At 42.1% G+C, this 65,554-nt stretch overlaps 1 protein-coding gene across 1 annotated transcript; it reads right to left on the bottom strand.

The window, feature by feature from the left end:
• Positions 1-5,431: 5,431 nt before the first annotated feature.
• LOC141014613 (E3 ubiquitin-protein ligase HECW1-like) lies at positions 5,432-59,421 on the bottom strand. The gene is made up of 30 exons (XM_073488473.1): positions 59,395-59,421; positions 55,394-55,715; positions 52,930-53,037; positions 50,685-50,779; positions 41,240-41,315; positions 40,322-40,491; positions 31,700-31,842; positions 31,190-31,290; positions 30,482-30,838; positions 29,853-30,391; positions 28,516-29,086; positions 23,277-23,375; positions 19,026-19,179; positions 17,282-17,385; positions 16,995-17,101; positions 16,100-16,285; positions 15,537-15,671; positions 14,677-14,791; positions 14,446-14,542; positions 14,163-14,246; positions 13,341-13,447; positions 10,455-10,569; positions 10,011-10,124; positions 9,534-9,686; positions 9,097-9,195; positions 7,989-8,118; positions 7,646-7,792; positions 7,342-7,456; positions 6,910-7,108; positions 5,432-5,543 (listed from the first exon to the last, which is right to left on the bottom strand). The coding sequence occupies exons 1-30, from the start codon at positions 59,419-59,421 to the stop codon at positions 5,432-5,434; spliced, it is 4,881 nt and encodes a 1,626-aa protein (XP_073344574.1).
• Positions 59,422-65,554: the final 6,133 nt, after the last annotated feature.

Below are 65,554 nucleotides of genomic sequence, written 5' to 3'. Positions count from 1 at the left end.
CCGACCCCAAAGAGATGCCTAATGACCACAAACAGATATTAATCGCACGAAATGACCACAAAGACAGAAAACACAGTGAGATGCAAAATAACAACTGCAGGCACAAAATAACCACGTTTAGCAGCAGAACAACCAAAGATACGGAACAGACAGATAACTAAAAAGACACGACTGCAAAGACACGCAACAGACCACAAACAACATGTCTTTTCGTGTCTTCTTGAGCTTCAGTTTGTACAACACGTGGAGACAAAGGCAGCGGAGTAACAAAGTGAGCTTTTTATTGAGATTCATAAACAGTTGTGTTGTGTGGTGGAGCGGTAGCACAGCCTGAGTATTTTAGCAACCCGTTCTCAGACAAATCAGAACTGTACCTGTCAACATTACATGTGTATATCTACACACACACACACAACTAGAAACCAGACAGAGAGTTTGCATGCTTCAGTGTCACCTCCCAGCACCATCCACCACCCAGCCAATCACATGTTCCATTTTTTAAAAATGAAAAATAAATAGACAAATAAATAAAGACACAGATACAAACAGCTGCTACAATTGGCCCCCACCTCACCTCTCTGAAGACATCCCATCATTCTTCACTCCTCCAAAAGCTTATTTAAATATTTCTATAATAGCTGCTATCAATGCACTTACACATCAGTGTCATGGGAGTGGTCTTAACCGTTCTTTTTCCAGAATAAATATCAGATCTACAGTGTATGGAGTCAACAATAAAAACTTGACTTCTGTACAATTTCAACAAATTACATACAAAACTCTTCTTCTGATGCATGTCCAACCACCACTGCCCAAACCACACATGACTCGCTGGAGACATGCAGCTCTGAAATATATGACATAGTTAGACATTTGTGACGTGAAAAAAATCATAATAATAAAATCCTGAAAAAAGACAGAATGTCAACAATGGACCTGATGAAGCCACCAGAGTAAAAAGAGGAATACTTTGAGCTGAATGGAAAACAGAAACAGACTCTGCGGTAGCACATCTCCTAACCAGCCAGCTTAATAGATAATAGAAAAAGATATAGATACATATCAAAACACAAAGGCTTCAAAAGTGAAGGCAAACTCTTTGAATGATGCTTCTTATCACGACGTCGAAAAAACTGCAAACAAACAAAACATTCAAGGAAAGCTTCAGGGCTTCCCTTCACTTATAAATACGATACAGTATAAATAACAGTAGAAAAGATTGTAGAAAAAAAGAGAGGGGAGATGCAACATAATCACAGCCGTTTCCTCTTTGCTCGTACAGATGAGTGGATAAGGCCTCGCCACTGCCGACCGTGAGCGCAGTACAACTGATCCGAGTGCCGGTGTCAGTGTGAGTTCAGCAGGAGAGAAGAGGACTGTGTTCATGTCCCCATGATCATCTCTGGAGCTAACACACAGACAAAGCACTGTTCAGCTGACACCACACATCGTTTGAGATGTTTTTCTTAATTATTCTTTTAAAATGAAAATGATAAAAAAGAAAAGAAAAGAAAAGGTGAACCTGTGAATGCAACTGTTGTTCAACAGTATCAGACCCTGTCATAAACCCTGACAGGCTGCTGATGTGTAATGATGGTCAAATCAGGCCCCATTTACACTTGGCATTTCATGTGTATCATAACTTAACCCCGCTGCCAAATGAGAGCGTCCATGAATGTTACGTGAAGCTCGAGATAACATTATATATATATATATATATTTTTGGGATTTATTTTGTTTTTACACCCAATGGCAAGTTTTAACAATTGTACAATATTATCACCTGGAAAGTACAGCCTGCTCAAAGTGAGGGACAGATTGTCGTCACGGCAAATAAACAGTGGTTTAGGCCCTTACTGTCCGCCCGCTTCGTAAAGGGCACTGAATGTTGGTGCTGGGTCATCTGATAAGGGCGATAATCTTACAGCTACAGAGGTCTGATAAGCTCACCTCTATCTAACTCCACACCAACATGTTTTTCATTGTCACACTCTTCAGATGCAACCGATGCTGACTCAAGTGACATCACATGAGGTCACACAGCTCCCTCTGGAGACGCTAAAGGCTACACGTCTCCCTTTAACTATACAGATCAGTCAACAGATAAACGACAGAGGAGTAAAGATGAAGTCTTTTACCTTTTCAACACTTAGATAAAATGGTGGATTTGAATCAGCTTCACTGCTTCTTGGTTCAACTTATTCTTCGTTATACCTACTTATCTATTTATACTTTCTGATACAGCTAGCTGCCCAGACGCACGAGGTGGCTAAGTGTAAATGGGGTATCAGTCTGCAATAGACCATATTCACACTGTGGCCAGTTTCTTCTCATGTCGTGCTCAGGATGCTGAAATGATATCGCTGCTGTGTTACAGGTAACAAATAGTGAAAACAATGGGAACAAATGATCATTCCACTGTTTGACATCAGACCATATTTCAGAATAAAACAACAATATGATTACCCATTAGCTAACGTTAGCATTCTACCACTTCCTGGTTAACATAACCGATTGATTACATCCAGTGCGTTCCATTTCCAGGCTTCCTTGCTAATGTTAGCTGTTGTCCACCAGAAGCTATTGGGTTATCAAATATTTTGTTTTATTATGAAATGTGGCTGATGTCCCTGCAGACCTTTCCATTGTCTTTTCAGTTGCTGATCAGTCAGGAAGCAGTGAAATGCTAACAATTTGTCAGATTCCCTTTGTCAGACATTTGAGCTTCCTATCCTGAGTGTGATGTCAGAAGAAAATGGCCACAGTGAGAGTACGGTCTATGAACGTAACTTGTGATTGGAGTTTGAGAGAAACCAACCCAAATGTTAGGAGAACATGCAAACTGTTTTTTAGAAAGGACCATCTCATATCTCTGAACCCAGGACTTTCCTTCTGTCATGCTCAAGTTCTACCCGCTAAGCGCCACGACCCCACAGGCCACACACGAGGCAGTAAGTAACTGAGGCACAGTTTCATTACTGGATTAGAAATGTAGACAAGAGGCTGGGGATGCTGAGGGTACACTGCAGTCGGTCATTGTCTGGAAGATCGTGGTAGACTGTGAACAGATCGGAGTAAAGGTCTTAACTATTGCATATATTACACTGGTTTGTCCAAGGGCCCTAGAACACATCGTGAGTTTATACCAGAGGGGCCCGATCAGGCCCTTGGAGACCTACATGCTGCTTTGCACCAGTCACATTGTTTGAGACGGTAAAGGTTCAGATGTTGGAGTGCCTGCTCCATGAAGAGAGCAACACCACGGTGATGGTACACAGTCAGGGAGAAGCTCATCAGCAGGACCAGAGATGCTGAGAGGTGAAGCACCGCTCCTGCCAACAGGATCACAGGAAGTCCTACAGCCGGCTGGAGATTCAACGTCCACATTCTTTGTTGTCAAGGAATCGTGAACTTCCTGTTTGCTCGGTCGACATGATCACACTCCCAGAAGCCCTTGTGTTGGCAATGATGGCTACTATGATAGAGTGACATCACTGTGTCTGCTTTTGAGAAGCACAGCAGAAGAAGAGAGCTCCGACAGACCGTTGGAGTTTTGTCCGTAACATTTCTGTCCACTGAGACGAGAACATGGAGGGTCTGTGTCCGGCCGCTGTCCTCCCTGTGGACTGAGACAGAGCTGTCCCCATCTATGCGTACCACATCAATACTTGTTGAGTATCAGACATGCACAAAGTCTTGTAGTGGTTGTTGAGTCTGTATGGGCTCATCAGAGCCTCCTGTGTAAGGAGGTATATCACACTCTGCCTGGACTTGCTGTTAGAGTTCATCAAGTGTTCCTATACTGATCTTTTTGAATTGTATTACACCCTATTTCCAATCAAATCCTCTGATTCCTCAATGACTTTAGCACTTCTCTTGTGTCTCTGCTCATCGCTGAGGAGCTTGTTGGAGAGTTTCAGATTACTGACATTGCTTGTTAAAGAATTGCTATAGTTAACTGAGATGGCTTAGCTCTTACTGACGTATCCCTTCAGTGGTTCAGCTCCTGTTCTCCCACTAGGGTTAGTGTTAGTGTTATCTGCCAACACACTGTTTGTCTCCTGATAACTCAGCCTTTCTTCTTAATCCCCTGGCAAACTGCAGGATTCCTAAATTGCCCATTTTCTTCAACTTAAACCAGGATGCTAAGTGGTTTAGAAAACTAATCTATCCCGTTGCTTCTGCAGCTCTGCATGTTTCTGTCTGTCATACAAACGTCCTCTGACTGTACAGACAAATACATAATTCTTTACATGGGGCATAACGTTAGATTTGATTGTAAGGTTCAGCTGTTCAGCCTCGTGGCCTTGAGATGGCTGGTGTCTGGCACCAAACGACATCACACTGCTTTAATTCTCTACTTCCAGTCTCGGATCCTCCCGGCCCGCCACAGATTAAAATACATACTGATCTTTGAGGGCTGATTACAGATTAGACATGATTGTTCCTTTGGCATCAGGGCTCTCTGGCTTTGCATTCATCTGATGAGCTCTTTTAAAATCTTTGAACGACTTCTTTAAAGTCGCATAGATTATAGATTTATCTGAATTTATAAGAGCAGCAAACCACCTGAGAATCTTTGTGCTGTGATGTGCACACATCGTACGTATTCAAGTTTGAATTCACAGAAAAGATGCACAGATGTGTCCATCAAAACTCTGCTGTAACTCTGTAACATATTCAATTAGAGTTCCTATGTTTCTAGATAAACAACATTTTAAGAAGGGTAACTGTAATATATCATCTCCAGCTCTGATTGGGTGCAGACCTGGAGCTTTGTATATCTGCAGTATTTCTTCTGTCGTACTTTCTGTTTATATTAAATACTTCTAGTATTTCTTTTATTTTTCTCTCTGATTTATTCTATTTGTTTCTCTCTGTATTTTATAATATATGTGCATTCTGTAGGTTTTATTATTTACTACTTTGTCACTTAAATCTTTTCTGTAAATTCAACATTTCAGCCCAGTATTCATTCAAAGTATTTAGATGTCATAATAATGTCTTAGATTTGATATAAAGTCCTTGTTTCCAGTGCTGTTGTGTAACTTCTCATTTTTGCCAGTAGTTTCTATCACTGCAAGTATTTTCATTAGTGGATGGACGATGCATTTTGCTACATGCAACTTTAAACGATCTTGATTCCATTTCCGTACCCTTTTGTATGCATATAAATAGAAATCTTTTTAAAAAACGCTGTTGCAGTGTTTCATATTCTCCAGTCTTAGCGATGAATATAAAAATAATGGTAGTCCTGCTGTCATGAGATCCTCAAAGCTAAGTGAGAGACTCGAACACGTAGGACCATGACAGTGACGTACACGTATCCGCAAAACTTTGTCCAGTACAATCCAGGTATCTATACGACATATTAAGCACACGACTGCTGCTTGTTTTTTCCGTCACAGCCCAGACAGTGTTACACACTGTCTCACTCCAGGCCAAACGTGCTGGTTTCCTCCACTGCGATCAGCAACTTCTCATACAGCATGGTGTACGACGGGTACGGAGGCAGGTCCAGGCGGTTAAAACACGTATGAGCCCTGACAGAGACAGACAGACAGAGACAATTAATTTCATTGTCAATTGATGAAATGAACCTGAAATAAAAGTACAATTTTAGACTGTTTTTTTTGAGTATTTCCATGTTCTGCTTCTTTATACTTCCTCTCCACCACATTTATTTGATAACTTTAGTTACAAGTTACTTTGCAGATTCAGATTATGTTATTGTTTATAGGCTATTAATAGTGACATGTTAGCAATCAGATGTTGCATCATAGCTAAAGTAGCACATTCTTATATAGTTTATTTTATCAGCACTCTGACAGAAAAATCACAGATACAGATGATCAGAAAAATGCTAATTATCGACCTGATAATCGACCAGGGCCGATGTTCAGCCTACCACTAATTTTAAGATACTGCTGAAGATAAAGCTCATCTATATCCTGCCCTAACATACATAAGGCTTGTCTGTTGAGAGTTTCCAGTTTTTGCTTCGTGTGCCAAAGTACTCCGTTTTAATGATGCTGTATAAATAAAGGTAAAACAAATAGTTGTCAGTGAATACACAGTTATAAACCACTGATAAATTGTTGCAGTTCTACAATGGATCATTTCTTTTATGTGAGTATTTTGTTGAGTGACACGTGTTCAACACATTTGTCAGAGCTCAAACACACACTGATGTAAACAGAACTTAGTTTGTTTACAAGAAAACTCCACAGTGAGCCGCTTTAACTCAGCTCAACAGCGCTCACTGTGGCCTCAACTGACAACTACAGGGTACTGGTCAATGATAGAAAAGAGATATAAAATGACTCTGTAAAGTTCATTGCACAGTAATATCTATCTACAGCTAGTTAACATTAGCTAGCGTTAGCCACCATTGAAGCTGGAGCAGAAACCCCCTGAATGTACTGAAGATGATTTATACAACCTCAGCTGTATCAACACACACATCTCCAAACCTCATATCATTGTACACACACAGTAAACAGTGACTGCTGATGCTCACACTGTCCACAAAGTCAAACTGTGACACTGCTCCTGCTCTGCACTGACACCTGAGTCCTGCTCTCTGTTTCTGCTGAGCACGCTCACATTTTTACTGCTGTTTGCTAAATTCATGTCCTACTGTAAGGTCACAGGAACACACCTCGGACATTATCAGATACACCTGCACCACAGAGTAGTGGAAATACCAAAATAGCTCTTGTTTTGAGCATTTACACTGTATGTGAAGCTTGCAGGGCCAGTAATAAAAGAATACATAATAAAACTAAATGCTGCTACATTTTGGAGTATTTCTTGACTCATGCACACACACACACTAAATAGTGCCGAGCCAACATGATGTGAGCAGGACAGTGTGAACATGTCTTTATATAAAACGGGGTTACATACCTGGGTAGTGATGTGACTTTGCCCCACTTCTCGATGCAGAAGCGCCGGAGGCCGTTGGACCCCCGCAGTGAGGCGAAGCCTTCGTAGGGCACGCTGGACGTCCCGGTGACAAACTGCAGCAGGCGGAGACGCTGCTCGTTGTTGAAGTGCTCCACGGCGGCCCAGAACCAACGCATCACGATGTGACCGTCATGGTAACCTGGGAGTTAACATGTGACATCAGAATCAGCTCAGATTGAGGGCTTTGCCTCCACAAGCCTAGAACAGACCAGTTCCATTATAAATACTGTATGTAATAGAAACTGAATGTGATTATGTGTAACTATAAAGGGTCTGCAGGGCAACGAATGGAAAATATCCACACACACACACACACACACACACACACACACACACACACACACACACACACACACACACACACACACACACCTCCTCTGTACTCGGTGTTGCTCCTCCAGTCACCGAGGTCGATCTCTACCGTCCCAGCGATAACCAGCTCCAGCTCCCGGGCGTCGAACACAGACACCAGCCTGGAGTCAACCACCTGACGGAGAACAACAACACACACACGTCTCAGTTATCTTTAGGTGTGTGTGGTTGCTTTGTTTGTTGCACGTGTTTATACATGTGTGTATTATGATGTATTCATACAGTCTGTGTGGACACAAAAATGGGTTCTGATAACGTTAATGATCGGATGGTGTGATCTGAGAAGTGAAACAGTATCGTTTACCTCGTAGAAGCCTCTGACCAGCGCCTCCGTCTGCTGCACCACTCCTCTCTCCACCCTCCACTTGGCCATCCGCTCTATGTAATCCTTCTTGTTCTTCTCGGTCACCTGGAGGTGGGAGCCACCCGACTTCAGCTCCCGCTCCGTCACCTAGCAACACAGGAAGCAACCATCTGAGTCATCAGAGCAGTACGTGGAGCTTGTCATTGTGGAAACATATATACATAAAACATAAAGAAACAAGGAGATTTAACAGACCATATGCACGTGTCTTAGATAATAAGGCTAGCTGATTCTGTTATCCACAGTGACACACACACACACACACACACATACATACGCTGACCTGTCCAAAGACCTCCTCGTTAACAGTGAAGGTGAGGTCCAAGATGTCAGTGATGTCGTTGTCCTTCATCCACTGCAGTGACTGGTGGAACTCCTCATCCAGATACTCCAGATCAGACAGGTCAGTGGGCCTGAACGACACACACATACATCACATGTACAGTACACAGTGTACAGCAGTTAGCTAACACAGTTTCATGTCAACCTCAGAAAATAGCATAATGTTACAGCTGTTGTGAAGGAAACTACTGTAAGTGTTCCTAATCAGATGAAGGTTACACGGCCATGGGTGTGCGCATGTGAACATTTTTACCATTACTCACTCTTTACTTACTTTCCTTGTTACTTCTACTTTTACTTTACATTACATCTTTCATGAAAACAGGACAAAATGATGAGGCAGTGACACATCTCTTCACAGAACTCTTCTGGATAATGCTGTTTTTATTCAAACACTGCCAGCAGCTGTTTTTGTCCCTCTTTTCCATTAGTGTTGGCCTATCATCAGTGTTAGTTTGTGTATTTAGGTTTTGTGTATAGACAATAAAACATCCATCCTGTCACTGTACAAACTCAAATACTCACATTTGACAGTGATGCTACATACGCTGATAAGACCCGATTACACAAACATGGGTATCAATCTGTCTATTGAAAACTGAGCTTCTCAATTTCTCCAGTTTTCCGAAATGTCCAACTTCAGTGACCTAAAGTGCCGTTTACATGTGAACTAAAGGCCAAACAGTAAGGAAAAAGCTTTGTTGTCGGGAATACCCGTGAACGTGTGGACAGGGCCTCAGACTTGTACTGAGAGTTTCCTGACTGCAGAAAATAAATTCAACTTTAACTTCCAGAACCCGAAATCACTCCTCCCACTTCACAGCTCCACAGTGCTGCTCTATAATACTCTATAGATTGTATTTTCAGAAGAGTTATCATGCGCACACTGCATACGTGTACCTCTCTGTGCACGCGTAAGAACAAGTGTGTAAGACTCCAGAAAAACAAACATATAGCCACACATCATTACTTCTGTTGTTTGTTGTTGTTGAACCTGTGAAGGAAGTAAAGGACACACGAAGAATATTATGGTATGTGTGAGTACTGACAGTCGAAGCAGAGCCTTGTAGAAGGGTCTGGTGAAGAAAGCATCCAGCAGGTACTGATGGATCAGAGCCAGGCCCAGGATACGACCACTGAAACGGAACCTGGACAAGTGCACACACACACACACACACACACACAAACACACACACACACACACACACATACACACATTATAAAACACTATAGTCAACAATAAAACCAGTTGAACATAATGTTGATTACAGCAACACATTTGTCTAAGAAGCTTTCCTACTTCACGGACTGAGTCATGTCTGTTCATGTGTTCTTTCATCAAACCAAAGCTATGACTGACAGTTAGTGACAGTTAGTACTGCCTTGAGGATTGCCACGAACACTGCCTCACATGTCAGTTTGTGCTCAGTATGTTTCACAAAACACTGATTAACTGTGTGTGTCTTTTAATCATTGCACATCTTACCATTCCAGATGGTTCTCAACGAATGCTGACATGGGGCTGATCTGAACGGTGTAGGTGTCGTTGGCCGAGTATTCAAACAGACCGTAGTACGGATTGAACAACTCCTGAGACAGGAGGAAGAAGAACTCTCTGGACGGGCCGCTGTAGTCTAACCTGAAGACACAGCAGGAGGACAGAGTGAGGACACACTTTTGGTTCAAAGCATATTTGTTGGGTGGTTGGTTCATGGTGAATGGTTTATTTAATGGTTAATCACACACAGTTGAAAGCAGTATTCACTGATGTTCTTTTTGGCCACCTGGGGGCAGCAGACGAGCTACTGTAAACACTATTAGAAACAAGTTGGCGATTTCAATTTGGGCTGCAAAAGCTCATAAGAAGAATACACTGCACTGTGACATGTTTAGCTATGTTACATCCATATTCGTGTGTGTGTGTGTGTGTGTGTGTGTGTGTGTGTCTTTGTGTGTGTCTTACCCCTCCTCTCCCAGGAAAGTGACATAGAGTTTGTTCCTCTGCAGCTCTTTGCGGGAGTATGCCATCACCTGGTTGAAGGTTCCCTCCAGCAGGTGTTCTCTCCGGATCAGCAACCTGCACCAACCAGCACAGCTCACACATCACACACTGAAACTGTCTCTCTAGTAGTGAATTTGTAAACGTTTTCAATGTAAATCAATTCTATGCTGGAACACAACTTTCCGAGGACATCACCTCACTGTCTCTGTGGAAAAAGCACGGTGAACACACAGTATACTAAAACAGTATGTACTGTATTGTTTACTACAATAAAAAATATGTGTTTACATGATAGATAACGGAGCAGTTTATGAGTCTCATAGAACTATTCAGAGGGGAGGATGTGTCCTGTGTCAGGATCAGGATATTTACAGTATTGGTACAGTAAGTTGTTTCATGTCTTACTTGATCTTGCCTGGTCCCTGGCCGTATCCCTTGGCTTCTAGTTTCCTGTAGAAGTTTCTTAGTTTGGCCTCAAAGTCTCTGCGGTAAGGAGCTGGAGCTCTGGCCCTCTGCAGGCCTTCACACACACATACAGATACACAGACACACAAAGAACAGAAACAAATGCCATAAGTCCATATTAAACACTGCCAAAGGTCCCAAAGGTCAAAGGTCTGAAATGAAGTCAAAGTTGGCACTTTTAATGTGATGTGGTGTTAATAAGTCTGTCTGTGAGTAGATTCTGTCAGCACGACTGCATCACAACAGTGAAGCACGCAGTCAGGAAACTTCACAGGTGTGTGGTTTAGATCACAGTGAAGGATGAGTCTGAGTGGGTGTGGTCTCCTGTGATAATATACCAACAACTAGTGTACATGCTGACTGGTGTCACAGCTGGTGTGATCTCATCACAACATGGTCACTAAAAAGTTAATATTTTAAATGTTTAAAATTCATTCAATTTGTAATAAATGGCCTGAATCTGAAGGTAGCTCCTCCAGAACTACAGAGATCATCAGAACCGCTTACTGTTGCTTACTATACTGGACTTTCTACTCTTTGCTGTAGTTATCTTTGGCTTTAGATACTAGCTTTACAATCTAACGATCACCTCTTGAGGAACAAAGCGGTGTTAGGAGACAGGACGAGCCAGGGCTAGCTGGTTAGCATGCTAACTTCAGTAGACACAGGCGTCTTTGTCAGAACGTCAACACTGTTGTTTCTGTTCATAATGTAAGTTAATTTATTGAATGTTTTTAAACAAAAATTATGGCCTTGATTTACAAACTGCACCTTTAAACTGAATTTTTTACATATTGCACCTTTAAGTTAAGCACTAAACCATGTGTCAGAGTAGTTCCTCTGCTCAAAATGTAGTCTTTATTGAAGAACAGAGGCATTATCAACAGTGTGTAATACAAGAAATACTAGTAAAAGTGTTTTGGTTAAAGTTCACATTTACGTGACATACGAGCTGGAGACAGGAAACAGTTTCCTGACTGAACAGCAGTGAAGGTGTGAGCTGACTGTACAGTGACGTGACACATCAGTCACCTGACAACCACAACAACTGACCCATAACTGACATTTTTAACGGCAGACATCCTGACATGTCAACAGAGGTGCAATTATCAACAGTAACAATGGCTGCATTCCATTTCACTTCACCAGTTTCAGGCCCTGCTGTTGTTTATACTGGCACACTGACATGGTTAACTGGGTCACAGAGACAGACCACAGCCCTCATTAAGTTAACTGCTGTGTGTTTACCTTTAGCATAGAAATGACCTGAGATGTGACTGTTACTACTAGGGATGTGCCGATCTGATATTCAGTATCGGTATTAGTCCAATATTGGCCAAAATCATTGGATCAGATGTCTGACAGGGTAAAATGTATAATCCGATCAGATTTATTAGCCTAAACTCTCCCATAAATGCTTAAACTGTGCGACATGCCGTAAAGAGAGCAGCATGTGTCACGTGACTAGCTGGAGCGAGCTTGAGTGAGACTCTCATCATGTCGGCTGTGTGGAATTACTTTAAGCTAACGGAGTACAATTTATGCAATGCAAGTGATTCGAGGGGTGGCAGCACCGTTGGAAACTTAGACATCACAAACTTGATAAAACACTGATAAAAACCACAGGAAGGAGTATGTCGATTTTATTCAGGTGACGAGTGCCAAGGAGAAAAGTGCACCGCAACAACCAATGCAGTTTTCCCACTGGCACTTTTGGTCCCGCGGCAATTCGTTTTTCCATCACCAGTTTTACTGCGGCGGGTTGAGCCACGCTGCGCCGGCGATGGACTTGCCCCAGAGTAGGGCCAGGCCGGGCCGCGGTGACGTCTCGTGACTGCAGCCAACCCGTAGTATCGGATTGATATCGGTATCAGCAGATACTCAGTGTTGTCTTATCATAATCGGACATGAAAAAGTGTTATCGAGCCATGTGTACTTACTACCTGCAGGGTCAGCTGTAGCACAGTGAGAACTGATGGACAAACACCTCACACTAAGTCTGCCTTGGACAAGTCAAGCATTCATTATCTTTCTTATACTGCCAATGTTTAAGACAAAATAGATATTCAACCACATGTCAAGAATCAATAAGGATGAAGTGAGCTCTGAAGGCTCTGTCCCACAGTGACACTGATGATGTGGAGCAGTTCAGCTCAGTTCACAACATTTATAACTCTGTTCTTTCTTCCACTTCAGGTTCTCACAGACAATAACACACAGCTAATGAACGAAGACCAATTACAAGCCAGGACTCCCTGCTGTGACCCACTTCCTCTTTATAGAGCCTCTCATAACACACACACACACACACGCACACATACACACACAGTAGCTCATTAGGATAACATTAGTGCACCCTAACATAACACAGCAGGCTCTGTCAAACAGCAATGATTACTGTTAACGGGGTCCTCTGTGTGTGTGTGTGTGTGTGTGTGTGTGTGTGTGTGTGTGTGTGTGTGAGTGAGTGTGTGCTTCAGATAGCTTGCTAGATTGGATCTTCACTGTCCACAGGACTCCACAGTGTATACAGAGATCTGATTTCCGTGATTAGAACATGGATAACTGTCCGGCCCGGGCTCGGTTAAGACGAAAATGTAAAAATGATGTCTGGGTTTGGGTCGGCTGCAGTCACATCAATTAACCGATGATATATAGTATGTATATATTCTATTAATATTATTCTTGTGTGTAAAAACAATGCCTTTGTGTTGTAATTTGATTTTGATGATGTGTTCTGTATTTCACTGTATTATTCCCAGCTACAATGATGACAAAGAAACAGTGAGCTCAGACTGTTTGTGACTGGCAGTCTGGAGGACCTACCAGGAGAGTTCTGTGGTGAGGAGCCGGGGGAGCAGCGAGGAGAGAAGCTGAAGCCAGGGTGGATGGGGACAGGGGGAACATAAGACATGATCTCCTCTTCATATAAACTACAAGAACAGGACACAGAGAGGCAAAGAAGACGTTATCAAAGCATTACTGCACAGAGTTTTAGCATTAGCTGTGTGTGTAAATTTTAAGAGAACATTGCTGGAAACCAAAAAGAGTCTTTGTTACACTCCAATTGTATCGTGGCTGCACACTACAAGTTGAAGACCCCGAATTGACTTGTAGTCTGTCAGCTGAATTGAGACACTGTTGTTGTTTAGTTGCATCACTGTACACGGAGCAACAACATGGCAGCAAGTCAGAGTCTTTAAATGACAACAAACTACAGAAGTCAGTGCACTGGAGGCAGAGAGGGGTGATGTAAACAGAAGGCAGCCAGCATGACTTCAGTCTGTTAGCTGCTCAGACGCTGTGATGACTGTCAGTGAAGTCAGCTAAAGCGCTTCTAAAGCAGACGGTGATAAAACCTCCTCTACTGCCGTCCACAGTGACCCACTCTTCACCCGACAGCTCAGTCAGCAGCCCCGCAGGAGGGAGCTGGGATCTTATAACTGAACTCTGAGCACTTTGACTTCATCTGACTCGGTGGAAATCTGATGTTTTCACATCGCAGAGATTAGCAGATTCATCTGTTTGAAAAAAAGGAAGGAACAAACAGTCCAATCTTCCTATTGAACAGCTGAATGTGCTTCGACTGACAGAATTCAGAGTCAGGTACAGACCTGATGTGTATACAGGGTTTAGTGTGCTCTTTACCTCAGCAGGATGACTAGGTCTGCATCACATGACAGCTTCTCCACCCCCTGAGTCCCTTCTGTTCGAATGTAGTGGATTTTCTCCCTGAACAGTCAACAAGACAAAGTCCTGATCAGTTCTTCCATTAATGTATTGATTTTAATTCAAATAGTAAACACAGCTAAATATCTCAGTTTGGTACTGAGACACACTCTCCTTTACTTCCTGAGTTCTCTGATCAAGAAGGAGAAGAAGAAGGAGAAGAGGAAGAAGAAGAAGAAGAAGAAGGAGAAGAGGAACACACCTCAGTGCGTGGTTCCTGCTCAGGCTGGGCTGTCTTTCCTGCAGCATGTCAAATATGTTGGGCTGTCGAAGGAACGCCACTATCTTGTCATTGTAAGCTGGAGAGAGAGAGACAGACGCTGTCAGACATCAGCACAGCCAGACTCTGAGAGAGAATCAGTCAGAGTTAGAACAATGTATTGTATCAGGTTGATTGTGGCTTCACATGAATGATGAGAGGTTATGACAGTACATGGAGCACTCAGTTGTTGTTGGTCAGGGTGATGCTGGCTTCGGATGGCGGCAACCAGGCTGTTTCCAGGTCTGGCCATCAGAGACGCCCCACGACTCCTGGACACATCAGAGGCCTGGGGACAAGCAGCATCAGGACACAGGTGTTACTGAGAAACCCAGACTCTCCCCACATAATGCTCGAGACATGGAAATAGAAAGTGTAACTTTTTGAAACTAGCTAAATTAGCTGATGGATGATTCTGAGGTGTGTTTTTTCTTTGATTTCTGAGGATATTTATGGACGAAGTCACACTGACTCCAAGAATAGTTCTGATGAGTTAGCTTCAGAGATGAAGTGGCTTAAGCTCTTTAATTGCCTCCATGAGCTGTGTGTCACAGCTGCTGCTGCAGCTCTAACCGCTGACCGTGCTGATGAGGAAGAAGTGACGAGCATTTTCTTGTGACTTAAGACTCCCTCGAGTGACCAGGTCACTGTTTTCTTTATCTGACAGCTGTCTTCTGCTCATCACATTTCCTCTGATGAATCTCATCTACTGTGCTTTGATACGATGTAAGCATATTAGCAGGACGTTAGCACATTAGCAGGACACAGTCATCTAACCATCAGTGTCTACTTGTTAATGCATCTGATGTGCACATTATCTAGCACTGCTAGTGTCGCTGCATTCAGGCTGTAATCCTGTGAATCCTTGTGTGACGCTGTGCCACATCAGCGCATGGGGAGCCTCTCCACTCTACAGTAACTGTAACTTTTTACAATTCTCCCCAGGACATAAGAAGTCATCCTAGAGTTGTCTTTCAGGAGATGTCAACAAGTGTGTAACTGTGAATCAGTTGTACAGGTGTGTGTGTGAGTACCTCCCCGGCGCTGTAGCTTCGTAGTCTCTGCAGATGTTGTCTGTGGGCGAGGTGGCCGGGCAGCCGGCCGTTCTGCAGAGGGATGCGAGGGTCGATGAAGGTCGTGGCTCGACTGTTGTGGTCCACAAAGAACGACTGGAAGACAGGAAAAAAAAGGATAGATACTGTAGAGCATGTACATGACACATGACCTGTCATGTTAGTCATCCTCCTCTTGAATAGGCGAACTGTTGAAGCAGAGCAGAACTTACAGAGAGAAGTAAAAGATGGCAAGAATATCCAGTGTCTTTTTGTGAAGTGTGTGTATTATGTGTTTGTTGCTTTTAAATCCAAAAGGAAGACGAAAAACAGTGTTAGTGCATTTACTGGTTTCATATTGTGGTCTGTATGTTTGTTAAATGTACAGTATGTTTTCTGAGGTTCACACTGCCTCAACATGACATTAACAAACAGCTGAACAAGGATTTCAGTCTGTGTCAGTCAGTGTTCTGTCCTTAGCTACGGAGGCATTTCAGGTCCTCTCAACAGATCCATTCAAGGGTCATTCCACACATGTGACCCACCTTGCCCTGGGGGTCAGTCTTGATCTCCCAGCCTCGCGGCAGCTCCAGCTGAGTGTCTGCGAACTTGTTGAGGAAAACAACCAGGTCTCTGTTATGTTGGTAGCGCTCAAAGTTCCTGGCATCGCGCCGCACCTTCAGGATCATGTGTTTGACACAGCTGCTGCTGGTGAACATCCGGTAGGCTGCCTGGAGACACAACAGCCAAGTTTACAATCATAGAAGTGAATAAAGAACTGCCGTATTTTGGTTATGGATTTGTGAGCATGTGTCACAGTGTGTGTGAGTGTATCTGTGTGAACAGACAGTGTTCCTCAGTGTTGCACTGAATTTATAATGATCTGTTATATTCACGTCTTTGTGTTGAATGAATCAGTGTTATGTTGTAGTGACACCACTCCCACAGTGAATACTCTTGGTGTGCCTGTGTCTCTTTATTAAGAACTGGTTTGGCACAATATTAATCACTACTGCGTTTTTACCATTTAACTGAACAGAGACCGCAACGCACAGAAAACTGAAAGCCTTCAGTGTCCTCTACATGACATCATTTTATTAGTTTATGATGAGAGACTATCAGTTGTCGTCTATCTTGTGTTGACTTGATGCAGGCAGTCTTTTCAAAATGGATTCCATCAGGCAACATTTTGTTTTTGTCACAACTTTATTTTTGTCAATATATCTTATATCATCACATTGTATTGTAAAACATGTTTTAAAAGCGTTCATTGTATTCATTTGACACTCTAACACCTAAGGTTTCTTTTTAATAGAGAGGGTCCTTCTCTATTAAAAAGACAATAAAAAGAAATAAAAAAGAAATATTCAGTGGTGTGTTTTTTTGGATTTTCAGCAGCAGATTAAACCAGATGCTTGTAAACCAGCAGGTAGTACTCACATAGTTACTGTGCAACACAGTGAAGAACTCAGGGTGTGTGATGAACTTGACGGCAGGTGATTGGAGGAGATGGTTGATCTTCTGGTGATTGACAGGAGAGGCGGGGCCTGCACACAGACAGCAGGTGCATCACTCTCTCTGTTTAGTATTTAAACAGTTTACTGAGGGAGATTTGGAGCGAGGTATGACACAGTGTGTACAGTTAATAAATATCATACTATATAATAATTGACATTAGAGTGAGAAAACGATGATGTAATTTAAACTGAGGAGGCTCAGCTCTGCACCTGTCTGAGGACCATCTGAGTCAGTCTCTGTACTGCTGCTCCGCTCTAACCTCGGACCCCCACCGTCCTCCTCTGTGGCCATGGTCCTCTGGATGTTCTGGTACCTGCACAAACAGCAAGGAGACGATGGAACATGTTTTATTTGTTTGAAGTATCGCTGGGTTTCTGCAGCTTTCACCAACTCAGTGCTACTTGTAGTGGTGAGGTTTTTTGCATAATGTTACTACAAACTGTATTTCTTATGATCGTATTTTTTGATTTGCATTGCACTGAACTTCTCTGAGTTTCCTCTCCGGTCAGCAGATGTCAGCCTAACACCACTTCATTATATGTATGCAGTTTCCTGCTTCATCTTCCTGTTTCAGCTCTTTCACTTCAAAATGATCGTCAATAATCACATGTACACTAAATTATATATTTGGGGCATTATGTTATTTGGTATTCAGTTTTCTTTTCTTTTTTGCATTTAGCATGGGACAGTTGCATTCATCATGTGATGTTAGAAACATTTGTGTGAATTATATAATTTGTATTTGTATTAAATACCTATTGAGTAATACCACGTAGCTATCATCCATCAGTGTGAGAAGGACATGTAAGCAGGCTGTATGTACTGTACATGTACATGCACTGTGCAAAAGCCACTTACTATATGTAACTTATGACATATTGGACCATATATATATATTTCAGCAGTTTGTGCACTCTTACACACCCTTGCACTTTATATATCCGTGCTTACAATTTACAGAAACAGTTTGACCTGTTTATCACATGTTGTATACTGTATGTGTCTTTATATTTTATTTTTCACTGTACATTAAAAATGACATTTGTGTTTGCTAATCCTGGTTCAGCTTGTGGTGCTTGTGTTGTTTATTTAGTAAATTCTATCTCTCAGTGAACTGAGTGTGATGTATTGATCTTCTGATGGTGTGATCACTGTAGATACAACTGTAAAGACCCTCTTTACAGCATTAAAATTGGACTTTGGACACATTCTGATGCCTTCTTTCCCACAATCACACTTCTACTTAGTGAACATGATGATCTGTTGGAATCTTGTGGCACAGCCATATTTATAACAGGTGAACGCTGACTGCGAGTGAACGAGTCTCTGATGCGTAAGCCATATCCATCTGTGGATGTGCCATCTTAACGCACTCTTCAACAATTCAACAAAATCTGACCTCTGTACACAGGAGGTGAGCTGCTCAAACTACACATGGCTTCAGTTTGTTGCTGACCTTGAGACAGTGCAGGGTCATGTACAGAAAGTATTAAACAAGAGGCAGAGATAAAGACAGCAGAGACATGTTTCTAAAAGAAATGTTCTCCATTCACTTGTAGTTCTTGATGTAACTCTCTATATGTCTCACTGTCTGTCTCTCTCTCTCTGTCTTTCTCTCTGTCTCTTTCTGTCTCTCTCTCTTTCTGTCTGTCTGTCTCTCCCTCCCTCCCTCTGTCCGTCTCTCCCTGTCTGTCTCACTGACTGTCTCTCTCTCTGTCTGCCACACTGTCTGTCTCTGTCTGTCTGTCTCTCTTACTCTGTCTCTCTGTCTGCCTGTCTGTCCGTCTGCCTCTCTCTATCTCTGTCTGTCTGTCTCTCTCTCTGTCCGTCTGTCTGTCTGTCCGTCTGTCTCTCTGTCTCTCTCTCTCTCTGTCTGTCTGACTCTCTCTCTGTCTGTCTGTCTCTCTCTGTCTGTCTCTCTGTCCATCTGTCTCTCTGTATTTCCAGTCTGACCTCCTGTTGAGTTGTTCCATCTGCTGGGTGGATCCTGAGCGGGGGATGCCGTGGTGACACTTGCCGCTGTGGCTCGGTCTCTGCCAGGTTGTGGTGCGGTTGACGTGGTCGACGTAGAAAACTCTGCCGTGGCTGTCGATACGAGCTTCCCAGTCTGTGGCGACAGAGAGGTGGGGGAGAATTACACAAAGATATTAGCTACGTTAAGAGTCCACTGTGAGGAATGTGACTCTCCATCACATTTCAGTTAGTTGGACGATTTGAACTGGTTAGTTTTTGGCCAAATTGTTAGTTTCCCTTTTTATCAATTAAAATATATACTACTTAAAGCATGGACTTCAAGGAGGCACACTGTTGTCTTGCTTTACTTGAAACATTTGGTTTATCTTAGTTCACATAATATATTTCTCATACAGCTGTTGAGAAATAGCACATGCAGAGACAGCATTTTGTCTCAGATCTGTTTCGCTTCCACCACCATCCTCCCACAAAGACTGAGTTTCTACTTTAAAGAGAGATGGGGAGGCAGGGCGTATTCCCACCTCTTTGATGCTGTACATCATAAAACCAAAACTGAGTGCGGGACTAATCCCTTCAGGCATGCTCTGATGCCCGCCTTGAAGATCACCAGGACTCTCACGTCTGTTCTGACAAGCTGATTGGTGGTGGGATCCAAGCCTACGGAGCAAATGATTGGATAATATATGCTTATCTCTGCATTTTGTGAAAGCAGTATAAATCTTAAACCTGCTGTGTGAGTACAGAAACAGCAAATGTAAGAGTGGCTGAAACACTTTCTGTGTCCACAACTGATGAAACCTGCATACTGAGACACATCATCATTAAGAACAGCAAACTCTTTTTATCAAGTCATTCTGAAGCATGCTGGAAACATAACCTGACCTGGGTGATGAATACTCGATTCTGATTGGCTGCAGGGTGTCAACTAAGTCCTGATATGTGGACACCTATGGAAATAATCAAGTAGTTCAGTGAAACTGTCCGTTCTAAGTGAATGTGTTGCAGCCTGTATATGAATTTATATATCTTATGTATGAAACTGAGTGTCATCCTTCAGTGCGTCGTCCTCTGATCGCTGCAGGGTGGTGCCTCAAACACACAAGCTGCAGGAAGTAGCCTACACCGTCCCCCTGAACTTAAGCCTCATTTCCACCAAGCAGTCTGGTTCTGTTGGTCACACATTAGAATGGTTATTTTTGTGTTTCCATTATCAAAAGTCGTGGATGGTACCAAAAGAACCACTCCGTGCACTCCTGTTCTCTTCACCCTTCTGCTGAGGTACCTAGCACACTGATCTGACACTAGAAAGGGGAGTTAAAACACTGTAGACCAGTCAGTTAGGTCAGTCGGAACAATGTTGCCGTCTCATCGTCTGCGCTCTGAAGTAGAAGCGGTCTTTTGTGCCTCTGTCTGCAGCCTTGTGGTAGGGCAGTAATGTGCAGTACAGGTCACAGTGTATCAGCAGCTTCTGTTGTATCCAACTGCTGGAAAAGTGAAAGGGGTTACACTCGTAGCCGGCCGGCAACAAGCCTGCCTACATTTAAAGGATCTTTCTGCGGTGGAAACACAAAGCAGATCTCATGTTTAGGTTCAGTTACCAGGGGTTACGTACAGGTTCAAAGGCTACAATACCAAAAGTACGCGGATGAAAAATGCAGCTGTGATCATCTCACATCCCATTCACTATTCAACTCACTTCTTCAGACTGTGGCCAACAGCACACATGGACATCATTAGGGGACAATGACATGGTCAGCTAGTCTTTACAGTTGTTAAACATACTGTCAAATCATATTTTGTTTGTCAACCGTACACAGTGTTTGGTCTTTGCATCTTGCTAGCACAAGTTTAGCTTTCCAGCTAACAGCTGAGCCGAAGGGTTCAACGAACTGAGCGGACTAGTTTAGCTCCTGTTGCTAAGTCATATTTAAGGTCCGTCCTATTTACTGGAGTAGTGAACAATGTTTCCATTGTGCAAGAACCTTTTAGGAGTTAATTATTGTTCCAGGTATTAGCCAAATCCTCAGGTGTTGCCAGGGGGGGTTTGGTTGTGAAAAACTTCTATATGTATATATATTTTGATTGCAAAACACATGGAAATATAAATGAATGGTCTTATTGTTTTAGGTCACCATGGTAACAGCAGGATGATACCCTTTGAGGTGTTCATAATCAGGAATTAATGGACGACATGGAGATTATGAACACCTCGTTGGGCTCTATCCCTGACATAAACGTGTTGTGGCAATCTTGTTTGCAGCTGTTGCCAATGTGCAGAGTTGTGTTTTTGTTATCACCTGATGAATGTAAGTCCAGTACTCACCCTCTAAGGTTCCTTTGGGTCTCCACCATTGACCGAGGGGAAACATCTGTCTTTGGCTGCTAAATGCTCCGCTATGTGTACCAGCTTGTCTCTAAATGTGTCTGTCTTCTGCTACTGGAGACTTGTAACAGTAAATGTGTGAGCTGTGAAACCGAAACGAGGAGAGCTGTGGAGTCAGTTCATCACTGAGCGCTGCTTGTTACAAACACATCTGACTCATTGTTATTATAAAATAAAAACATGATAAAATATTTTATCATGACACGAAGAATATTACGATTCAAGTATTATCAATAATCATGTGTTATATTTCTTGGCTGTAATCAGATCTGCTTTTAGACACTAATGACCTTTTGTTCAGGACAGTATGACGATTGTTGGGGTAAGCAGAGAGCTGCACATTATGTTTTACTGTCTTAAAAGTAAGGCCCTCCCTCCCCCCCATTGTTAATATTTCCCTTAGACCTTAGTATGATTCCTCATACTACTACAACAACTATAACAGCTTATAGCAATAGTGCAAGAACAAATATTGATACTGTTTACATCCCTGTTTGTGATTAAGAAAGGAACTGACAGCAGCTTCTGCTCAGTGCTACGTGTTATTTCTGTCATCTGTGTTCACTTCTGTTGCTGAAGGGCAGAAACATTTGCAGGTTGGAAGTGAAATTAGAGCACTGTTGTTGTTTTGGCTAACGGATGTGCCCCAATTACACTTTCAGTTGGCTCAGAAACACACGCAGTGTGAATGTGTGAAACAGCAACCGTAGCAGCTTTTACCATCTATGACTAACTGCTGATGGAGGAGGAAGGCTCAAGACAGAAAAACCCTCTGTTGGTTGTCACGACTCCTCTTCCCACCTACACACACTCCCACACACACGCACGCACAGTCCATATATGGGGAGTGAGTATTCTCAGTGGATCCACTCCATGGTGTCAGATGAGCACACTGCTTCTCTGATGGAAAGTATTTGACTCAATGGTACTGCTACTGACCTCCACATTCTTTAAGTCCAGCAGGAATGAACTTGAATGAATGTTACAAATAAAAACTTTTTATCACAAAACATACATTTTTTTAATGTTTTGTGATAAAAAGTCCCATGTAAGGCAAACAGCATGATAATGTAACAGGTAAGGGCCCACGTCCACATAGTGTTTTTGTGCCAATTGTTCTCAATGAGGAGCAAGCGTCTGTGGCAGCAGGCGGCCGCCCAGATAAAAGGTGCAGCGTCCAGCGTCTTTTTTCCGGGCGCTCCCCCTTTTTTTTGTGCGGCCACTCCGAGCACTTTCAGTTGAAAATCTCTCATCTTTTCAGAAAGGCGCTGGTGATGTCACCGTCGCTCTTTTCCTTTTTCCTGGCCAAGGCGATAATATTCACCGTATTTTTGTCTCCCATTATGTCATCACCCACATCCTCAAACCACAAAGGATCAGTGTCTGTCATACAGCAGCGGTTGTCAAGATATTGTTGTCATGGAGACAAGATGCACCTTAGTGTTTTGTCTCTCAGTGCACAATAATTCATCTCAGTGCTCCTGAGAGCACAGCCAGCACTTTACTGTCTGAAAAAAACCCTATGTGGATACGGAACCTCAATGGAGTCTGGGCATTCCCTCAGCTGACCACCTCGATCTGAATCAGCGAAGACCTGCAGTGAATCATTTAATACTGAGTGCAGATCCAACCATGAACCACAGAGCAGGGAGCAGTATAGAGCTGCACATCTAAACCTAAAGAGGTGTGCAGGAGCGAGGATGAGATGATGAGGGGAACACAGAGGAGATGGAATATGTTTGCAAAGCAAACATACATGGCAGCATGCACGTGGTTGAAACAAACACAGAAACAAACCGTGGCATGGGTGTGACTCCAGAGTAAGACTGGGAGGTGGAGGTTCTTACTTGGAGGTAAGGCTGGGTCAGTGGCAGCAGGAAAATGGTTTAGGTCATGGCTGGGTCGCAGGACTGGAAGATGGCCAACAGGAGGGGAGAGGTCTGAGCCTACAGGACATCAGAGAGACAGGATGGTATCAATCACTACAAGGCTGGGGATACACTACAACAGCTGTCAGACGAGGAGAGGACTGCTCATCGCACACTTTGGATGCGGAAACACTTGACCGTGTAGTTCCAGCCTAGTATCCCTGGCAGTTATGGACATACTGGGAGGTTTTTGTCTAGCGGACGACATTGAATGCCAAAGCAGGAAGGAGTTTCCCTTCATGTTCGCAAGGTGGAAGTAATGCTCAATCCCATTTACATTTTTTACCCCTACACCTCAAGTTTCGTCATGCCCCTCAGCACAGAGTTACAAGGGCTAAGTGGTTCAAATCTCCCCTTATGATATACTGTAGGACAACCCATCAACACCCTCATAAGTCATCAGTAGTCGTGGATGGCGTTTATATGCCGTCTTCAGCTGTGGTGATTTCTCTTGTGTTACCATGGCAATCCTGTGATTGTTCATTTATCTGGTGGAGATAGAAAAGCATGGAGGCAAACAATCAACACTTCAATCAAGTCATCAAATAGAATGAACACTACCTCATTATCTGGCCACTGGTGGTGCGTTATAAGAGGAGTGGAACCAAGAGATGCAAATTCACTGCTGGACATCAGTTACATTTCAGGTGTCATTTGCCTCAAAGGGGGAGTGCAACATTGAAATACATCAAAATGTAGTGTTAGGTACAGCCGAGCTGAGCTGGAGGTAATCATTTCAGTTAGAGGCAGGGGGTGTATTGGGACTGGGCCCAGAGTGTGGAGATCCGTGTGGTGGATGTGCCTGTAGTGCATTGGCTGTATCATACATGAGCATTTGTAGAGTTAACACAATTAACATTTGCCTTTTTAAACCATTAAAGCGATCTCTCCCTAACTTTTCCCTGAACCCTTAACCATGGTTCACTGACCTGACCGTAAAGCAGCTGGGGCTGATTGGAGCCAACTGGGGGCAGCAGAGCGAGGGGCAAACACATTGACATATCATCACCTCATGAAGCTGTTCACTACAAATTACTTTGTAGTGAACAGTTGTCTACTAACACATCCAGCAGACACTGCATTCGTTAGGAGTGGTGTTTGTGTTCAATAACTGAATGTTGGTCCAATAATTACTCTCATCTGAACTGATTCTAGCTCTGAGAAAACTATCTGGCTCGTCAGCTGCTAAATGCTCCACTGTGTTCACCAGCTGGTCTCTACCTGTGTCTGTACAGTGGGTTTTTCACACACAGCTGCCTGCTGACAAGATCTGGATGTGAGCACTGAGACTGAAACAAAATATGTTAAATAAAACAATGAACTGAAAGAGGCTAACACGTGTACTAGAGCTGAGGTGAATTGCGGAGTAATGATAACCGAGAATCCTCTGTGCCTTCATCACTACGATCATCGTCATCACAAAAGTCATATGAGCCAATGTAAATGTAACAACAATGATTATTGCAGCTGCATATGCAGATATCAGATAGTGTCTGCTGTCACGTCACTAACTGAAGAACCAGCGATCTCAACATGAAACAATACTCCACTCACGCCACATCACCTCACTGTAAGATGCACTCTCATTGGCTCCTCACAGTTCCATCCGCTAATAAGATGCTAACTCTGCCAGATGAGGGGAAATGTGTGTTAATGCTTGATGGAAGAACACAACATGTTTTGAGGGGGGGACTGTGGTGAGATCAACTGGAGTCTGCTGGAGATTTAATCCATACCATGCTATCACATTAATGAGGATGCATTCCCTTTCCCCACTGAGTGGAAACATTATCACCAAAGACACTGTTGCAGGAGGTGAAAGGGGAGCACACATGAGTCTACTCATGAGTAGACACATCACTGAAAAAGGCACAAACATCATTGTGATCACAGCAGGTAAGAAGACGCACCATTATGAACACTTAACATAACACAGGCTCCGCCCACTGCAACGTAACAGACTGTCATGACTCAAGCCAAACAGCTGAAGTAATGTTTACCAGCAGAGGAAGGTTCACATCAGCTACAGCCTGGCATAAATAAATAAATGAATATATGAATGCAGGCTGTGAGTAATGTCACCAGGATCGTCTACAAGACCAGGTAAAAATGAGTACAGATACCAGGTGTAATATGATCACTGTTGTTCATAGGTGTGAGTCACCTCATCAGGTTGTACATATTGACCAGTATCAGCAAAAGTCAGTCACCATAAAGCCCACAGTGGTCCATAGTCATGAACGTTGTTCATGACTATCTGCCACTGTCTCTTTGACACTATATAATACTAATACTAACAAATTTACAAGTCAAAGACAGTAATTTAATAATAACAGACATAACATAACATATACATGTATACTTCAGCACAGAGCTTTAAATGACTCGGATGTTTTCCAGCAAAGCTGCAGTCAAGCACACCGGGCCATCACACTCTCCAACAGTTAGAACCAAAAATAACTCTTACACAATGACACTCACTCTGCAGATGTCTTTAAATAGCCACAACTCAGGACTCACCACAGCATTACTCACACACGTCCCTGTTTACTCTGCTGCATTTGGGTCTTCTACCATTTTTACGTCACACTATCGGAGGTGGAAGACCCAAATCTGACCCTCCTCACACCCACGTTCAAAGTCATTTGCATTTACAATCTAACAAGGACTCTTAAACTCAGCACATTTGGAGTTGATGCTCAAAATAACATAAGTAAAAGTCTTGTATCTTAATATATATTTGGCTTAAAAGACCATATATGCAAGGGCTCCCTATAAACATGCACTGTAGTGATCTAAAAATATATAATCTAATAGAATCATAGAAGTAATATAGGAAAATCCGATTCTGAACCAGATCAGAATCTTAATGAAAAGTAGCTAAATAAATGTGTGGACATTGTGAGAAATAGCATTGTTCTCAATAAGAAACACCTTGAGCTAGAGTATGTTGTGATGTGTGTTGACGTGGACAGGACGGGAACAAGAGAAGAAAACCATGTGAAAGAATAAACCTGGCAGGGAGTCTGGCAGTGTGCTGATTGCATTTCACAGGAGGGAAATTTCATTTTGTTTCTGCAAGAGTGTGTGTGTGTGTGTGTGTGACCTACTTTTCCATCACAGTCTGTATCAGTCGTCATGTTCAATGTACAAACATGAAGCCATATTCAGTGGAAGGCCAGTCAAACAGTCAGACTGCAGCCAAACACAGCGGCTAAAAACAATTTTTCTACTGGCATTATTTGACTTACTTGTGTATTTCATTTTTAATGAGGTTATTTCATATATTTTCTATATTTTATTTTTCACTTTTATCTAATAAAGAACATCTGTATAAATGCAGCTGGTAATCCATACTTCATTTATAAATCAAGATCAAATGCTTCAACATTCACAGCCATGTGTCTGTCAGTTTAACCTCCTTTCACACCTGGAACATGTAACATTTCTGGCTCCATCTATCTTGTAAATGTTAATGGCTTCAGGGGCTTTCACACAGCGGTCTCCATTAATTAATGTCCCCCTTCTCTTCTCACAGTGATAACAGTGATACATTTTTCATCACTGTCATTATTTATTAAACCCAGTAAAGAAGGGTTAGGGTTAGCCCTAACTGATGGAGATGGTGAATTTATGATGGAGATGGTGAACTAGTTTGCATTGAACCAAAAACGGTGAGATTTAGAAATCGGAAGCTCTCTCTAATATAGGCCTTTCAAAGTACTCTCAGTCATTTCATTTAATAAAATGTTACTATTTGAGAAATTGCAGTTTTCCTATTTGATGCCAGATCTGGAGTCAAGGCCAATATATTTATTGTGATACACAGGGTGAGAATTGTGAAAAAATCAGCTTTCTTTGATGAATATAATTTATGGTGCTGCTAAACTGCTGTTAGACCACCCCGTTAATGCAGGTAGCGTGCCTCTCATGTGTGCAGCTGAAGGGCGGTTTGTGAACGCATTGAAAATGTTATTTTTGAAAGGCTCAACACCAACAATCTGATTAAAGAAGACTATTTTGTTATATAGAAACATGCTGTGAACATTTGAAATGATTACATCTTTTTATTTCAATTAATTTGGACTTTTTGACGCTCTGGAGTTATTGGAAATGTTTGGATCACTTGATGTCAGACACTTCATTCATCAGCTGTGCAGGGGAGCAGGGCGGATCGCGCTACTAGGTTAAAGATAAATGTAAAGTTCATGGATGTAGTAGCTGAATCTGCCTGTGGAAAATTATCTTTTTTCAGCAGATATCTTAGTTATAACAAGAGCTAGCTAAGATTTGTATATTGGGGAGACAAAACAACCTCTCCATAAACGAATGGCACAACACAGGAGGGCCAACTCCTCAATGTCAAACTGGAACGACCGTCTTTGAACAGAGGAGGTGGCCTAAGACATTACTTATCACCCACCTACAATGCAGTACTGAGTTCCCTCCCCAGACAGCTTAACAACCATTCACACCTGGGCTCACCTAGCCTTAGCAACCCACATGAAGGCCGGTTGGGTCAATGACCCACGAGTCTGTGACTCTGAAACTCAGAGCTCAAACGTGTCCTTAACGACTCTGTAAGGACACTCCCACTCAGAGTTTAAAAGTCTGCAGCTCCCCTCCAGTTAGTTAGAACTGAAGAAGCCTCTTGGATGAGAGCTGAAACATCTTCAACAAACTGAAACACGTCCAGCTGCCTACGATACAGCACTTAGATTTACCATGACCTGGATGACTGAGAACCTTCATCGACAAGAGCTAGCTAAGCATTTTTGCGTTCGTATGTGTGGTATTTATTTAGTTTGGGAAATCCCACCACAGCACCAGAGCATTAATATCAGCTCAGGGCTGACTAAACAGGGACTAGAAACCGTCTCTGTCTACTTGCTGGAAGGGTAAAATAGGTCTTTATTATAAATTATTTATATAGATTGTTTCCAGGCAGTAGTCAGACCCCATGTATTTCCAGGAAAAAATAAGATAAAACTAGCAAAAAGTTGATGTATTTGAGAGCTAATTTCCCAACAACATGAAAACATTTCATTTATGTCTTTTGCTTTGTTTGTAAAAGTTGTATAATTGCAATATTAAACTTGTGAATTGTGAAGCTGAGACTCTAGCAGACAGCCAATAACAGGATCATGTTTTATCTCACCGAAGCTGTTCCTGTCGCTGGGCCCCGCCACAGCCGGCTCCCCCTGCTCTCCTCTCCTGGCGTCCTTCCACCTGCCCGTCCTCCTCTCTCCTCCTGACCCGCCTGCCTCCTGGCCCTCTGCCGTTTGGCCGATGTCAGGTACCGATTCGAAGGCGCTCTCCTCGTCTTCGTCTTCATCCTGGGAGGAGAACACGGTGCTGCCAGAGAGTCTGTTGCTGTCCACCGAGGAGAGGCGGGTGTGGCTGCAGAAGCGGTTCCTCCCCTCGTAGCCTGAGTTACTGTAGCATGAAGTACTGTAGCAGGAAGTGCTGTAGCAGGAGGTGCTGTAGCAGGAGGTGTCGCAGAACTCACACTCGTTCTCACCTGGAGGTCTGAGGGCGCTCCCGCCGACTCTTCTTCCTCCTCCGTTACTCGAATCCCCCTCTTCGCTCTCCAGGCAGGAGGGAGAGATCCTCCTGACTACATGTCCGACTCCCCCACCCTCCAGGAGCTGATTCAGCTCAGAGAGCCGTTCAATGGAGAGGCTGCGGGGTAGAGAGCGACGGCAGCAGGAGCCTGGACACTCTGGGACCTGCAGGGACACACAGACAACAACAAGGCAATAAGTTTCTGGGCACACTCTTTTGTTCTTTGTCTTCTGATCTGAATAAGATCATCTTCATTTGGTTGGACAGACCTGGATTTTCATGGGCTCACACCCGATCATGGTTGTCTGTGATACCAGCTGGGAATGGGACATCTATATCCAAATTATCTGAATGAGTAACAACACTGCAGCAAGCAACCATTTACATGCACTTTTTGACAAAATGGTCCATGTGTGTCTGTTTTTCTGATTTCTTTGCCAATTAACAGTACAGGGGACAACAAGCATGGGGACAACGCTAGACTCCATCATGCTGGCTGCTCTGTCTGTACTGATATCGCGAAACAGCTTTTCACCTCGACAAGAAATATCGTCACATTTTAATATTGTGAGATCTCAAAGAATCATGTTGATGGTACAGTGTGCTGTAACAGGCTGAATGGTGTCTCTGTCACTTGTTTCTGCTCTATGTAACTTCAGTGAGAGGGGAGGATCAGTGTTACATACATGTTTACTTCAACACATCACATTGTGATGATATCATGATTTGTAGCTAGCACCTTCATTACATCTGACAAACTGTTACACACCTGGGATTTGTATTTGCCACAGTGGTGTGGCACTCAGAAACTGTGGGGGGCACCAAATCACACAACATGATCATTTCTACATAATGTTTCTACATTACTTCAACTTATTCTGGTGTAATGTACTTATTATTGGCTACTGTGGCTGTCTCTGCAGGCTGTACCTGAGAGGGAGACAGTGTTGTGTCCTCGTCTTCCTCGTCCTCCTGCCCCTCCTCGTCTTTGGAGGTTTTAAGTGTTGGTGATGTGGAGGTGGTGTCTCCCTCCCCGGTTTCCTCCTCCTCCTGGCTGGGAGCTCTCTGCTGGGCCGAGGGGAGACTGTGGAGGAGGTGGTGGATCCTGATGTAGTGTGATCGGGGTGTCTCCGGCTCACCGCAGGCTGACGCGATCACCGTCTCCAGCTCCGACACCGGGAGGGAACAGGGGCGGTTTTTGCGGCGTGAGGGACCCTGGGAGTTATAGTTTGAGAAGAGGGATTGGCAGTTGCAGGGGACGGAGCTACTTTCTCCTCCCTCTGTTACCCCCTGTGGGGCTCCTTCTGCTGGTTGTACAGGAGCCTCCTGGGCTGTGGTGTTCTCCTCTGTGGGGGCCTCCACAGCAGCGGCCTCATTGTTTGCGGTAACTGCTGCAGGACTGTCAGAGTCTGGCTCTGGCTGTGTTTCCTCCCTGACCTCCTGCTCTTCTCTGGTCACCTCCTCCTCAGCTTGGGTCGCAGACTCTGCTACTTGCTCCTCCTCCAGGTCTTCTACCAGCTGCCTCTCCTCCCTTTCTCCCTCCTCTCCTGCCACTCCACAGTTCCCCTCTTGCTGTTCAGCAGAGGCCACCTCCTCCTGCTCCGCCTGGGGCTCTGCAGATGGGGGCTCCTCCCTCACTGTGCTCTCCTCCTCCACGGTCCCTTGCTCCACCTCGGGTGTCTCCTCGGCCTCCTCCTTCTCAGCAGGTTGAGCCTCCTCAGGCACGGAGGCTTCCACTGTGGAGGCCTGTGGCAGGGAGGTCTGAGGGTCCGGGGGAGCATCCAGGGGGAGGTCAGGCATGTCAGGTCCCACACTCAGTGTGTCGTCATCAGGCGCTTCGAGAACATGGTTGTGATTGGCTGCGTTTTCTCTCTCAGGACAGGCTGCCTCTATCACCAGAGAGATCTCCTCATCATCTGAGACAAGAACACACAGAGATGTTACAAATCACCTGATTCTTGTGACATTTTCAGATTCACGAGTGACAAAATAAAGATCAAAATCAACACAGCAGAACTTGAGATATTTTAATTCCACACATTCTTCTTCCTTGTCAAAACCTGATGCCTTCATTACCCACAATGCAACTCTGTCCCCAACAGTACGTAATTAAGTTTAATAGTTTATGCAATTTTCCTAAACAGAGATAGATAACTTGAGAGCAAGACCACCGGTGGGAATATAACCAGATTTCTTTCTCACTGTGAACCAGCAGCAGGATTAATAACATCTGTCCATGCTGCTAAGTGACATGACGCCTCATGTACCTGGGTGAATGGAAGAGGTCAGCTCAAAGCGGAACTGCAGCTGGCCGCAGACATGATCCGTGGGCAACCTGCGACCCAGTGAATAACTCACTACACGATCCCTGTGGACAAAAGACAGAGACAGACAGAGAGCAGGAGAAATGAGTGTGTGAAGCAGGGGAGCTTTTAGAGACTTGAGATAACTGAAAATGCAGAAGTTGCTGTGATATCTGTTTTGACAAGCAAGAACCTGGGCTGAAGAAGATGCAGACTGTCTGTACAGATGGTTGATGATATCACAGCCAACATCAGATGGTCACATGGGACTTAAACAGGCCACATACACCCACATCCTTCATCTCATCATCTCATTCACTGTCTGTGTGGGCTCATGTACGTGTGTAGGAATCCTTCTACAGCTCCACAGATTTGAATCATCAAGCACTACAGTAATATTTGTTCTGAAGACAAACACAGTCAAACAACAATAAACCGCGGCATGAACGTGCAGTTCATGTCTGTGCGTTTTACCCAATGGCGTGTTTTTCCAGCAGCCTCTGGACTGGGACGGAGAGCTTCCCCAGGAAGCGCTTGATGATTGGCCGACTCTTGGCAAACTTATCCTTCACCTCAATCTCCAGGACGTCAGTGGGCAGAGACACAAAGTTAAACCTCTGAAGAAACAGACAGACAAAGAGGAAAAAACGTCGGAAAGATGATCTACTCAGTGTCAGTGGATCAGGAAGATGACTACAAATGTATCCGGAGAACAGCCAATCAAAGACAAAATAGGCTGGTACAACTGACACTTTTTTACAAGAAGGCACCAATGATTTTGAATTTGTCGTAGCTGTTCACAATGTTTAAGTTTCTCCTCCCTCAACAAATCTCAATACTGTGCAATTTGTTAAAGGAGTCTGGGGATACTGCGGTTGAATCTGTGAAAACAGTGTTCTCAAACATCAGCTGCTAATATAGGCAGGTTAGAGAGCCCAAAGAGCCCCCGTCATTTGCATTACAGTTGGGGATTACAAATTGTGATCTTGGGGCTTCTGCAGACTTGGATTACAGCAGACGAGCTGTATGGAACCATTTGATATTTTTTTGGTTGTTTTTCCCCAAGTCCCCAGCTACTTCAGTTGTTTAGGAGAATGCTGCAACGCTGTTTTGCTTTGAAGCTCCAGAAATGTTTTGTGGGCTACGAAACTTCACCTGACTTTCCATCAGCATGGGGGAGGAGATAATGACTGATAATGCCTCTCCTCTTCTTTGTAAAATTTACTCTCACATTGCTCTTCTTACAGCTGGCTGATGGTCTCTTTTATTAAAGCTATAGTGTGGACGAAATAAATTATCTCGCTCTCCCGTTCAATGCCCCTCTGTCTCTCTCAGCGAGGGTCTGATCGCTGTCCAAGCCTCTTAATCGTCGCTTCAGAGCATGGAGCTTCAACTGTCTAAATCCTCCACAGCGTTTCCCAGTCCGACCAAAATATAATTCAGACAGAAACACTGAGCGCAGCTTAAAGCCCTTTGGGACATGCTTCTACATTTACAGCATTCAAATTGTTAACGCTTAAATGAATATCGGCTCTAATTATAAACTATTAGCAGCTTTAATCCAAAAATATCCATAGTGAAACAACCCTTAGTACCAATATACTGTACACAAGTGAATATGTCTCCACACACAGATCTCTGTTCCTTGTCTCTTTATCCTCACTTCTCCTTCATGACTGCTCCAAAACGTCCTCCTGCATTCTGAAGCAGGAGTCACAACACAGCTCAGTCTGATAGCCACTGGCTCTGGTGAGTGACTGCTGCTTCATCCATACTATTCATAGCCTCATGATACCTGGTAAAGTATGGGGACAACACTGGGGTTAATGGTCATATTCTATATTTCTTTAAAGCTAGACTACAGTTTGTAACTGTTGCTGAACAGTGGCCACTGTGGTTACAATGGCAATTATTACATAATGATTGCCTCATGTAAAAGCATTTATTTTAACCTGTTAAGCCCGAGCGGAGCCCAATTGGGCTATTTTTTGAGCATCTATGGTAACATATAACTTAAATATATAGTTTGGTACCGGAGAAATTTTAAATGGCACAGATGGTGCCAAAATGTGCCAACATGGCACATTTGAAGATTCCGCCTGAGTGCCTCTCTAATTTTGTTCTGATGCTGTGGTTTGCTAGAGATTTGCAGCTGCAGCTGCATCATTCCTCTGGGATATTCATTCTAAAATTGTAATTTTTAAAAAAACTCTTTCATTTATGTTGTGTGCCAACTTAATTTACTCGGACCAAGTGACATATATACACACATCTGAACAAATATTTCAAATGTTCCCTTTATTATGGTACCTTGATTATTCAAATAGACCTTGTAGTTGCAGATATACACTCTGTTAATTATCTAGCCCAGACACAAAGTAGAGGCTAGTTCTTAACAGGTTAAAGGAACAGTTTACCCAATAATGAAAATTCAGTAATTATCTCCTGCCCCCCATGCTGATGGGAAATCAGATGAAGTTTTGTAGTACAGTGGCACATGTTGAGAAGAAATGCAGTTGTCACACTGACTCAGTCATGCCTGTTATACAGAACACATAGACTCTCTTGTTCTAACTTCAGCCACTCTAAGCTACTGATCAGACCAGACCAAGAAGGACTGTAGCAGCCAATCCCCTCAGTGCAGTGAACTGACCAGGTGTTTATTGTGTTGTGTTGAATTCAATTATTCATTCATGAGAAGAAGATTGTGTTCCATAGTTTCACTTTGATATCAGCAAATGCATGAAAAGACCAAAAATGACCAAGTTTGAGTCTGTGTCCGAGTCGTTACCATGACTGGTAAATAACCAGGATAAGCAGGTCAGGTAACAGATAGGTAAATCTAATGAAGTCATGTATCATAGCTGACTTGAACCATTTCATATGTTGTTTACAGTGATTTAAAGGACACCTCAGTTCTCACATGTATTTTCACAGAGCCCTTTATGAAAGGTATTTTTATAGCATCATAAATGTGTAAACATGTGAGCGTGGTGTTTAGGGAACCATACTGAAGCTTTACAGCACCAGACAGCTCTGGTACAGAACTAGCCTGGAGCGGAAGCAGCGTTTTTTCAGGTGTCTATGAACTGAAAAACATAACTCACTTTATGGCATATTATTGTAATCTGGTTCTGCTGCCCTGTCGGGCCGGCTGCATTGCCTTATTTTTCTTGTAAATTGTATTAGTTCTGCTGAGCCAAACAAATCTGTACTTTAAAGAGACAAAGAGCATAAATCCTCATTCAGTGGCGTGCACAAAAAAGTTTCTGGTGCAGCACACAGTCTCTGCCGCACAGATACTCAATGACCATCATTTATTGAACTACTAAGTGACATTTTGGACAAAAATTTGAAGACAAAACTTGAATATCCCTCACTTTTGCCGTACTTGCAGACTCAAGAATAAAAGCTGCACAGTATATCGTACTTCTCGGCTTTTAAGAGATCATTTTTGACAGTGGCTACACTTTTATTGTATGCAAGTGACTTTTTTAGCAATTCCTCTTGTATGTTCTCCTTCTCAACCAGCCTCAGTTTGGTTTTCATTTACATTATGTATCAGTCAATTCCCTCAAAATGATATACACTAACAATTGATTCAAGTAGTGCATGTACAGTTCAGCAAACATCACAGTCAGGGTATCATATGTATCATATGGGCTGTGTTTGTTTTTAATCCTAGATGACAGATGCAAAGAGAAATAAAGGAAGATGGATGGGGAGGAACAGGGCAAGAAATGAGGAAAGGAGGCCACTGAAATGTAAAAACAAACTGTATGGGATGAAATGAAATGACATTGTGGTGCTGAGAGGATGAGAAGAGGAGGTGGAGAAAGGCTGGGCTGGAAAAATCAGCGTGCAGGATGAAAAAGGAGTCGGAGTGAATAATTTACAAGATGAGCCAGAAGGGAGCAGACAGAGCAAAAGCGTGTGTTTGTGAGTGGAGGATGCACAACAAACTCAATAAAGAGGGAGAGATGTACAGGAGAGAGGGGGGCGGGGGGGGGGGGGGGGAGAGAGAGAGAGGAGATACAGGGGGGAGGAGGGAGTGTGTTGTCGCAGCAGCAGAACACAATGTGAAGCTGTGGGAAGAGGAATGTAATGAAGCTGTAGAGGAGGACCAGAGGACAGGAGGGACGGGAGGAGGAGGGGTGGGAGGAGACAAAGGGATAGGACGAGAAGAAGAGACTCAAGAGGGATAAAGGAAACTGAGCCTATTTATTATATAAAAGCTGTGAGATTAACTTTAAGAATTTAGGAGTAAAAAAAGCTCCTCACTGATAAAGAACAAGACAAATGTATCAAGCGACTGACAGCAAAGTAAAGATATAATGTTTAAAAGCAGCTCATGGGATCATGTGATTAGGCACACGCATGCTCAGAGCAGAAATAGCCAATCAGAGACAAGGTTAAAAGGGAACCTCCACTGCTACAAATTTGGGACAGCTGTGCAAGACAAGATTACAGATGATTGGTCCAAATCTGTGCAGCAGAGGCTGACACAGTATATCCTCACTTTTAGTCCCTGATATCGGTCAAATTCTAAAAACACGGGAGCCTACATTACCCATAATGCAACCTGACAAAAGAACTTGACAGAGCTGTCTCTTCATTGGACCCCCACTGCCTGATCAATGCCCACAAGCTCACTTGTTTCTAACTTCACACTAGCGCGCAGCTCAGGACGCATTTTTCTGAGTAGTAACAGAGCCCACCACTCGGTTATCACTTCATATCAGTTACCCCTTATTTTTTTACACAAACTTAGTTATTTTTACACTATATTTTTATCTTTCGATGTTTGTACTGTACTGTATGCTCGTGGGTACAGAGCACTGTTTCATTAGCATGACAACATGTGCATGTGAAGCCAGTGAAGCTGACACAAGTCACCGTTCGATCAGAATGACACACAGTATCAGTATCATGCCTCTCTCCACATGAGAGGTATTGACTCGTACACAGAAATAGTCATTTGCATTGAGCTGCTCACTGGACATGCGTATATATTTTTTTAGGTACATCACATTTATAAAAGGTGAACAGGTTGTGGTCTGGTCTGGTAGTCAGATAGTTTTGGCTCCTGGTTGGGCTGCAATTTTCCAACCCTCATTTATAACTTCTATTTAATTTCAATGTTTGATTGTTATAAAATGTAAATGTACTGTATGTTTCTCGCATGTTAAAATCATAATTCCATTTTCCATTTTGTATACTTTGAACACTGAATATTTGTACAGTGTGGTTATCTAAAAAACTGATTTAACTGGACTTCAACATGAGCAGTATCTCTGCACTCTATATATGTAACCCATCACACAGAACCTTATGTCCTGTAAACCAGCTGTAAGTATCCTCTAGGTGTGTTACTCATATGCTTATTCTTTATCATTGCTATCTTATTTCTTCATTTTGCTTTTCTGACACCTGCATCAAAACAAATTCCTTGTACGCAGGTACCTGCTGAATAAAGTCTGATTCTGACTGTCTGGGTTATGTTTATTCTCGTGGATACTGTAATATTGTTTTCGCCTAAAACAGTCAGAATACTTTACTGTACATAAGTATGTATAAATCTGATCAACAGGAGAGAAGATAAATTCACTTTTTAACCCCAAAAGTTAAATCACTGCGCTCTCCTCCTGTCAGTAAACAGTTCTGTATTAGAGCAGAATCTGATGTGACTCCGGGTGTTTATTCCTCCAGAGGGTCTGGATCTGCACCGACTCTCCTCCAGAGCTAGGCAACTCTGAGCAGCAGCTCTGCCCCTCTCCTCATGACACATGCACGTTTTTGCTAAAAGTTTAATAATTTTAACTCTTGCAATGTAACTTTAGAGATGTGCAGGACAGTCTTTCATTCGAGTTGAAAAGCTAGCAGTAGCTGTTTGTTTGATATCAAGATCTGGAAACATGTGATTTAGTGGATTACATCATTGGAATCTGTTTTATTTACAGTGGACGATGAGCTGTTCTGTGGCTGAACTGGCCGGGATTACTTCTGTTGCACGTCCCCTTACATTGTTAAATGCCACTCTTACAAACCATTAATGTTTGTACATATTCCCGGGGTAAGGAGGATTCTAAAGTGTGCGGTTTCATTTCATGAATGGATGGATGGTGACTCAGCGTATCCTCCATGTAAAATGGCGAAGTACTCCCCCGCGTGGTTGCTGGAGGCCGCGCAGCCATCGGCAACTATCGGAGCCGAATTCGCCGATAACAATAGTTTGTAAACTTCATTTAATAGCAGGCTTTTCTTGCTGAACCAATTTCCAAAACATTCACAGAAAAATCTATCTGCAAATATGACCATTAGGCTTGCAGATTGTACCCTGAGGAGAAGGAGCATACTGAAAAAAAGTCACACGGAACAGTTATGTGATGCTCACGTTAATCAAATCCAATCTAATGACACTGGGACAACTGGGAGAGGGTCACTGCCACCCAACCAGCACCGCTTCTCTGATACAGACTATGTGATACTGACAGAAGCTCACACAAGACAATCATAAGTGGGCCCACTGGGGCATGTCCACAACTCCTGGACTGTCAGCATAGCATACTATTACAGACTGTTACCCATGTCTACATTAACATCTTTTAGACTCCAGAGGAGTAAAACTCTACTGATTATTATCATCAAAAATCAATCACACCATCAGATCAGATCCTGCAAACTTGAAGAACAGTAAAATGCACTAATCATGGTCAACACTGATCTAATATGATGGCAAATATAACCCTGCATTTATTATTCAAAATGCTTTACAGCCTCACTATTTATAGAGTAAATCTGCAGAAAGAATCCAGTTCCATGGGAAGCACTGTGCTGCATTATAGCAGTCTCCAGGGATCCATTCTTATCACAGCTCATTTTTTTATCGTACTAATGATATTTCATCAATTTATTTCATTATGAGATGGTGCAGACTCGTCTCCTCAATCTGCCCAGTACTGGACTGCAGTATGGGAAGGACGCTGACTGAGCCAGCATGCTAAGGAGACCCATTAGAGCTATACAGTACATTACTGCCAAGCTAACCGAGCTCCACTCAACATGGGAGCCGTTTGGAAAAGGAAAGTGGCTTTGAGCTGAGTGGATGCTGCCAAGAGGGACTCTGCATTAAATCAGTGTATGGAGTCTCCCGAGGGACATATTGAACGGTAGAGACTGGGCTGAAAAGCATCATGAGAGAGAGAGAGAGAGAGAGACACTGCAGTCAGACACAAAACACCTCCACGTCATTTCATACACAAAACATGGAGACTTCAACATCAGTCCCTCCAATGTCACACTCTCACTCAACATCTGATCAAACACAATAAAGAACGGGCCACCGATAGAGGCTGTTCATTTTTACCTTTAATGCCATAAAATAGACTCCTGGAAGAGTAAAATGGCAGCACAGCTGACAAACTGCAGCAGGCCCTGAGGAAACATTGGACATCAGCCAAAATAAAGGTGGTTTATTTGACCCAACGGCTGTGTTTGGATCTGGGTCATCAGCAGCAGTAATCAGACCTTCTTCCTTATAATGAACTCTTTTTCTGCAGTTTCTCAAAGCGACTAAATCACGACTGTATCAAGATTGTGCTAATATACCAAAGAAAAAATCATATTGCCATTATTTGACAGATATTGCCATATGAGTCACAATTTCCATGGCAATGATAATTTTTTCATTTCATTTTTGCTGAAAAAAACCTTAAAAATATGATGTGATTATTTTCTGAGGTGTCTGGAGAACATGACCAGAGCAATATCTGTCCAATCACGACGGTATGATGTGACACAGTTTTCATTTTTATCACCATTGTATATTTAAAATATTACATAAGCCTGTGTGCTCATGCCACTAATCTGCTGCATCCACAACATGACTGATGGTGACAAACTCTCTACAAACATCTGGTTTTCCAAGAAAAAGTCTAAATGAGAAAATCAATTGGCTGATCTTGTTCTCCACACAGCAAACATGATTTTCATGGATTACATTGATCCTCTTACTCTACTGCAGAAACAAAAGAAGCACCAATCACCCCATTTGTGTGTTGTGCGCTCTGCTGTACAGGGTTTATAATGGACAGAATGTTACGGCCTTCTGTCTCTTTCAAAAATGCTTTAAATCCAATATTGAGACAATTTATCTTGGACAACATTGTTAAGAACCATTGTTTGCTTTCCATCCATGAACAGAAAACATCTATTCCAACTGCCCTCACATGACACATCATGGAATCACACATCGACGCACCAGGACCAGGGGAAACTATGTCAAAAACTAGAAAAAGAAGAAAAACGAAATGAAAGGCGAGCATTGAAAACAAAAACTATGATGAAACATATGTATCCTGCATAGTGACATTTATAAAAGGTAAACTAATGTGACTGAACAGGGTCAAACAATGTAGATGTGAAAAGGACAGAAACTAAAACTACCAATAAAACACTGTGTAATTTCTCCTTTCAAAGTCAGAGACAATCCTTATCTACAGATAGAGAACATGCACGCACACACATGCACACACACACACACACACACACACACACACACACACACACACACGCACGCACACACGCGCACACACATATATATTATTATATATTATCGCTACATTTCTACCTTCCATTTTCTAGTCCTGACCTTTACTTTTTATCCGAGGAAATTGTTCTTTGTGATGTGAAACTTTTCTCCACTTCATGCTCATTGACAGCGGATGACTTTCAGCAAAGGTCTGTGAGGCTTTGAGTTGGCATTTGACAAAGCCTCGAACACAGACGGCACAACCCACCGAGCATAACATATCCAAAGACGTCAATTCAGCCTCTTTGTCCAACATTCAGAAGACATCCGCTGAGAAGTGGGAAGGAAAGATTCTGTGACGTTATTTCAATTTCATTTATAGACCTTCAAAAGACAGCTACACATTTTCATGACGTCTTTCTTGTCCTCCCCTCACATGTTGACCTATTGTACCCCAATTTTACTGCACACAGCAACAGTATAGATACAGAAAATGTAGTCTGAAACATTCATATGTCTAAATGTAGCATGGAAATCTGTCAATACATGTGTTTGTACGCACGCACCTCTGTGCTCCACTGTGGGTTGACTGTGTTGCAGACCACTCCGGAGCGTTTCTCCTGGCCGTGGTGAGGCAGCGAGGGGAAGATGCTGTGTTTTCCAGGCTGGATGGAGAGCTTCAGGTACGGGTCGGGATTGAAGAACATCCCCTTCTTCAAACCAACTGCCTGGAGGTCTGACAGAGGGGGACACGGAAGCAATGAAGGAGCAGGGAAGGACACAGACATGTTTGTCCAAACTCTTCAAAAGTGAAAACAACACATTTCAGTATATCGTTTGTCACTTAAGGCTAACATTCTGTACTTTTACTTGTTGCTACATTTGAAGTTGCATCAGTTACAGAGAACAAGTTCCATATTAAAAGTCCAGATAAACTGTGAGGATGGTGCAGAAGAGTCTGCAGCTGCAGCAGAGGAGCTGGTGGTGTGTCTGCAGCCGCAGGAGGGCTGAGCTCCAGAGAGGAGACAGAAGATACATGTTGAGTGTGAACCATCCCATGCAATTCAATAATTACATCATCATGGGGTATGTGATGGTTAGCATTATTACCTCAACATAGTAAGAGAAAGGTTGCATCTACCTAAATGAATCACTGATTTAATGCACCACCTGGCGAGCACACTAAGTGACACAAATCAAACACACCCACGTTGTTGTGGTGCATGCTGAGTCTGGCTAAATGCTAACAGGCTAATGGTGGATCCTCCAGCTGTGACAGTGGTTATAGTGGGACAGAGGGGCTCACAGTGTCAGGATTTACATGCTTTTAGAGTGACAACAGTAAAAGGAAAGACATTGACAGAGAGAGCTGTAGGACTAGTAGACTACTACTAGGACTAGGCGGGTCCGATGAGGACAGTGTGTTGAGTGTAGCAGCAAACTAACACAGGGATGGATGGAAAGAAGAAGGCAGATGCTCTTACCTGACAGGGAAAAGTTAATGAGTCTCCTGTTGCCCAGTCCATGGTTGACTTCAGGACTAACCACTGGCTTTAAGACCTGCAGACACAGACAGACACGAGGAGTTAAGAACTGTCTTCAAATGAAACAAACATGAAAACACGCTCAGTCCTTCCTTCTTTTCTACACCGCCGTCTTCCTTCCGTTGCTGTAAGATGAAACTTTAATGATGCCCAGGAGGAAAGTGGGTCACTGCAGCCAAATAATGGTATACAAGCAACACATAAAAGACTTCTAGTCAAGAGAGAATAGAGAAAGATCCAAGTGAAAACTCAACAGCAAAAACAAACGTCAATTAAATACACTGTGACTACATTTATGATTGATTAAAGGGTAAAACACTGACAGTTGACTGATCTTAGAGATACTGAGACATGATTTCATATACATGTATGTTTGAGTCAGGGACAAAACATCCAATCTCATTTCAACAGCCTTTTTAAAGCTCCACTTTCAGTCAGCCTGACAGCATCCTGCGATCAATACGCTGTCTTCATTATCCTGACATTGATTCTGCAGCCCGGAAGAGGGGGAGCATGTGGGGTGGAGGGAGATGGAAATACTGCTGTCATGTGTCAGCTCCACCATGCAGTGGAAATATTTAGCTTGATGTCCCTTACATACTGAACCCAGTCGCATACGACCAGGCAGAAAAAACAGACATGGTGGCAAATCTCTTAGAGGATAAACATTGAATTATTACAGTCATAATCCTCAGTCTCGCACATTATGGATTCTTCCCTCTGGACTTCTTTTCACCTCTGTGATAAGTACACACCTTATCAACGCAAACAAGACCTTGTGTTTTCTTGGAGCTTTAGCAGTCTTAAGTCAATGAATATTTATACATGTTCTTAGGATGGTGTTAAAGAAAGTGGCTTCAGATAACTCATTTAATTTTCTTCCTGAATTATCCGGAACAAGAGTCTCCAGTCATGCTAACAGCTCCTTAACACTCTATTACCACAGCTGTCTTTGAGTGAGATGTCAGTGTGCTAACATGCTAACAGTGACAATGCTAACATGCTGGTACTAAGCAGGTCTAATGTTGTCCATGTTCATAACCATCTGTGTTCAGCATACTAACATTTGCTAATTAGCACTGAACACAAAGTACAGCAGAGGCTGATAGGAATGATATTAATTATGCAGGTGATCGGCCATAAATCAAAGTATTCAATAAACTGAAATATTCACCTGCTGGTGTGAGAGAAAAAGTCAAATGAACCTTCGTGGATATCTTGTCATGAAACAAAATGCTAGTATTCATACCAAAGATCACCAGAATCTAGCCTGGCTTCTGATGAAATACTCTGTTGCAACCAATCACCAGAATAAATGTTGGTTATATACATTTCTGCAAACCACAGATATAGTGAAAGTTTACATTTCTTTATAATGCAACATTATGTTTCTTGAGCTTCAATTTGATGTTGTGACAGTGCTGTGCTGATGGTTTAGCTAGGTTTACCCACAAAAACAACTTTGTTTGGGACACAAACATGATGTTGTGTGGGTGGAGATTAGAGGCCGACCAGGATTGACTGGATTTAACCCTAACCCTAACCCTGGCACCGGAGCAAATCCTGATATTAAGAATTCAGATTTATTTATATATAATATATACTGTATATGTACAGAATATATACAAAGAGACAGTCTTTGCAAATAAAGATATGTAACTGAGGCAGGATATTTTATAGTTTAAATGTTGTTGTACATATTGATACATCCTCACCCAGGTTAAAACTAGACAAAAATGATACATGTGACACAGGCCTTCATTTCTATTGAAAAGAAGATTTAGAGTTAGATGTCTTTTTTATTTTCATAGTGAATCATCTTGGACCCATTGATAATTCTGTTAACTACCGATGTCAAGCAGTATGACACAGGAAGTCAGGCAGCTAAATGCAGCCAGTAAAAGAACATGTAAACAGGCAGTGTGTCACAGTTTTCAGAAATGCTGCAGTATTTCCTTCTAACGCTCCACATGAGCTCTGAATGCTTATGCAACTGGCTGGGAAGAAAAAAATGATCTGGTGGTGGAAACAACAAGATAAAGGGATAAAGGAAGTGACAGATGTTTGGACCAATTCATTTTAATGAGATGCTAATCTGCCTTGCTGAGTATCGTCAGAGAGGAAAGTGCCTGCGTGGGTCTCCTCAATGATTCTAATCTCACAGATAAACCAAATGACAACTTCACGCATCTGCAACACACTTTATATAATCTTCCAATCCTACTGCAGGAAGTAGAGACAGACACTTTTAAAATATAGAAGGAACTGTATGTACAATTCATGAGCATCCTTCAAGGCTTGCAAGAATCTTAAATGATGTAAGAGGAGAGGGATTTTACACAATAAAGCACCCCACCCCCCACCACGACGAGCCTGAGAGAGACAGCTTACATGTACAAAGTGGATCCACATCTGATTACAGGTCAGATACACCGAGGCCTCCACCTCTGTGTGAGTGGGTATAAGATATTTCAATACATGTCAGTGCCTCTCAAGACTGAGAGGCTGAGTGATCTAACTGAGTTAGAGTGGTGGACAGAGATACAGGGTAGCGTAGAGGAGGTTATGTCACACTCAGCTCAGTGTTAAGAGGAGGTCTGTCGGGGTGCTTTGTCAAATGTCTTAATTTAATATCCATCAGTCAGCAGCAGTCATGGACCAGGTGCTGTACGTCAGTGGAGATAACCATGGGGTAGTCTGGGACATGGAGTATTTATCATCTAGAATCTTAAATAAACTATCATTAGAATTTACTTTCTAGTCATATTTTATGAATCCTCTGAGTCATCACCACAGGATAACACATGAAACAAAAGTCATCACATGAAGGGGAATGACGAGAACAGGAGTCGGGATGATAAATGTATTGGGCTAATGATGGGAACTTTGTATCATCAGCTTTAATTAATTATAAATAGAACAGATAATATGAAGCTAAACTGCTTTCATTTAATTAACAAGCAACACATCCTCATACTTAAATGTCAACAGGGTGATTGCCAGTGACTCCCAAAACAGCATCTGTCACTGTTCCTGAAAAAACATGATGGTTGCAGCGTAACAGTGCCAGGCGTGCTGTCCCTTCTTCGTATGTGCGCAGTTTGTTTGGGTTTACGCAAGAAACTACTTGAAGAGGGTTAATAAGGAATGCATTTTGGGTTAAAATAACTACAGTGCTCATGGCATAGCTTAACATGATTACATGTACGTACCGGATTAACTTGATTATGTTACAAAGTTAAAAGAACTCACTGTTGACTTCTGGTTTCACACTGGACACCAACAGTGGTCTCCTGGGTGAGATCCTGTGTTTGTTTTACCCAACCATCCACCTTAACTTCCTTCCTTTGGAAACTTTGCGGTCTTTATACAACTTCTCCTCACTTCCTCTTTTGCTGCCATAATAACTACTACAGCCACTAGAGGTCACTGCCTATCAATGAACATAACTATGGGTTGTAATAAGCTGCTCGTATAGTCGACATAATTGGTTGTTTTTCTGATGAGGACGGGCTGTGACAAGCCCAGCATCTACACACTTGTTTTAGGCAAGGACAACACGATGGCAATTTACACATGTTCAGCGAGGGTTCAGAGACAAGAAAAAAAAAGGTTTTAACACAACAAATCTTATTAGAGCCATGGATTATCAATCATCCACCTTTGCTCAGGTGTGTATAAACTACAGGTTAGGAACTTCTTTTTAAAACACAAAAATGCAAAATTATCAATAATCTTATGGATATCGACCTAAACATGAGTTTTTTTGCTTAAATGAAAACAAAATACACTGCTCGGTACAAATCACACACTCACACATATTTGGTTGGACCGCCTTTAGTTTTGATTACGGTACACATTCGCCGTGGCATCATTTTGATAAACTTATGCAACGTCACAACATTTATTTCCATCCAGAGTTGCATTCATTTTTCACCAAGATTATGTATTGATGATGGGAGAGTTGGGTCACTGCGGAAAGTCTTCCCCAACACATCCCAAAGAATCTCAATGGGGTTAAGGTCTGGACTCTGTGGTGGCCAATCCATGTGTGAAAATGACGCCTCATGATCCCTGAACCACTCTTTCACAGTTTGAGCCCTGTCTTGAAATATGTCCGTGCCATCAGAGCAGAAAAATCCATTGATGGAAAAACCTGGTCATTCAGTATATTCAGGTAGTCAGCTGCCCTTTTTGGGCAAATAACGTTGCAGAACCTAGACCTGACCAACTGAATCAACCCCAGATCATAACACTGCCCCACAGGCTTGTACGGTAGGCACTAGGCATTATGGGTCCATCACTTCACCTGCTTCTCTCCTTACCCTGCTGAGCCCATCACTCTGGAACAGTGTAAACTGGACTCATCAGACCACATGACTTTTTTCCATCGCTCCAGAGTCCAATCTTTATGCTCAAGAGCAAACTAAAGCCTTTTTCTCTGATTAGCCTCACTGATAAGTGGTTTTCTTCAGGCTACACAGCTGTTTAGTCCCAATCCCTTGACTTTTCTTGACGTGTGTTAAAATGCTCTTACTTTCACTATTAAACATAGCCGTGAGTTCTACTGTTGAGTTTTTACCATTTGATTTCACCAAACATTTAAGTGATCTCAAGTTCACAATGAAATGTACTGCCATTTACTATTTACCATTATTTATCTATGAAGGTGATGGTAAGCAGCAGTTTATCTATCAGTCCAGCACTCTGCACAACATGTCAGTCTCTATTGCCTGACATTTAATGACCCCAAGTTCTCTGTAAAAGCCAAACCTGGGAACCTCATTCATGACCAGTTCAGTCACTGCACCTGCTGACTCCCGCTCTGTATTTAACACACAATGACTGATATGGACATTCTCACCTCACTCTAGTAGAGACACAGCTAGAAATTTGGCATGAAGTTGAACTGCTCATTTATTGTTTAATCTGGTCTTTTTATCAATTCATCTATATTTGCAAGGAGATCTATCAGAATGATCAAGTTAAGTAGATACTACCAAATAATGCACCAGTTTGTCATAAAGGTAACATTATATTTTCAAAGCAATTATCAACAATGTGTTTAATCATGTGGCAAGTTGAGACGTCACCAGTCAACAGATTCAGTGTAAACCTGATTACCTATTCAATCCGTCTGTCTGCTGGAAAACAACAGAAAACACAGATGGCTGAACGAGTTATTACACGAGTGTGTAAGGAGAGAGAAAGGCGATGACTGAATGAATATCTACATTTACCCAGGCTATCCAGCTGAGCCTCGTCCTCCTGCCGCTCCTTCTCTCAGGATGACTGGGAGACAACAGTCCAAGCTGGAAACACATGCCGTCCATCACACACAAACAAAAACGCTGTGTCTTCTCTGTCTGCAGCGTCTGAGCTACAGAAAACAGCAGGCGAAGTAGACAAATCTCCCTGTACTGCGTTCCTGTCTGTCCATCTCCGTTAGTCTCCTTCGATCTCTCTTTGTTGGGTCTGCCTCCCGCAGTTTGACCTGATGCTCTCCACCCCTCACATCCATAAACCTGAATGACTTACCTGGAGTGGACTCTCTTCTGCTATCTCTACTCCTCCCTCTCTCCCTTCCTAATGCCAGTTATTTTTATTCCTTTGTCCTCAGGAAGCAAGTACAGATCAAGTTCTGGGCCCATCAGCATTTCCAGGGGCCCACAGCAGCAGAATGGGAAGGCAAACACTGAAATACAATCGCTCAGCTGGACACCCTCCTCATAACTGTCTGACTGAAAGAGGCTTCAGAAGGGCAATGACAACACTGATATGCTGATATGTAACTCTGCTCAAAAACATTTTCATCTCAAGAGTTCCACATCGTAATTGTTCATGTGAACGCACTGGGAACCCTGCTTACCGAATGGCCAGCATGGGAGGGTTACGGACAGAGGTTTGGGTTTGACTGGTTTGGACATCAGAGTTATGAAAGAGTCAGATGACACTGGACACACAGCCTCAAGGCCAGGCACAAGCCACCAGGGTATACCTCTGATACATTTAAAGATCTAATATGGAACATTTCTGCATAGAAATGTCTAAAATACGAGCAGACCTTAAAAATCCTTAAAATCCCTCAAAGCGTTCTTGAGATATCGCATTCACGAGAATGGCCCAGATGGACTGACGGACACCCCAAACACATACTGCTAAAAAATAATATAAATCATTTTTAAAATAATAAAAAGTAGTCTGTATGCCTTCAGAGGAAGCTGCATGTAATGTTTCCTTATGTCTGATGTCACTCAGTGGCTAAGTTGCATTGTGGGTAATGTAGGCACCAGGCTTTGAAAAGCAGTCCGCTGTTCTATGATTGCACAAAAACAAACGACACAGCCTTCTTCCTTTTAAAAACCTGAAGCCTACATTACCCACAATGCAACTGAGACACTGAGTGGCATCACTGGAGGCAGTTTATCAGATTACATGCAGCTTCCTCTGGAGCCACTAAAGGCTTTTCACATATGCAGCAGTAATCCCCAACACCTGTAAACACACTTTAATGTGTAAAATTGGTGGAGTTACCCTTTAAGTGTTCCAGATTGTTTTATGCTGCACTCAACATGACCAAAAGCTACATTGTTATATCTTGTTTTCTCTTGAGGATTAAACACTCGCTAAAGGTAGGTAAAAAAAGCTAAAGGTTTTTAAAAATAGAACAGAAAACATCAGTGTCAACAGGCTGTCAAAGCTGCAATTTGATTTTATCTTATTTTTTGGTTATTATGGGTTGTATGTTATATGTCAAATTATCAGAGGTGCAATTTTTATTGACAGGCACTGCATGAACACTACTACAGTACATCACATTACCTGTGGGAATTCCTGACCTCAATAGTGATCAACGTCAGCAGCCACAATTTTAATTTCATGTAAAAGGTTCTTAATGTCACTTGTGGTGGTGCTTACTGTCTCCACACATCGACTCTAATTATCGAGGTACAGTTCAGCCAAAGCCCTAAAGGTCAATTCAAAATTAACTGATGGCAACCTTCATGTTTCTTGACAAGTGAGAAAACATTTACATCTGTGTGATGTAACTGTAATACTATAGTTACTAGGGGTGTGACAAATATTAAAACATGATATTTCTCGTCGAGGTGGAGAGCACGTGTGGCAGCATTCTGGGTACCCAAGTCAAAAGCATACAAACACGAAATAGTGCCGTACACTGTGGCTAACACGAGCACTGTGCAAAGACACCTACACAACCACCACAGCTCTCTACTAAAATCAACCGCGCCAGACAACACTGACAAATGCCTGGGAAATGGTAGACTCGCCCACTTTTTGAATCCCACACAGGGGCAAACAGAGCCAAAGTTTTACAAGCAGCTGTCACTGACCGAGAGCTTACAAGGCCAAACCATGGCATCGTTATTGTGACTGACAATACACGTAATAGCCTAGAATATCTTGTAGTTGTAGCCAGCTCTCAGCTCTGTGTCATGCTTGAAGAGAAATTTGGTCAGTCTCTGTTTGCACTGTTTGAGAGAGTCGTAGTATTTTTGTGTTTTATACTGTTTTTAGTTTTTCCTTTCAATTTGTGGAAAGGAGTTCAGTTAGAAGGTCACAAACAGCTTCAATTAGCAGTTAGAAGCTCACACATAGTTCATGCAGTTACAGGTCTGAAGAGACTCATGAGAAATCATACAGGAGAAGCCAGTCAGCTGAGTTTGTAGCAAAACCTTTTACAGTGCTTACATATTGTTTGTGTCTTTTACTGCATATGATAATTCATACTCAGTCAGAAAGTAGAACTGAAGTGACATTCATTACAAGATGATTACTAGTTAAAACATTTCACAAAGGACCTGCATTGTTTTGCATTTTGTTAAAATCTCGTCTCATCTCTTCTCGTTCTGTATCGTCACACCCCTAGTAGTTACCCATTCCTGGAAATATATGTTAAATTATCCTAAAACGCTGATGCCAGTTATACCCAAAGCAAATTGAAAGCTGTTCTTGAATTTGGAGCACCGGCGCAGCTTTGGGCTTTTGAAACGTTACACTCTGAAGTCTGGCACTGAGCTATAGAAGTTTGAACACAGAAATAAAAGGGTTTTATTCTTGTCTTTTTTATGCAAAAATATGACTGAAGATGACCTATTAACTGAAAAACATGATGGGACCACATTATATAGCCTTACAGGGTCCAAGTTCTAATTTGATAACAATATCAATGAACACTTTACACATGTTTATCTAAGGAAATATGCATGGTCCTGGCAACAAAGGCAATTTTGTGACCCCAAATAAATACCCATGCTTGAGAGTAACAGAAGCTAAAACACATTGGCATTCTTTAATTACCCGCTTTACACAAACTTTGTGCATATAAAGTAGTCAGAGTTAAGGCCTTAGACAACCCAATAGAATTATATATTGCTGTTTTTGAAATTTCAATGGTTACGCAATGTGTCAATCATCCAGTGACTGGATTGTGAGTGGCTCAGGAAGAGAGAGCTGCTCTCCTTTCTACTCAGCCAGAAATATGGCTGAAACTCAATGGATACACAGGGTGACAAAGCAAAATACTGGCAGATTCGGACAGATATCAACATACACGATCGCAGTTCTTCACTGTTTATGGATGTAACATTGTGTTTTACCGGACTAGATCGAGTGGACCTTTGGGAATGTAACAAGACTGTTTTTGTCAGAGGTTTATGGACCAGTGGAAGACCAAGACCCATTTGTGCTGCATCGATGTCACAGCTGATTCTCTGGGTTTGGGGTGTGTGGTGTGTGTGTAGGACTGGAGTGATGTGTTAGCTGGGGCAGATCACTGAAGTCACGCTCACCTCAACTCACCAGCATCAGCAGTCACAATGTCATTATCTTATTGATGCATCATAAATTCGGCTACCAGCTGACCAGTATCATCCAATCACATTCATGTAAGTGTTATAGGCAGCCTTTACAACCTGTCAGCTCATTATTACTGTGCTGATTCTCTAATGCCAACACTGATTGCTCCCTCTCCTCTTCACCATCCCCACCTCCTCTTTCTGTGACTGAAGCTGGAGCATTGTTATCTTTCTGAGCTCTGTGTTCATGTGAATTTTTGTATCTGACACTGTATCCTCAGGGATTAGCTCTCGGCTCAATCCTCCTCGCTGCTCAGATTCTTTGAAAGCTCCCTCAGAGAGCAGAGAGTCTTTTTCTACCAATTCCAACTGTATAACTATTTGCAACTCCTACTGAGAGGTACTCTGTGTCTTCTCATCAGAGGTGTAGCTGCAGCATACCTACTTGAAAAATAGCTATTACAAATGACAAAGTATCCTCACCACGAAGGAGTGCCCAATGAAGCCCAAAAATGCCAGAGAGGTGCATATGTCGACATAAAGCTGTGAGGTGTGGTGACACTCACCGGTGCAGAGCCCTTCTTGATGGTCACGCTGGGTGTGGTCGCCCTCAGTGCTCCGGTGACACCGTGATAGTACCTGAAGCAGACCTGTGTCTCAGCTGAGAGAGAGAGAGAGAGAGAGAGAGAGAGAAAATCAAAGACTTACTTTACTTTCACCTCCATGATTGATGGTGTTGATTTTATTTCCCAACAAGATACTGAAAGTTTTTTTTTTTGTTTAACTCTTATTTTACGTCACATTTATTTACATTCAGAATGGTTTTGCAGCAGTGACTTCCTGCTTGTTATCCCATGGAATAGACAGCAGCCATATTGACATGAAATAGAAGGTAAACACAGGTTTAATCAATGACAATTAATGAAGGCTCCGTTCCATTTAGTGTATCGGAGACTTTTGTAGTGAGCCAACATGCACAATAACAACACCTTGACTCTGTTTGACCTGAATGGAACAGTTGGTTCCAGAAAAAATTAGGTTGTCGAAATTTGTTATTGCCTGAGCTGTGATTTAAATGTAGACAAAACATTTATCTGGACCTTTATTCCTGTTATAAATTTAATTAAAATGTATTATTAATTATGTACTGGTGCACCTAAATTAAAAAATTATAATTTCTGGGTCTTTTGGTGAATAGGGAAAGTAGAGATAAAAAAGCAGAAGGCTTGGGGGTCACGAGGAGATTAAGGTCATCCGAAAGCTCCATGTTTTCCTGCATGTTTGGCCAGAAGAGGGGGAACACACAGCAGCACTGCACCTAATTGACTGAATGAACACAAGTGTGCCTGGAGTCTAAAAGAGAAAGGGGCAAAAATATTGTCACTTCTGTTTGAACAGCCTTAAATGTTTTGTTAACACTCACATGATGAAAACAATTAAAGTCTTTAGTTTAAGTACCCTTTAAATGAGAACAGGGATCCTATTACCTGCTGATGACAAAGTGAAATAAATTAAATGTACAACAGTGAGAACAGTTTGTGCGAGTCATAACTGCAGTTTGGTTCACTGCTTCTGGTCATTAAAGATAATAATCGTAACAGCTTCAGCACCGGGCAACCCTGTCTCGTCTAAATTACCTGCACTTATTACTTGGACTATGTTGGGAGTGAATAAAGCTCTACTGTACATTTATGAACTGCACTAAAGTGGTCAGGTGAATGGTGGGCGGTCCAGAGTTGTCAAATTCCGTCTGCGGTTATGTTCAGACAACAACAGCACTTTGGTTCGGAAAGGAAAGAAAACTTCTGTCTACTGGAGGGCCTTAAACTGAACTCATTTGAATGTTGTTTCAATCTGATCTCATGCATATGAACAGGGAGAGGCATTTGTATTATATTATATCATATCAATAGTTTAGTTGTTTGAGGGAAGAATGAATACTTGGAAGAGTTTAACATCACAGTTCTGGTCTTATAAAGTCTAAAGCTTCTGATATATAGAGGCTGGAGGATGGCTTTCCACCGATGAATGTGTTCTGTTTCACTTGCCACGTGCCATGTCTCTCTCACTCATACATACAGCTGCGTGTGTCCCTAAACGCAGCCGCCTTCTTCCTGTCCTGTTCCTGACTTTGATTCAGTTTATATCCAGTTTGAATGAAGTGTGTTTTATGATGAGTTAACGAGGCGATTGAGCTCTTAAATAACTTGAGTTCGGACGGTGTATTTTTCTGTTTAGTATGGACAATATAAAAATATTTCTTTTCTTGACATTTTCTTGAGTTTATTTTTGTTTTACATCTGGGCTGGGGCTAGCCGGTTAGCATGCTAACTTCTGTAGACATCTCTGTAACACAATACATAGACGTCTTTGGCAGAAAGTCAACACTGTTATTTCTAAATGTTTGTATGACGTATTGCCCCTTTAAACAGAGACAATTTCATGTTTACTTCTCTTGTTTGTAACATGTGAGTGTGAATATGAAACTGCTTTTTCCCCGTTATTTTAGTGCTGTTTCTTACATGCCTTTACTGTTTTTTCGCAGCTCTGTGCCACTGAGCTGCTCCACACAGAGACCAGAGATGTTTTATTTCATCATTACATTTACTGTACAGCACCTTTAAGCAGAGTGAGTGAGTGTCTCCATATTTCTGAAGACAATTACACTGTAATTTATAAGAGTATGGCACAGGCAGTTTAGTTTTAATGGCTTATGAATATGCAAACACTGATGTGACAGGCTGTATATCACTGCTTCAACCTTACTGAAGAACTGTAACAGTTTCGGACACAAGAGTTGTTGTTACTTACAGTCACTGAAGTGGGAGCTGCAGTCGACTTTCCAGACGATCTGTCCTTTGTGAGAGCCGTTGATGCCTCGGTTCTTATAGTCCAGAAAGTTCTCAGACAAAGCCTCATCTGGGAGGAGAGACTAGCCTGATGAAACCACACTAATACTCCAACCCTCCACAATGCTTCTAGTTACAGTTTACATTAGAGAAACAAACAACTGCAGTTTACTCTCCATGTAGAAACATCAATGATCTACAGGTGCGCCATGTCAAAATTGTATCAGTATAAATCTTTATGTGATAAAAAAAAAGTGTCATATATCAATATTTCCAATACTGCAAGGTGTTGAGGTATTTATATTATGACTGTGCAGCAGAAATACAATGTGTGACGGTGAATGTCACGATGTTGCTGGCTCTGCTGTGGAGCAGTTTCAACAATGGAACAACATCAGTCATGTAGAGGTGGTCTGATCACATGAACTCCCAGAGAGAAAAAAAATCTGAGCCGCAACACACAATCTACTCTGAGATGGATCGAGTCAGGATCTGACAATAACAATGACATAAAATGTTTACATTGCCGTACCTAATCAGAGCACCGCATAGTGACGTCACAAAATGAATAAATAAATATATAAAACCCTCTGGATTTTTAAAAGTGGGGATAAATAGAGTGAGTGGTGCAGTCAGTCACAGTCAGTTGGGTGTGAGGAAAAAGTTCCGCAGAAGCACACAGCTGTCAGTCAAACAACAGGATTCAATAAGCATCAGCAGCTGGACACATTTTGCTGGTGTCCACTGAATTGATGTTAGCTGACAGGTCTGTTTCGTGTCAGTGACCCTAATCAGAGAGATCTGCTTCCGTCTGATCCTCTATAACAAGCTGTGTTAAATTCACTATTGACCACTGACTGAATACAGGAAATAAGGTATAAATTTGACCACATCAGGTAATCATCAGTTCAGCATGAGGAGGATCAGATTAATCACCTCGTCATCAATGATCTGACTCTCTGACAATTTTGGACAAAAAATGAAGTCAGCTGTCTACACTTGAAGTGGATGGTCGAATATCCCATCCTGGCTGCTGTCAAAAGGTCCAATACTTGGTGATATTTAGTGATAGAGATACTTTAGTGAGCTTGTTTAACATTATTGGAAATGATTTTACATTTTGCAGCTAAACTGAGTTGCAACATATTTAGTTTTTTTCTTGTTACTGCCTTGTTGTTGCCTTTCTCTCTTTTTCAAGGTTCAGGGTCCATTTAATTGTGCAACTAAATATAAGTTGTAGTCCCTTTATGCTACACAAGAAATTGTTGTGAGATTGTAAAAAGTGTTGATGAGGAGTCTCACAGCCTGAGAAATGAAGCTGCTCTGTAGTCTGGCAGCAGATACTTCTGTATCTTTCACCAGATGGCAGCAGGGTGAACAGACTGAGGCTGGAGTGGGTGTTTTTTTTGTCAGTTTGGTTGACAACACGGTCATCTTGTTTGAGTAAACTTGTGCCTGATTTGCTTTTCCATCACCAGGTTTACTGCGCTGAGCTGAACCGAGCCCCGCCTCCAAGCGGGCTGCGGTGACGTCTCACGACTGCAGCCAACATGTAACGAGCTCCCGTTTCCCCCTAAAATCGACACTCAACTCATGTCTGAGAGAAAGAGGTTTTTAAAAGTCAGTGTGTTCAGCTCTCAGTACTTTTGTAGCTTCTAACTGAATCTCTTTTGTTTCTCTCGTCCTGTTTGTTCTTTCAAACAGCTGCTGTGTTTTACTGTTTCATCGTGTTCACTTTCAGCTGTGTCAGGAGTCATGTTTAGTTACTGCTGCTGAAAACACAAAGTTTACTGTAATGCTGCTTCATAATAAAAGTTTTAAATGACTACATAACAGGGGCTTTTATTGTGGAGAAGTTATAGGAAATTAAACGTGTTTGTAACTGAATTAGCGGAGCCACTTTGTTAGCAGTGATTCTGTTCGGTGTGTGCACCCTCCTTCAGTCAGTAGATTGATCTACAGTGTGTGTGCTTAAGCTTCTGGCCGTGCAGAGAAGTTGTTTAGTGTTAATTGTAGTTTCCAGATAAATTAAAACACATTGTCTGCCCATGTGGTGACCACAACTGACACTGCTGCAGGATGCCAGCAGTGAGGGGAGCCAGTGAGGGATGATGTCTTGGTTTTTGTGCTAAGAAGACCATTTTTAGCGCTCCAGCGAGGATACAAAAAAGTCTAAAGATGTTACAGAATAAAGACTCTTTGTAAATCTGTTAGATGGTCATTTCAACCACTCTATATAAAATAAATCATTACCTCAAACATTGAAGGTAAATCATACATAAAACGTTGTAATGTCATGTTCTCAACACTCTTTTACTCTGTTACAAACTCAAGTGTCAGCTCATTGCAAAGTGGAACAAACTGTGTCTAAATACAATCTGAATCGTTCAAAAGAAACAAGCAGAACATGTTTAATTGTCACTTACCAATGAGATACATTCCGATCCAGTCTCCAGCATCCACTTCCTCCTTGATGTCCCATGTGATCACCAGGTCTTCAGACTGGCCGATGGTGTAGTGGGAGGAGCTGATGGTGAGGGTGGAGCGGGCATCTGGGGACACCAGATCGGTGTCGCTGGTAGACCGTGACAGCCCCAGCATGAAGGCCTCCTGGTTCAGACCATTCACAGCGTAGCTCTCTGGGCCGTAGCTGTGACGAACCGCGTCCTTACAGCGCTGGCGGGTGTGGCTGCTGCGTGTCGGGGAGGCCATGGCCGCCAGGCCCAGGAACCGATTCTGGTACAAGTTCTACAACACAATACACGGCAAAAAGCTTTTAGACCAAAAAAGAGTTAAATTTTGTTCTGACCACATTTTTTCGGCTCAATGTCAGCCCATTATAGGTTAAAGAGTAAGTACATTGAGAGTTAGTACATTGCATGTCCACACACTGGTGTCACTGTACGCTGCAACCGTTATTTTCCTTTTCCTGAGAAAATCCAGTGGGAAATATATGATGTACCCTGGGACGATCACATCACTGCATCCTTTGTCAAGTAAGAACTTGATTTTAACATTCAGTATTTATGGATTATCCTTAATATTTAGTAATAATTATACATTTTTAAAATAAAATAAAAATCACTGATCCACTTAATCTGGATCTGCACCAAAAGTTAATGTGGTCTATTCTGGGCCGAGACCCATCCTCCATCCAAGTTTTGTGGAAATCTGTTTGGTAGGTTTTATGTAATCCTGCTGACAAACCAACCAACCAGCACACGGGTGAAAACATGACGTCCTTGGAGGAGTTTGTTTTCTCCTCAGATTTGTGTCAGCAGCTGGAAGTAGATATTAGTTTGTCTGGTTTGTCTGGAGGCTGATGTATTGCAGGAGAAGGTCTGTCATGATGGTTCATGATATCAGTAGCTGACATGCTGGTAATAGTTGACATCTTTTCATCCTTCCAGCCTATTCAGGTTACATACTGTTGCTGGACCTATAAAGTCTGCTTCTTGTCTCTTAAATTCACTGCTGATATTTACAATATTTGAAAATTAAATTCATCTTTTATGCGCTGGAAATATGTCACCATGAGGTTCTACTTTGACGTCTGTAACAGTTCTTTTTATAAGTGATAAATGTTTAAAGGGATATACTTCCATCAATCTGATACCCTGCGCTGATCCACCAGGAGATCACTGTCATTGTGTACTTGTTTTTCGATGGAAAGGTCTATTATCTGAGTGCGGTATCATTTCCAGACACTCACAATGACACTGCTGCTGGTATTTGATGCTTTGAGGGTAAAAGGTTTGAAAAGCATAATAACAACATCAAATGGAGATGTAGCTACGTGAACAACTCATTCTAAGGATGGAAAAAAATATCATTTCTAAAATTAGAGACAGCAAAGAGAGCATTCGCACCAACTGGCAGAGAAATCTTTTGGACAATCACTCTGATCGTACAAACACACAGGGAACAAACATGCATCAACACATCTTTTGGACCAATGCACACAAAAGATATGAAATGGGTAGAGGACCATCGTTAATGTAGTTTAGATACGTGGTGGTGATGAGAGGTACTGACGTGACTCTTCATATTGAGGGAGAAGATGGAGATTTCAAAAACCGTTAGTACATCACACTTTACAACATCCAAAAGTTTGTTTGCTTTAAAGAAAACTAGTCCAGGCCTGTTCGTAGAGTCACACAAGTGGAATGGATGATAAGTATGAGGGAGGAATGAAACATAAATCTACATGATCCAGTTGTTCATTATCGTTAATTTGTTAGTTTTGAATGTTTCTCTTTTGTTGCACTGAGAAACAATAATGTTACCTAATGTAGTAAATGTACCTCTGCTGTATCGATCCTTTAACATTACAGTCTGATAGACTTTTTAAATTGTGCAGGACATCTGAATTGACTGGTTCACGTACTTAATAGTGCATATCCTAATTTATTCAACAAAATACTACAACATTTGACAGATTAGCTCCAAGGTAAGAATCCCACAAAATGTCAGTATATTAAACATCATTTGAACTTTTTCAGTATTTTTCAGTGTATTTGTATTGTAACTGTCTCTCTTGGTTTCCAGTTTGCCTTTTCCACACAGGGTTGAAACTGATCGGAAACTATCCTCTGAACAGTGGTTGTCCAGTCAAAGCTTAGCAACAGCAACCCAGCAGGAAGGTCTGTCGAGGGTTTGGACTGTCCACATACTGCAGCTGTGCACGGGGCTGTTGTCAGACAGAAACTGAATGACTTGAAGGGTGTTGTTTTTTTTTATTTCCAAAACCCAAAATAGAAGAGTGAAAGTGCAAGAAATGAATTTAATTGCATGCTTGTCTGCACTAACGTTAGCAAGCTAACTAGACATTTACAGGACCACATAAAGACAGGAGACTTTGCCTTGTGTTATTGCAAAAGCCAAAGAGAATAATTACTTATATTTAGCTAGCTACATGATATTTAGGGATTAGAGGTTAAATCCTGGTTCAGGACTGGATTACACTTCACAGCCAAACCTGTTACCAAGGACAGCATTAAATTTGTCCTCCTCCTCAAACCTACAGAACATGTGCCTTCAGCCTTTTACCATCACATCATAGACATCATATGCATATTTGAGAACCTTTCGTGTAGTTATGTGCTCAAATTAGTCTCCTGTAACATGTTACGATACAGCACTTAGAAAAGAGTCTCATGTAAATATTTAAAGGCTATCTGAAGTCTGAGTTTTAAGCTAACACACTGAGTTAGTGTTAACTGGCTAGCTATGGCTAAAACAATCATTTCAGCAGATATAGACGCCTGCTTTTGTTTACTTCTGTGTGATATAGATACATTAAAAATTGGTTGAACCCTAATTCGGAAATAAGAAAATATTTTTGCACCTCATCTCAAAGTCAACGGGTTTTTTGGTTAAATGCCTCAAACACTCCTGTAATTCTAAGCATTTCTGTGTCTTTAAAAAGTTGGTTGCTAACATGTGCTAAATGAGACTACATTAGCTGCTGAGGACATTAACCGTCTTTAAAGGCGGATGTTAAAATCATGTGACTATGATGCATTTGCATTAGCTTTTGACTTCTGGCAATTTCATTTACACTTCAAAAATCGTGAAAGTGGTGTTCATCTGTGAAGATAATCTGGCTGAACAAAACATGTAAGTATCATACACAGAATTTATTTTCTGCAATAATCCAAAATCCAATTGAAAGATCCTATAGGCTTTAGTCAAGTAAACCAGGGTGATGCTAACTTCAGGGTTAGCCTACGAGAACGTACGAGAACGACCAGACCAGAATCGCTTCAACAGAATCACCTGATTTGGCACCTGGCATTTCTGTTGTTTTCATTTTCCGAATTTGGGAGGACAGAATTGCAGAATAACCTGAACACAAAAGTATCCACCATAACAGCACAGAACTATAGAGTGGTTCAGTTCTTACAGTATGATGTATAAAAAGGTTCAGTTTCTTGGTTGGTTCATCATAGGAACATTTCTGAACCTCTCAGCAACTGTAAATGTGGTTTAAAGGTGCAGCCTGATCCACTAAGAGTCCGGTGTCTGTTGAGCATGGCCCCTGTGATTACCAGCAGGTCCGAATGTGATGGAGGGTTTTCCATCCTGGGATCTCAGATCAGATCAGGGGATGCTCCAGTTAGAAAGGAGCTGCAGGGCACCGCTCAGCCAGCCTTGACGCATTGGTCTAAAAGCTGAAACGCTTTGTGCAGTTAGTGACGAACAAGGGTTTTCTGCACGCACAGCGTAATTTGTACGATGATACGAATGTTAATGTAAGACAGCACCATCATTGATTAAGCCTACACTGTCCATAAATATATATTTGTACCGTCACAAGCCTTCAAAATCCCATATTCCTGCAGATAAACTGGTTGATGGGTACTGATAAGCAGGCAAATGGAGAACATGGTGGATGATGGTGATGGCGGGTGGGGGGGGCACTGACCTTGATACTACAGAGCTGCATCAGCATAATGACCAGTCAACCCAAAGCAGACCAAAACCTGAGGGAAGTGGGAGGAGAAGGGCGGTGGGTTACAAACCAGAAACAAAAAGCAGAGGCAGTGAATGCAGCAGGTGAAATCAAGTATGGCATCCGTGTGCACTCATGTCAGACGGGGAACAAAAAAAACAGCATCATCAGACTTTCATACTTCATCTTTGTCAGATAAAAAGATGAATTATTGAGAAGGAGCGGAGGCACCGATGGACCGACACAGAGAGACAAAGACAGCGTGACCTCCACACAGACACATGGAGAACAGAGACACACAGCAATGAACACACGGAACATCAGAACAGAGCTGATGATGTTTCATCAGTGTTCATGTGCATCTATGGATGGTCACATGCCTGCAAAGGAAGAACATATTAGCAGGAATATGATGTCATGTCCTTCAGTGAGTGTGATTCACCTCTGGAAGAAAGACATGATGCTGGCTGCATTCATCAACACTACACTTTTTCAGAGGACCTTAACTCTTAGTTCATTCAAAGTAGCTAGAATCATATTTTAAGAATAAGATGTATATCTTATACTTTTAAACTTTAACACAGAGCAAACAGCAGTGCTCTGATCTCTGACATGCAGTAACAAAATACCCAACTACTGTACAAGACTGCATCCTTTTAAGAAAGTAGTCCATAACACTGTATTTATTCTATCATAGTGGCAGAATAAATACAGTCCATTCATCCAGTTATTGTTTTCCCAACAACTGCCCTGGTAGATCACCAATACTGCTAATATCAGAGATTAAAAAGAGAACGCAGCTGCTGTCTGTCATCCCAAAATACACAAGAGGTTTAAAGTGCTGACATTAAAATAACTGAATCATGTGGCCGACCATTCATACAGAGAGGCATCAGATGTGTTGATCACAGCTGCAAACAGCAGATACCATCGCTGCCTTCACTTCATCACTGCCTTCACTTCATCACTGCCACAGTGCTTCACAAAATGGAGCTGCTATATGTAAACTCTGGGGGTAGCTTACCTTAATGTTTTGGGCTTTAACTGTGATAGAATGTGGTCTAAATTGCTATTCAGGTTCAATGTTATGTTTGCTCACTTGTGGGTAATAAATTTACAGAAGTCCATTTTGACTTGGCCGTATGAGGGATGAGCATTTCAAGCAAAAAAGCTAATCGATATAATTCAAAGGTCTTACCCCCTCCCTGCACACACACACACATATAGACTAAAGTTAATTGTCATGTTTAATCTTTTTTAAGTAATTGAGTCAGAACAAGGATGGTGTGTTATACCCAACAACACTTAGTATAATAGAAATGATTTCTTGCGCTTCAGCTCATAAACGTCTTCACCCGCCGCCATTTTCTCACAAACACTTGATCAGTACAGCACAAATTCAACTCTCACCAGCAAGGGAAGCGAGATGGCTCAGCTCTGGAAAAAAAATGATTTGTTTAGTTCTGTTTAACTTGCCATGGGCAATTGAGCAATCCTTATTATTGAGTCTTACTACAGACTCTCATTTTGTTTTTCAACCCTGCGTTGGATAATGACAAATCACCTTGTTACCCTGCTTTTCACCAACTCAGTCTTATGCCAGTGAACTGATCACGTCAAATCTTATCAAACAACACAGCTAGAATGTCAGATTTTTATGACCTTGCTCTGACTTCTGTCCACAAAGAAAATACAACGCACTCTTTTCTTGTCGGTGTACTCAAGGACAGTCTGACATCTACGATTTGAGAGTCGGCAGCTAAATAGCAATGGTTCAAATCCTAGAAACAATCAGACTCATGTGATCTTTTCCCTGATGTTTATATTTTCTGTAATAGCTTACTGTGACAGAGTGACCAGCATGAGTATGTCCCCTGAGTTAATTTATGATAGACTCCAGCAGTGCTGCTGTTGTAGCTACTACTAAGAGAGGAGGTGGGAATTGTGTAGGCACAGCTGTGTGCACAATATTACACTCATATGCAAATATCTACGAGCACAGGCACAAAAACAAAAACTAAACAAACTCATGTTTCACACTCGTGTTCAGTCCCTACAGTCCTCATTAGTCATGTAGTGCCATATTAGCATGGTGCCCTATCTATCTACACTAACAGACATGCATTGTAATCTCCAGGGAGATCTCCCCAGTTGTCCTTCCTACTTGTTCTGACACTTGCATAATTAACCACTATAATTGTGTTCAAGACGACAGGATTCATAATTCAGCACACATGCATGGCAGGCAGAATAGTAGAGACATGAAATGATCCAGTACTGTGGTTCACTAATGATCCCCTGACCGCCCCTCACGCTTATTGTTCACCTTACCTCGCTGCTGTATGATCTACTCATTACTGTCCTCATGAATCCTTGACCCTGGAACACTTCAAGTGAAAGCTGATATGCACTGTGTGTTTCATGAAAAAGATCCCCCAGAAAAAGATGAAAACATGCTGCCAGTGGTGGCTCCCGCCCTGAACAAGGCTCTGCTGAGATAGTTGGATCAGTGGGTAGTCCATCTATTGTGTAGTTAGTGTTGTGATAGAATCATATACATTTTCATGATCATATAGAAAAACACCCGAATCATTTAACATTGAATAACTGAAGATCCAGACTGACACCGGGTCGTTTTTCGAACTGAAACAACATATTTGATCAAATCCACTTAACTTCTGTGAGACAACAGCAAACGTTAGCATTCTTGCACTTTCTAACGTTACTGTTTGATACTCAATAAGATAGAAACTGTGTGAATTAATTCTAAAATGTCAGCGCACATCTTGAACACATTTATTGAAGCCTGGAAAATTAAATGTACTGGATGTAATCAAACAGTTATGTTGCAGTAGCTAGGAAGTGGCTGAAAGCTAAGCTAGCTTTGCTTTGAAACTGATTTCTTTACGGTCAACATTTCCAAAGACGCCGTGTCAGGGGCCTGATATCTAGACATACAGCCTCCGGCACGACGTGAGACCTCAATGCATAGAAGATGGATTCATTTATCAAAAAAAATGCTGTTGCATTTAAAGAGCTTTACATGAACATCTGCCAAAATCACCCCTCTGCCCCAACTGTTATCTAATGCAGTGCTCAGCCTAGCAGCAACCACCACAGCTGCAGAGGGGACATCAGCTGCTGGCAGCGAAAAGCAGTTTAATTCATATAGTAACAGACCATGTTAATAATTGATTATATTTAATTCAATATCAAATGACCTCCCTGTAAACTATGTCAGCTGAAAGTACAAAAAATCCTCAAAAACAAGCTGGCATTAGGGTTGAGTACTGAACTCTTTTAAGGGTGCCAGCAGAATTACATGAGAACTACTGACCAGCAGTTAATGCTGTCAAATTATAGTAACTGAGAGCACATCTGGGAGAGAGAGTAACAGAGGATACAGACAGAGACAGAGAAAGAGCAGGATCACCTGTAGACAGCACTCACTACAACATACATTAAGTTCTTGACTCAAGTCATTCAAATGGACAAACTCATCACTACAATTTCTTAAACACAGGCGGCTATAATGTCACATCATCAGGCCCATTATATTCAGAATAATACCAATAGAGCGCTAGCAAGTTCTCATGTAGCAGTCACTGCTGTCTACAGAAGAAAATTTGGCCTTTGGTCCCATACCATGCAGTAAAAATAAGACCACAGCGATGCTGGCAGCTCTGTGAATCTGCACTGTGTTACAATGCCAACGTTTTTAAAGAGCACAGAACACAGAGGACAGCTGACGGGAGCGCCAGTGGTTTTGCAGTTATCAGAGTCGTGACTAAAATATTGGACAATAGTGGACAATTTAGAAATGATGTTGTGGAAAGTTAAGGGATCCTAAAAATGTAGGAAATCAATGGAAATCACTCCAGTCGTCATGGGGATATTTCAGTCTGGACCAGAGTGGTGGACTGACTCACAAATTGACATGTCCAATCTCAGAGACATGTTGCTAGCATGACTAATAAAAACACAGTTCTGTGCCACCCCTGGTCTCAGCCTGGCCACCTCGGCAGAAAGTAAAGTAAAATAAAATCATAATTAAGGTGCAATATGTAAGAATTTTAGTTTAAAACAACAAAAATCAATGGAAATTATCATCACAATATCAAGAAATAACAGTCTTAACATTATTTTGAAGACGTCTATGTATTGTGTTGCAGAGATATCTGTTGAAGTTAGCATGCTAACCAGCTAACCCTTAGCCAGTTTGTACCTAAAGATGTGATGGTCTGATAGTAAACAACACCAACCCCTCTGCAATGCTCTGAGCTCCAAGTCCGGACAGAGTCAGCTAACATTTTGACATATTGCACCTTTAAATTCAATTAAATCAAATCAAAAGGTGCTATTTCCCAGTATGGAACAGTGGGTACCTTTGGGGGGGAAAAGTAGTCAGAGATACAGGTGCTAATGCAAGTATTTCCCGTTAATAATCCACCTGAGATCACGTAAAATCAAATCTCTGTGACCCTGCTGTTGAAAATAACAAAGAATAGTTAATGAATTTAAACATAAAACACTTGGTAACACTTCATCAGTCATCCAGCACCCAGCTGGACGGCCACTCTGCTTCAGATTGTCTCCTGTCTGTCTCTCCACAGACCGACATACTGTGTTGTGTGAATCAATACAAATTCTATATCCAGCACTGTGTGATGACTGCAGCCAGCAGCTTACAGTAGCTAGCCTTCTCTGTAACACGACTCTGTCACGTCTCGACAGCAACAGAGCAAGTTCTCAGCAGACTGTTCTGTGGTTCACGTTCAGTACAGAGATGATGCACACTATCACTTCAGAAAGTGGGCACTGCGAGGCTGCCTGCAGCTATATAAACTGTCATATAAACATATATATATATAATCATATTAGACAAATGTGGCAGATGACCTTATTTCAGAGGATGGACCCAGAGAGTGTTTTCTCCTGTTCAGTAAAGGCTGCTGCTTCACTTAAATGTGTCTGTTGAGCTTGTTTACCCATACTACAGCAGACATCCACAGGGCCTTGAGTAAAAACACTGCCAAAAAGTAGTAAGACATGTCTGGATTTAGACCAGATTCTAACGCTAGTGAAAACCCAACCACTCTAAACTCTCTGAGATGACTACCACTTATTTCCCTGAAAAAACCTTTTCTGGAGCAGCTGAAGGCAATGCTGATTTTGCACTGACAGCACCCTACAAAATTCATCTGTTGTCTCTGCAGTGGTTTTTTTTCTGGCTCTGCGCTAACATGTGATTTAACAGTGAGCAATTGTCAGGTGTCATTGAGGCAGACCTGGAAGAAAAATCCACCCAGTTATATGGGCACACTGAAAGCGCTCCTCTGTCAAGTGTTAAGGAACTGTTTTGCTGGAGAATATCAAAGATCTGTACATTTCAGCAACAGTGACGACCGACGCACTCAGTATGAAGCCATCCTATGTCATCCACCTCAGCCTGTAATCACAACACTACATCATGAAGCACTTTACTGCTGAAAACAGCTCCCTTCTTCTTTTTTGTTCCTTTCTCAAAGGAGTCAATATGCTGATTTTTAGAAGGGAGCCCAAGCGATACTGGATTTTTGGGGCCAATGTGGATATCATTATTGATTTTCGGGGCTGCTAGCGATTGTCGGAAAAAGAAGTCTGATTTGTCTGTGATTAACAGAGGAAAACAGCGCTGTCAGTTTGGTCTGCATCTGTCTGATCAGGGCCAGTGTGGCAGAAATATCACAGCCTCATATCTTCTCTGCAGGAGGCTGAGTCACTCAAAGAAAACAGTCCGTCAATGTCAAATTGCTGCTGGCTTCAATTTGAACAATGCACACAGAGAAGGCAGCAGCAGCACAAAAATCTAATCTACAGAGCTCAGGGCGTCATGATTTAGTTAAAATGGATTTAGTTTAAAAGTCAACCAGATTTACGTGTGCCGGAAGGTTCTATTCACATACGATAAATGGTTACTTGAACAGCAGATTACTAAAATGCTCTGGGCCTTTCGTATTTTAAAGTCCTCATAGACTACCTGAGCTCACCTCAGGGACCTTAGCCAACCACTGCAGAGCTCCACACACGACACGATACGTCCTCAGAAACCCTAAAACCACAGCTTCTCTGCATACATCGGATGCTATCATCC

Source organism: Pagrus major, chromosome 19 (genome assembly GCF_040436345.1).
Source record: "Pagrus major chromosome 19, Pma_NU_1.0".
In the NCBI taxonomy this organism is placed as follows: Eukaryota; Metazoa; Chordata; class Actinopteri; order Spariformes; family Sparidae; genus Pagrus; species Pagrus major.
This window is presented reverse-complemented; position numbering and strand designations above follow the sequence as displayed.

Bases quoted from the DNA above. Each gene is read 5' to 3' on its own strand.
- LOC141014613 (XM_073488473.1), bottom strand. From the start codon at position 59,421: ATGCTGATGCAGCTCTGTAGTATCAAG. The intron at 40,492-41,239 runs GTAAGAGCATCT...CCCCTCTGTCAG, and splicing joins CATTAACTTTTCCCTGTCAG to ACCTCCAGGCAGTTGGTTTG. The intron at 10,125-10,454 runs GTAAGACATGAA...TGGTTGGTGCAG, and splicing joins CAGGGACCAGGCAAGATCAA to GTTGCTGATCCGGAGAGAAC.